The sequence below is a fragment of the Eurosta solidaginis genome, chromosome X (genome assembly GCF_040869045.1).
Source record: "Eurosta solidaginis isolate ZX-2024a chromosome X, ASM4086904v1, whole genome shotgun sequence".
Taxonomy (NCBI): domain Eukaryota; kingdom Metazoa; phylum Arthropoda; class Insecta; order Diptera; family Tephritidae; genus Eurosta; species Eurosta solidaginis.
In genome coordinates this window covers 56,780,959-56,853,047 of record NC_090324.1, presented here as the reverse complement: position 1 = coordinate 56,853,047, position 72,089 = coordinate 56,780,959, and the positions used below count along the sequence as shown (strand labels likewise).

Sequence of the window (72,089 nt, the reverse complement as noted above, 5' to 3'; positions counted from 1 at the left end):
GTTTCAGCAAGGATAATTACGATTACGGGTTAAACGATAACTGTAACGTGTTTCCAATTAAACATGGTGTTATATACAGAATGCCAGAACATCATTTGCCTGCAGTTGATAATAGCGTTGCCGGAAATACAATTCATTCAAACCTACATCCGAGTGATTATGCTAAACGACCACTCAATCGCCACCTACGTATGCACCAAATTGGGAATTGAGTAACTACTTTAAATAGGTATGTATTAATTTAACGCCCATGTAGGAAAATGAACCTAGGGTAAACCTGGAATGTGTTTGTATGAAATGGAAGGTATTAAAGGGTATTTTAAAAGGGAGTGGGCCATAGTTCTAAAGGTGGACCAGTGGTGACTCTAGAATGTGTTTGTACGATATGGAAATCAAATGAAAGGTGGTAATGAGTATTATAAAAGCGAGTGATCCTTAGTTCTATAGGTGGACGCATTTTCGAGATATCGCCACAAAGGTGGACCATTGGTGACTCTAGAATGTGTTTGTACGATATGGAAATCAAATGAAAGGTGGTAATGAGTATTATAAAAGCGAGTGATCCTTAGTTCTATAGGTGGAGGCATTTTCGAGATATCGCCACAAAGGTGGACCAGGGGAGACTCTAGAATGTGTTTGTACGACATGGGTATCAAATGAAAGGTGTTAATGAATATTTGGTTTCCAGGATCATTATGGGACTTCTTCGGGGTCATTTTGGGTCCCTTCAGCACCATTTCTGGTTGTTTTTCGCGATCCATCAGGGCCATTTCGGGATCATATGGGGTATCTTCCGGCATCATTTCTGGATGGTTTTCGGGATCCGTCCGGGATCCCGTCGGGGTCATTTGGGGCTTTTTCTCGACTAATACGGGATCATTTGGGGACCCTTTCGGCATTATTTCTGGATGGTTTTCGGCATCCTTCCGAGATCCCGTCGGGGTCATTTCGGGATTTTTTGGGATCACTTGGGGCACCTCCCGGCATTTTTTCTGGATGGTTTTCGGGACTATTTCTCTATTAATACGTCATCATTAGGGAAACCTTGCGGCATCATTTGTGGATGGTTTTCGGTATCCGTCCGGGATCCCGTCAGGGTCATTTCCGAACTATTAGGTGATCATTTTAGGACCTTTCCGTCATCATTTCTGGATGCTTTTCGGGATCCGTACGGTATCCCGTCGGGGTCATTTCGGAATTTTTTCGGGAATTGGGGGCCCTTCCGGTGTCATTTCGTGATGGTTTTTGGGATCCATCCTGTCGGGGTAATTTCGAGACTTTTTCCCCGCTAATACGGGATCATTTGTTGTCCCTTTAGTGATAATTTCGTGACTTTTCGGTATTATTTGGGGACCCTTTCGGCATCATTTCTTAATGGTTTGTGGGATCCATCAGGGTCATTTCGGGACCATTTTGCGATCATTTGGGGACCCTTCTGAGATCATTTCTTGATCCTTCAGGGATGCCGGCTAACGTGAATAGCCCTTATATTTTATTATCTCCTTGTGGACGGGGCCGCGGGTAAAGGCTAGTTTTTTATAAGCGCGGCCGAAGGCCGCCTACGCGACAGGTGCTCTACTCAGAAATACTGTGATTCGCGAATCCGGTGTTAAGCCAGCTAAGGGTTATTTTTTATAAGCGCTTCTTATGGCCGAATATGCGGAAATATGTTTGCTAAGCGTTATTTTATATAAGCGCGGACGAAGGCGCCTACGCGGCAAGGTGTTCTACTCTGAAATACTGTGGTTCGCGAAGCCGGTTTTCGACCTGCTAAGGGTTATTTTTTATGAGCGCGGCCGAAGGCGGCCTACGCGGCAAGGTGTTCTATTCAGAAATACTGTGGTTCGTGAAGCCGGTGTTCGACCTGCTAAGGGTGATTTTATATAAGCGCGGCCGAAGGCCGCCTATGCGGAAAAGTGTTCTACTCAGCAATACTGTGGTTCGCGAAGCCGGTGTTGGACCGGCTAGGGGTTATTTTAAAATTATCAGAAATCACGAAGATCCTTTCGTGAAATTAATTGAGGCTATTAAATATACCTACAATCATTACAATATTAAATATACCTACAATCCGTATGTTACCGCCACATAATAGATTTAGCTTCTAGTAGTTATTCAACACTGAAATTATCGATTGTTATTATTCTTTAGTACATACGATCTTCGTCGATTTCCATACTCACACGGACTTATACACATTTTTCGAAACTAAGCTATCACATGTGAAATTTGAGGTTAATCATTGCAATTTGAACAGTGTCCGAGTTAAGATAACTTTAACTTAGTATAAATCAAAATTGTCCGTCTTTCCTCACTAAAAAAAAATTTTAACTCCTTATGTCACTCCTGGTATATCCAGTCCTGATTTGAGTTCAAAATCGACGAAGATCGGCAGACCATACGCAGAATAAATTTCTCCGCTTACATTTAATTAAAATTCTTTTTTAATTATCAACAATTTATACGGACCAATCGCCGGACTAACTTGGTGCCGGAAATCAATTATAGGAATCGATCGAAAGCAAAATCACAATATATATACTCTACCTCGCAGTAAGTACAAAATGAGCTACTCTAGTTTACAGGGTCAATCATCCAGCCAATCAAATCCTCCCGAAGACAAGCAAAAGCAGCAACTTAACACAATGGCGACGAACAAAAGTCCATTAAGCTTCGCCTCGTGTGCCTCTGCAAATACGCAAGCGCGTCGAAGGTCACTGGAGTTACGAAGACTCGCTGAGGAAGAACCAATAAAACTAGACTTCGTTGCCAGGAAGTATAAGCTATTGGAAAATGACGTAGATGGATCGAGTAACGATTCGGGTTCAATGAAAGCAAGTGCAGTTCAAGAATGGATAAATTCGGTGAATGCTGCACCAAAGGAATCTACAACGCTTGGTGTTGCGAATGCGCCAGCAGCCGCTGAAGATACACTAGATTCTGTAAATGCGCCAGCAGTCGATGGAAATAACATCGCACGTAATCACACAAAGTCACAAACTGCTGATTGTAGAAGAGCAAACGTCACTAGCAATACTCGGCATTACAATACACAGGCTACGTATATTCCAAACGCGACCATGAATTACAACCGGCACGCGGAACATATTATAGGCGATCAATCATGCCCTAACACTTACTCTATGCGGGCGGAATGCACAATGTTCGAACAAGGTAGAACACAAGAAAATGCAGCGACAACAAACGGCCGCGCAAATTTTGCCTTCAACACTTCTCGATATAACTCGACGACATTACATATTCCCTCTTCGTTAATAGGGCCACAGAATTTTGCACCTCCACCACGTGTGTCAAACATGAGGTTCCCACAACTTACGTAAACTGCGCCGGTTAATAATAATAACCACAACAGTTTGACTTTTCAACAAATAACCTCTGTAAACAATGCCTCGGGCAACATGTTGATAGAGCAAAATGTCAAAAAGGTTGCGAAGTGAATGGGTGTGTTTATAAACATCACTCTCTTTTGCATCGTTTTTTCAGTAAACGAAATGAGGGCCAACAACAAAAGCAACCACAACTGCAGCCAATTGAAGAGCAATTAGCAAATGTCAAAACAAATGCGAACAGATGTAATGCGCATTGCAATAAAAATCAAAACGTTTTATTTAGAATTTTGCCTATCACAATATTTGGTAAACACAATAAGTCTGTTAAAACTTTTGCATTTATTGACGAAGGATCGTCAATTACGTTAATGGACCAATCAATTGCTGAGGAATTAAATCTAAGTGGAAAAAGCGAGCCACTATGCCTGAAGTGGACAGGCGACGTGCGGAGAACCGAAAATGAATCGAAGGCAGTAAATATACAAATTGCTGGACCAAATCAGCGAAAAATAAATCTGAAAGCACACACGGTGAACAAATTATTTCTTCCAATGCAGAGTCTTGACTATAGAAAAATCAGTGAGGAATGCAAGCACATAAGAAACCTAACGATATCGAGCTACACCAACGCTATTCCTACACTTTTAATTGGTATCGATCACTTTAAATTGGGACTAGCGCAAAACATAATGGAGGGTCAGCCAAACGAGCCAGTAGCAATAAAAACAGTGTTAGGGTGGCACATTTACGGAACAGCTGGAGATAAATCAGCGGCACATGAACAGTGGAATTGCCGCTTATGCGAATGTTCAAACGAAAACGATGATGAACTGCATGCTGCGGTTAAGAAGTTTTACGCATTTGAAAGTCTAGGCATTGTTGCTACGCAGAAGTCGTTACCTAGTAAAGAAGATGAGCGTGCTTTAAAGCTGTTGAACGAATATACTCACCAAGCTCCTAATGGCCACTACGAAAGTTGCATTCTGTGGCGCTTTGGTGAATTTGAATTGCCGGAGAGCTACATTATGGCAAAAAATAGACTTATCTGTTTAGAGAAAAAGCTCCAACGCGAACCAAATCTTAAAGCCATATTTGATACCACTATAGCTGATTATTTAAGAAAAGGATATATTCATTAACTAACGAGCAGCGAGATCAACGAAAACGAACAAGGCGTGTATGGTATTTACCAATATTTGCGGTGTTCAACAAAAATTAGCCAGGCAAATCGCGTGTAGTATGGGACGCTGCCGCTAAATCACACGGCGTTTCCCTTAACACTTTTCTGTTGAAAGGACCCGATCTAATTGTATCCCTGCCCGCAGTTTTATACAGGTTTAAGCAAAAAGCTATTGCTATATCAGCCAAAATTCAAGAAATGTTTCATCAAGTATTGATTTACCCCGAATATCAACACGCTCAACGTTTTCTTTGGCGTGGGTGTGATGCTTCCGTAGAGCCGGATATTTTTGTTATGAAGGTGATGATCTTTGGAGCAGCTTGCTCTCCATCGACTTCTCAATTTGTTAAAAACTTGAATGCTGAACGATTTGCCAGTAGCCAAGCTAGAGCAGTCGATGCTATTCAAAACAACCACTATGTTGATGACTACCTAGAATCCGTCGACTCTAAAGAAGAAGCCATCACTCTTGTGCACAACGTGCAATACATTCACAAGGCTGGTGGGTTCAATATCCGTAATTGGTGCTCCAATTGTCCGGAAGTTTTAAAAACATTGGGCTAATCCGCCGCCAAACTTAAAATTAATATCAGCGGCGATAACACCACGGAAAAAGTACTAGGAGTTTTCTGGATTCCCAGCGACGACGTAATTACATTTGAACTTTCACCTTTAATGTGGCATCTAAATATTTTTAACGGGAGCAAAGTTCCAACGAAACGTGAGATGTTAAGCATGGTAATGACTATATATGACCCCCTTGGTCTAATCAATAATATATTAATATTTGGAAAAATATTATTACAAGCCGTCTGGCGCAGCTCAGTCAAATGGGATGAATAAATTGGAGCCATTCTAGCAGAAGAATGGTTTCAATGGCTAAAATGTTTGCCTATATTAGCAGATATCAAAATTCCGCGATGCTATATAAAATACCATGCTAATTACGAACGAGCTGATGTTCAGCTTCATACCTTTGTCGATGCCAGTGATTCTGCTTATTCCGCAGTATGCTACTTACGTGTATCAAAAAATAACGTCGCAGAATGCTCACTGGAATTGATGGCAGCACTGATAGGTGTTCGGTTCTCAAGGTCCGTATCGGATTCATTATCGATTAAGATAAGCCGTAAAGTTTTTTTGTCTGATGCCAAAACAGTTTTAAGCTGGCTGCACTCAGATATTATACGCTATCATCAGTTCGTGGGACTGCGCATAGGCGAAATTTTGGAATCAAGCGACCTTTCAGAATGGAGATGGATTCCGTCAAAAAGTAACGTTGCAGATGAAGCCACCAAACGTCATAAAATATTTGACGTCACTTCATGTGGGCGTTGGTTTAATGGCCCCGACTTTCTTTGCAGGCCTGAGGATGAGTGGCCACAAGAACAACATAATATTGAATCGACTATTACTGAGCTGAAGGAACATTTCCTTCAAATATTAGAATTTACACCAATAGTAGATGTAAATCGCTTCTCAAAATGGTGTCGGCTATCTAGGACTATGGCTTACGTTATGCGCTATATTCAAAACTGTAAGAGGCGCAAGCTAAATCAGCAATTGCTTTTCGGAAAGTTATAACAAGAAGAGCTTTATAAGAGTGAATTATTTCTTTACCGACAAGCACAGCTCGAAACATTTTCAGAGGATATTGCGCAGCTAAAAAGTAAAAATCGTCTAAGGAAAACCGCTTCACTATACAAAGTGACAGCATATCTTGATAAAGACGACATTTTAAGGGTGGACAGCAGAATAGCTAATGCGCCGGGGCCTCGAGAGAACCCAATAATTCTTCCTAAAAATGGTAGCATCACAACCCTAGTCGTTCGGCACTTCGATTCGAGATTCCATCACTTAAATAATGAAACCGTGATAAATGAATTACGCCAATATTTCTATATTCCACGCTTACGATCAACAGTGAAATCAATTTTGAAAGAATGTCAAATATGTAAAATTATGAAGGCTAAACCCGCACCTCCACAAATGGCAATATTACCACGAGCACGTACCAATCCATACGTAGCCCCATTCACTTTTACAGGTATAGATTATTTTGGACCGATCCTTGTTACGGTGAGACGTCATAAAGAAAAAAGATACGGTGTTTTGTTTACATGTTTGACATTAAGAGCTATTCACGTGGAAATCGCTTTCTCTTTGACGACGAGCTCTTGTATCTTGGCATTAAGGAGTTTCATATCTCGCCGAGGCACGCCACGAGAAATTTACAGCGATAATGCTACTAATTTTGTTGGCGCAGAACGGGAATTACGAGAAGCTTTAGAAGCCGTTGACAAAGAGGTGCTCGTTCGCTCTTTCACAACCGCAACGACATCATGGAAATTCATCACACCGGCGGCTCCTCACATGGGGGGCGCATGGGAACGCCTCGTTCGCTCATTTAAAAACATATTTTATAAAATTACTCCGACTCGGGCACCGACTGATGAACTGCTTCATAGTATGACGACGGAAATAGAAAATATCATTAGCTCCCGACCATTAACGTATGTACCAATCGATAGTGATCAAGAGGACGCCTTAACCCCCAATCATTTTTTGTTGGTGGTTTTGGGTGTTTGGTTGGTGGGTGTTCGAATGGCATGAAACCCCTTGCCATCTTTGATAATCACCATACTGTTCTACGTCATACGTGGCTTACAGCTCAACAATATGCTCAGCATTTCTGGCAGCAGTGGGTCAAGGAATACTTGCCAAGCTTAACTTGCCGCACAAAATGGCATGAGAAGAAGAAGCCGATTCGAGTAGGAGATTTGGTGGTGGTTGTTGACCCTGGAACTGTAAGAAATGTCTGGCAGAGAGGTAGAGTGCTAGATACAAAGACTGCTTCGGACGGACAGGTTCGGAGTGCCACTATACAAACCTCGCAGGGAGTTTTCGAAAGACCGGCTGCCAAATTAGCAGTACTAGATGTGGCTCGGGAAAAGGAGTAAGCCCACGAATGCTTCTCGTCTTACTGGAAGGGAGAATGTTACCGCCACATAATACATTTAGCTTCTAGTAGTTATTCAACACTGAAATTATCGATTGTTATTATTCTTTAGTACATACGATCTTCGTCGATTTCCGTACTCACACGGACTTATACAATTTTTCGAAACTAAGCTATCGCATGTGAAATTTGAGGTTAATCATTGCAATTTCAACAGTGTCCGAGTTAAGATAACTTTGTATAAATCACAAGTAAAATTGTCTGTCTTTCTTCACTAAAAAAGAATTTTAACCCCTTATGTCACTCCTGGTATATCCAGTCTTGATTTGAGTTCAAAATCGACGATGATCGGCAGACCATAACCGGAATAAATTTCTCCGCTTACACCGTAAAAAGATATATTTTCCTTTTTCTTTATTAACTGAAAGGTGGTAAGTGAACATTTAATTTTTGGTTTGTTGTTGATGTGGAAGCACTGGTTTGTAATGTCAAATAATAAAAAAAAAATATATATATAAATGTGTGTTCAGCCGGGGTGCGTCTGATCCTTGCGAGAGGTGGGCGCACCGGGTCGATCTCAAAGAACGGGTGTATTTGAAAATAAATAAGAGAAGACGAGAATAGCTCGTGATAATGGGTGTACTTTATTGGATAAATATAGAAATAACTTGGGTACAATATTACCTAAGTGAATTTGCACAATAATACGGCAGAAATCGCTGGCGGCATATGTGAGCTGGTTGGCGGCTAAAATCCAAGAGACCGGTTGTCTTGCCGGCGACAACGGTTGGCCCGACAAATCCTCCATTTGGAGGGGACAAAGGCACCACTACACGTGCATGTACATGCATGCATATGCGCATAAATGGCAATGATGGTGTGTGTGATTATAAATGAAGTCGAATATCGAGTATCGAATTGCAGAGTTGCATTAGGGGGATCGCAATCGGATGCGGAAAAGTTAGGCATCCTGCCTAAACATGCCGCCCCCTTGCGATACGCAACATCATTTACCCCCCCCCCCTATCTCCGAACGCTAACTAAACTTAACCTAGGTGAGGAGTTCGCCAGCGTCGCGGATGGCCAGGAATCCTTTCCGAATGTCCTTGCATGCCACCTAAGCTAGGATGAAATGAACATTTATGAAAAAGTATACATTAATATTTCTTGCCATTTATAAACAATTCTAAAATATATGACTCCCATAAAGTAGTATGAGTAAAGGTAAAGGGGGTTGGACAAAGAGGCCGAGGTCTCCGTTCCAGACTGGAAATATTTTGTTTTCTCCTTTTGTTGGACGGAGAGGCCGAGGTCTCCGTTCCAGACTCGCATTTTTTTTCCTGGGCTGGACGAAGAGGCCGAGGTCTCCGTTCCAGCGTCTAACGTATCGTGTCGCTCTGGGGCGACTGATTTTTTTTGTTGGGGGGTTGTGGCATCTTATGGAGGTGCCAGGGCGAGTGGCCGTGAGGTTGGTTGGTGTATTATCACATTATTCGGTGATGATTATTAGTGCAGTCGGAATGGACGAGAGTTCGAGCACCTTATGCATATTTATCAAAACCAGTAAGATTGCGTTGTGTGGGAGGTTGGAGCGCACGTGATTCCAAGCCACCCACCCTAATCATTGTGTATTTAATATAGTCAGTAGATATTTTATCATTGCGTGGAGCGATTCACCATATCGCTGTCTTGCGGTGCTTGGAAGCGAAAAATTTTCTTTTCAGAGAAGCGTGAAAAGCCAACGAAATGATGCATTTAATTCTGAGCGAAAGCTCATGACGAATAACTCGTCACTAAATTCGAAAATCCACCAACTGCATGTGCTGATATGAAGTGGTTGAAAAAGTCTAGGTGGTTTAAATTGAATATTAAATACAATTTAACCAAGCAGAATTGTGTTATTTGCTATCCCCTGACATGAATTTCCAGATTTGTGAAGCTTTTCACGACGGGTTCTATCTGCACGTACCATTAGGCAATATGTTACGTGCAACCCTGTCGTATGGTTTTTGTCAGCTGATAGCTAGTGTGATGGGTTTGTGGAGTGAATATTTATGTATATACCTTATTTATTTTGTCGTTGCATTAGTGCCGTAGAAAAAGTTGATTTTATCTCATTTCGGGACTTTTCAATTCGGGACTCGGATTGTTTTTGTACCGAACCTTTAATCATGACTGTTTGTGATGTTTGTTGTTGAAAACAAAAAGTCCTGCCCCCAGCCAAAAAACCAGTACCGACGGCAAAAAAATTCAAAAAACAAAAAAAAATTGTTTGTTTGTTTTTTTTTTTTTTTTGTAAATGAGAGCATAATTAGTTTTAAATGAGGGTTTTGCCTTTATTTTTGTGCGTAAGTATGTTTTGGGACTGCCCGAGGCGTCAGTATGGGTCAAAAAAGCCGATCCCGATTTTGTTCCTCTTGCGGGTTTTCGGTACCAGGTATTTGATGCAGCGCTAAAAAAAAACAGGCAAATATATGTACATATGTTGGTATAAGTACACGAACAGCCAGTACACGCTCTTTACCGTATTGGTAGATTTACCAACTTTTTGGCCCATTTTCATTTCCTACTACTTTTATCACCACATCCCAAAAATCGACCAATATATCAATATATTCGTATTGAAACTAAATATTAAGATCATTTGGTAAACTTATTCAATTTCCGAGCACATCCAAATTCATTAATAGGTGATATTAACCAAGCGAATCAGTTTTGAAAAATTTGGTACAAATTCAAAACAAGAGATGTCTTTGTTTATAAATTAAATGTAGCAAATGTGCACGCAACATATTTTCCTGAGCTATTTTCATCAGTTTCGGTACATAATTTTGAATGAAAATAAAGTTTTAAGGAAACGATAACTTGCCGAAATCGGTTATTTTGTGGCAGTATTTTTGGTACATTAGGAACTTTAGATTTTTTTAATTAGACGCTGCTTCACGAAAAAAAACCAAGCCTCATATAGGCATAAGCTATATATATACAAATTTAAATATGCCCTTTGTTTCGTTTACATGTTTTTTAAAAAATGTTGTGTCCGTGAAATGTGCTTTTATTTGTTTTCCACTAAATTATAAATTGTTTTGGACAAACATAAACGGTAGCTGTTGAGTTCTTGGAAAAAACCAATCGACCAGCTTCTAGCACTATTTTCATTTTTGTCTACCAACATTTTTCTTTTAAAAAGGGTCCGCGCACTGGTTTAAGTACACCAGCAGCGAGAGAACAAAAACGACCAACATTCATACACACCCGTGTAGAGAATGTAAATTCCTATGAATTGAAACAAGCGGGAATTAAATCGAATGATTTTCCCGTTGTTTTAATTCTTGTACTACGGCGCGTGGAGTATAACGTATTGATAATGGAGGAGAAGAATGGTAAGCTAGTTTTAATATTTATTCATTTGATATTCTTTCATTTTAAATTATTAACTAATATTCTTTTATTTCATATTAACAATTAATATTCTTTTATTTTCAGGTGACCAGCGGTGGAGATCCAGGAGATGTTTTTGTATAGGATTGTGTTTTATTTTATTGTATGTACCGGCATCGCAAAGGGGTGCTCCAACTGCGGCGACGGCAGCGCCGGCAGTTGTGCCGCAACCGATCACAAATTGTCATCAGTATCCTCTAACGGGAGTCCAAGGAAACTTGCCGTTTCAGCAGGGGTGGACCATGAGGAAAGGGGTGTTAAAGGCGTTGGTTCCACATTACAATTAAAGAGTTGGTTGGTGTCATGTGGGGACACATTGCAAGCGGGGCATACATTTTGTATGTCGGGTTTGATTCTGGATAGGTAAGAGTTTAACATATTACAGTATCCAGAACGAAGTTGAGCAAGAATGACACGCGTTTCCCTGGGAAGTATGCGTTCCTCTTCCGCGAGTTTTGGGTACTTTTCTTTAAGTACTGGATTCACCGGGCAATTCCCGGCATAAAGGTCCGACGCCTGTTTATGGAGTTCACCAAGGACCTGCTTGTGTTTTTTCGCTTCATACGGCTGGGCTCTCAGGTGCCGTATTTCCTCAAAATGCTTACGGAGATGACTCCTTAAGCCCCTAGGTGGTGCTGGTCCATCAATCATATGTCTGTTGGGATGCCCAGGTTTCTGGGAATTCAACAGGAACTGTTTGGTCAGCATCTCATTTCTCTCCCTGATGGGTCGGCTGGCTAATTGCTTTGTATGTAGTCATGAGCGTTTCTTTATCTTTTCCCCAGGTACTGCCAGCGACGGATGTGAGGATTTTGTTACGGCTATGAATTCTCGGAACAATTGCGGCTGCGTGCTCACCAAAATTTAGATCCTGATCTAACGTCACACCCAAGATTTTGGGGTGTAGGACAGTCGTTAGCGTAGTGCCATCGACGTGGATGTTCAAAATGGTCGACATTTGGGACGTCCATATTGTAAATAAGGTCACGGAAGATTTAGTCGGTGATAATGCCAGATTTCGCGAGGCGAAAAAACTGGAGAGATCAGGGAGGTAGCCGTTTATTTTAGTACATAGCGCATCGATCTTTGGGTCTGGGCCTGTGGCCATTATTGTGCAGTCATTCTCATATAAGATGGCAACAAATCACCGGCCTTTTATGTCACGTATGCGTTTTGTCGCAATTAAAGTAAAATTAAGCTTAAAGGCTAACAATGTTAAGCTATCTTGGAAGAAGTTATAAATTACTGTAGTGCTTAAGGAATTTGAGATATAAAATAATGCCGGCATATCATTCCCAGATTAAATATTTCACGCGGAAAATAGGAAAAAAAGGTAATAATACCACTACGTACTGAATCTTCGGGCCCTGCTCCTATTGCCAATACACAAAACGGTACAATAGATGTTCACTCTACTACTTCAAAGCAAATGTATCCTTTCGAACATACGACATTAACATTACAACATTTATGATGGTGATCAATATGACATTATGACACATGATAATCCAAAATGCATCACCAAAAAGGGTAAAGGTATACTACATACACCAAAAGATGCAGCACAATTGCTAGCTGATAAACGACATTTAGCACAAATAAAGTCCCGCTATCACGCTTACACATTACTTAGCGAAGGTGAAAGTTGTAATGATGAATATGATGATAGCTATGAAGCTTTGCTGGCGCGTGAAACGCGTGTAGTTAGATCGAAACAGCTGAACGCGGGATTAGCAAATATTGAAGATTTCTCAGATGATGATAAAAGTGATAATGTTGATGATGGAGAGCAACAGAATGTAGAAGATAAAGGTTCCAAGTCTGATACACAACAAGCCGGTCGTAATAATAAACTATTAAATTTCTGTGAAAATCCAGAGGATGTGGGTGCGCGTTATGAGGCACGACGTCAAGCTAGATGGAGATATCATGGTGGTGGTGGTGGTATGGATAATAAGCTGCGTGATGTTATTGGCGCACCAAAGGGTCAATGCCGAGATAACGAAACGTTACGCAATCGTGAGAAAAAAGGAAAAAATAAATATATGCGTGCCCATCATAATCGCAAAGCGGGAGCACCATTCAAACACAGTCGGGGTATGATAGGATAAGCGATGTGTTGATATGAGAGCTATTACTATTTAACGTATACGTACATAGCATCTGCATGTAGAAAAAAAACGATTTGTAAAGCATTAAAAAGAAAGAGTTCGTTAAAAGTGAAGCGATTGATCCGCTTTGCAAACTAAAGTGCGAAGTTCAGTTTACGAACTCGATATTTTTCAGAGTTTGAGTTTTATATTAAACTTGGTTACTTTTTGGAAGCTAGTTTTAACAGCCGAACCCATCGTAGTTGTTGTTACTTCTCCTGTAGATTGCTGACATATGGTGCAAAGTCTCGTATCACTAATATAACCGATCCAATATTGTGCTGAAGCAAGGCCTTACATTACCCTCTACATAGCGAGTGTCTTAGGCGTTTACACCGTTGTAATAATAAATCAGGGTGTCCAGGAAATATATAGTTTAGTGATATCGATATGCTGGATATCGGATGCTGGCTTTCCTTTAAAGGCTGTATACGCTAGGCCACAACCTACACCGGAATCGGAATTGCGTCGCAAGCAAAAAGAACCCCTTTTTTGTGGCGCTGGACTGAATTCCATGCGAAATTAAACAAAAGTAATGTATTGGTCATTGTATGAAAGATGGAATGTCGAACGACGAGGATTTAAAGTGCTGGTTCTCACCGAAGTTGATGAGCTTACCAAAGATGCTCAACCTGCATTCCGTCTTACAATGGGAAGGTAATGGGAAAGCATATTTTCAATTCATTAAACAAATGTCTTTTGTTTCAGAGAGGGTAATTACGATTCCGGGTTAATAACGAGGATTTAAAGTGCTGCTTCTCACCCAAGTTGATGAACTTACCAAAGATGCTCAACCTGCATTCCGTCTTACAATGGGAAGGTAATGGGAAAACATACGTTCAGTTCATTAAATAAATCTCTTTTGTTTCAGCAAGGATAATTACGATTTTGCGTGTTTCCAATTAAACATGGTGGTATATACAGAACGCCAGAACACCATTTGCTCCAGGTGATAATAGCATTGCCGGAAATACAATTCATTCAAAACTACATCCGGTTGATAATAGCATTGCCTCCAGGTGATAATAGCATTGCCGGAAGTACAATTCATTCAAACCTACATCCGCGTGATTATGCTAAACGACCACACAATCGCCACCTACGTATGCACCAAATTGGGAATACGTGCTGAAGATGTGAGTAACTACTTTAAATAGGTATTTATTAATTTAACGCCCATGTAGGAAAATGAACCTAGGGTAACCCTGGAATGTGTTTGTATAACATGGGTATCAAATGGAAGGTATTAAAGGGTATTTTAAAAGGGAGTGGGCCATAGTTCTAAGGGTGGACCAGTGGTGACTCTAGAATGTGTTTGTACGATATGGGTATCAAATGAAAGGTGGTAATGAGTATTATAAAAGCGAGTGATCCTTAGTTCTATAGGTGGACGCCTTTTCGAGATATCGCCATAAAGGTGGACCATGGGTGACTCTAGAATGTGTTTGTACGATATGGGTATCAAATGAAAGGTTTTAATGAGTATTTTCAAAGGAAGGGCCTTAGTTCCATAGGTGGACGCCTTTTCGAGATATCGCCATTAAGGTGGACCAGGGGTGACTCTAGAATGTGTTTGTACGATATGGGTATCAAATGAAAGGTGTTAATGAATATTTTAAAAGGGAGGGGCCTTAGTTCCATAGGTGGACGCGTTTTCGAGATATCGCCATAAAGATGGACCAGGGGTGACTCTAGAATGTATTTGTACGATATGGGTATCAAATGAAAGGTGTTAATGAGTATTTCAAAAGAGAGTGGGCCTTAGTTCTATAGGTGGACGCCTTTTCGAGATATCGCCATAAAGGTGGACCAGGGGTGACTCTAGAATGTGTTTGTACGATATGGGTATCAAATGAAAGGTGTTAATAAGTATTTTAAAAGGGAGTGGGCCTTAGTTCTATGGGTGGACGCCTTTTCGAGATATCGCCATAAAGGTGGACCAGGGGTGACTATATGATGTGTTTGTACGATATGGGTATCAAATAAAGGTATTAATGAGGGTTTTAAAAGGGAGTGATGGTAGTTGTATATGTGAAGGCGTTTTCGAGATATCGACCAAAATGTTGTCCAGGGTGACCCAGAACATCATCTGTGGGGTACCGCTAATTTATTTGTATATGTAATACCACGAACAGTATCCTTGCCAAGATTCCAAGGGCTTTTGATTTCGCCTTACAGAACTTTTTCATTTTCTTCTACTTAATATGGTAGGTGTCACACCCATTTTACAAAGTTCTTTCTAAAGTTATTTTTTGCGTCAATAAACCAATCAAATTACCATGTTTCATCCCTTTTTCGTATTTGGTATAGAATTATGGCATTTTTTTCATTTTTAGTAATTTTCCATTTCGAAAAAGTGGGCGCGGTTATAGTCGGATTTCGTCCATTTTTTGTACCAAGATAAAGTGAGTTCAGGTAAGTACGGGAACTAAGTTTAGTAAAGACATATCGGTTTTTGCTTAAGTTATCGTGTTAACGGCCGAGGGGAAGGACAGGCGTGGCTACAACCGATTTCGCCCATTTTCACAGAAAATAGTTACGGTCATAGAATCTATGGCCATACCAAATTTCAGAAGGATTGGTAAATTTTTGTTCGACATTATGGCATTAAAAGTATTCGAGACAAACTAAATGAAAAAGGGCGAAGCCACGCCCATTTTGAAATTTTCTTTTATTTTTGTATTTTGTTGCACCATATCATTACTGGAGTTGAATGTTGACATAATTTACTTATATACTGTAAAGATATTAACTTTTTTTTTTAATTTGACGCCACTTTACTGTGTTGGAGGTTTATCTGTAGGACTCGCAGCACCATTGGGCTGTTTGTCCCCTCCAGCACTTTCATCTTGACGTCGTCGTCCTCCCCTTGTCCTTTTGGTTTAGAGTATTCGAGGCCGCTTCAGCCTCTCGTGACTGTTGTGCCGGGTATTCTTCTGTGCGAGTCACAGCACCATTTAGCGGTTGGTCCTCTTCTAGCACGTTCGTGGTGACGTCGGGGCCTCCACCTGTCTTTTTCCCTTAGGCTTTTGAGGTCCTTTTCGACTTCGCCTACCTCTAGCGTATTAGGGTTTTTATCCTCGGGACTTCTTTTCCTGAATCGCATGTAGATTTTGCCAGTGCCAAAGGACAATTTGCCAAGCTGCGTGTACAAAATATCCTCCGCCTGCTTGTCTATTTGGAAGATGTAGAACTGACCATCCTCGGTAGGCTGAGATACAGTAAGTACCTTTTCAATCCTGTGTCGGTATGTTCGGATTCTGATTCTGCAGCAGTCGCAGTGTATCCTCCGACTTCATCACGCATGGTATCCATACTTTAACTTTTGGTACCGAGGGAATTTGCGCTTTATCCACCACCTCAAATGTTACGGGGAGATAGGACCAAATATTCGGCCGGGGTGCGTCTGATCCTTGCGAGAGGTGGGCTCACCGGGTAGATCTCAAAGAACGGGTGTATTTGAAAATAAATAAGGGAAGACGAGAATATCTCGTTACAATGGGTGAACTTTATTGGATAAATATAGAAATAATTTGGTTTCAATATTACCTGAGTGTATTTGAACAATAATACAGCAGAGATCGCTGGCGGCAGATGTGAGCTGGTTGGCGGCTAAAATCCAAGAGACAACCGTTGGCCCGAAAAATCCTCCGATTGGAGGGCAAAGTCACCCACACATAAACGCCAACATGCATATGCATGAGTGCTGACAAAAGGCACAACTACACGTGCATGTACATGCATGCATATGCATATGGCAATGATGGTGTGGGTGGATATAAATGAAGTCGAGTATCGAATTGCAGAGTTGCATTAGGGGATCGCAATTGGATGGGGAAAAGTTAGGCATCCTGCATAAACAATGTGCATGTCGCTTCAAAAGCGCGATTGATTTAATAAAAACACTTATATTAAGTAAAAACTATGCAAAAATAAAATGATAAATATACAAAAATGCAATTTATGTGTATCGTTGCCAATTTATATACATATGTATGTAGATAAAATTTTTGAAGGATGTGCAAATTGTAAGTGAGAGTGGTATTGTAGTGTAAACAGCCAACAATTTAAGGCCACATATTTAAATCAGCTACCCTGTAACAAAAAAAGTCTAAATGTTCATCAACACATAAAAAAGCATTTTCAATTTTTGCTGACATAGCCATTCACACGATTTAATACAGGTGTGTGTACAACACACAACCAAACAAATTTGCATTCAAGGAAATTTGCGAACGTTGCATTTCCCACAGAAGTCACAACTCAACACAGGTGTGTAGGTATATATTTTATATCAAGTTGTATGTAGGTATGTAAGTATGTATGCTTAAGGTAAATATGTATGTAAGTATTACTTGAAGTTCCCGCACTTAAAAGTGGAACTGGCAGAGAGCAGACGTCTGCTGTTTGTTTGTATCTCCCATCGAGTGGGAGGCTAGGTAGAGTCGTCAACGTACACCCCGGCGAAGGTAACCGAGTACGTGTTGTTGACCTCAGAACCGAGAAGGGTCAAGTCAGACGACCTTTGGTCAAACTGATCTTTCTTCCCACGGAGACAGACTGTGAGAGGACCACGAGCTCATCTTAACAATCCCTCCGTTCTTCCACATACCCCTTTTCAAAAAAATCAAAAAAAAATCAACCTCGTCTTTACATTTTCCAAAAATCAACCCCAGCCCTCGTTCACCCGGAACGAGGCCAACCTATAACCTAACGCAGATCCGATATCTGCTACAGAACCTAAAGATATTCGGCCCATTATATTTTAAATTTTCAAAAACGTCCCACAATTTACTCGCTCACCCCGAGCGAGTTCACCAGAAGCCCTAATGCAGACACGCTATCTGCCAAAGAACATAAAGGCCTTCGGCCTATTTTATTTACAATTTTAAAAACAAACCCAAATTCACTCGCTATCCCATAACGAGGACAACAGAAAAACCTACCGCAGAAGGGCGAACCGCTTTGCCACAGAAAACAGCTGCACTCGTTGCCGCGCAACGAGGCACATCGCAAGCCTACCGCGGATAAGAAAACTCATCTGCTCCCGATATTAGCAGGGTTAAATTTCTTATACTTTTAGAAATTTTAATGAAGTCAATTCGAATATTCTAGGACAGCAGTTGACTACTCAAAAATTCAAACGAAAAACCCCCCAACCTTCAAATAATTAAAAAAAATCTAAGCATTCAGCTTCATAGCTCATTATTTTTGAGCGCAAAGAAAATATTTTAAATATCACGCCTCAAAAGTGTCAAATTAATGCATTGTCCAAAAATGGACCGTAAACGTGAGGATTTTTTTGGAATAATCATTGACGATCCATATTTCCAAACTAAATTCATGGTTTGCGTATCATCGGGTGAGTGAAAGTGAAAGGACTTGGAAACTATCCCGATGTCCATAGTAAAAAGACAATATAGTCCTTTCCCGTCTTTTATGAATCTTAAAATTAACGGTGAAATATGAAACAGGGTTTTAAATTTGATGCTCACATTAAATTTCCCAAATAATAATTAAATTTTTTCCGAATTCGCTTTTTACACTTCACGTCCGCTTTTTGGTTTGGACGCCAGTATAGCGAATGGTGAAAACTGATGGCAAACTGATGTAGGGGCATGAAAAAAATGAGCTGTGTAATTGGTAATAATTTAAACCTAGCAACAATTATTTATAAGTTTGTATGTTGTACTTTGCTTCGAATATTAAGTTAACTACAAATATATTGTAATACATAATCAATATTATATGTTTTTAGCAATCGCTTCAAGCAAAATTGTCACTAAAAAACAAACAAATACATAAATGCTGGTAACATTATCCAGCATTTGGCACACACACGCAACAATTACCTATTGCTTTCATATATGCATTTAATTACCTCACAGCTAAATATGCTAAACTTTCCGGAATCAAAGTTGCACTAATCCATATTTATATCTCCCACCTTAGTACCGCTGCGGCTGCCGCCAACAATTTGTGATATTTCAATATATGAAAAGTATTGGAAGATATATATTTTGAAAGGAATTGGGGGAATTCAGAATTTAATCACCTACGTGCTGAGGGTAGGTGGAAGAAGAAGAGCGTGTACATATACAAAGGCGAACCTATAGGACTATACGGGCATCTACATTAGTAGTAATTCAAATTCAAACTCACCCTATTTTTGTTCACTGATTATTAGATCCATTTTTTTGAGAGGGAAGTGTAACTCTTTCGACCACCAGATAAATTGGGTACTTCCTGATCCATGATTTCATAAATCTTCATTGGTTTCATAACATCCGCAATGAATTGTGGATGCACATAAGCGTCACGTATTTTATAACACCTAATTTTTTTGATAGGAAATATGAAGTTTTACATCGCACATATTCATTGCTGTAAATACGTTTATATCGTCTATGAAAGCTCAAACCACATATAAAAAGTTTTATACCATAGATGGGCCTTAATACCAAAAAGTGAAGATAATCCCATAGCCCGGTAGAAAACCGACAGTCTTGGAGGCGATTTGATATAATCACTTCAAAAACACAAAGAATACAACAACAACAGTTGGTTGGAACTTTCACCGACGATATATATTTTAGACTACAAATTATACTTACCGTAGGCTATTGTGCTTGACCTTGACATACATGTACGTGAATCATTCCACATGCGTGAAATGTCCTCTGTTTGCGATCCACTGACACGACCCTTTTTAGCCGTACCATCTTTCTGTTGCTGTGTTGCAGATAATTCGGTCGATAAACGTTTACGATTAGCTAAAAATGCGTTACTAAAATTGGTGTGCTGCTCCATGGACTTGCATTCATGCTTCAAAAACAATTGTGGTGTGTCGCAAACTCGGCAACGGAGTGGAGGCACCGCAATTGCGTTTGGGTTAAATTTAAATGAAAAGAAAAAGAAAGGCGAGAGATATTTCTCGTTATAATAATTTCTTTATTATAGTGAAAGTTAAATTCGAACACTAATTTACCTTTTATTATAATATGTGGCGGGGCTCCTCGGACGGTGGTAGCTGTGGTTCGCTCAACGATCGCTGGAAAAGTAGACGGTTGCCTTGTCGAGGACAACCGTTGAACCGTGGAAAAAGTTTCCGGTTTTAAGGGAAAGCTTCCCCACACAGTTGTACCGGCATGCATGTATATGTGTACGGACAACATAACCCTACCTATGTATACATATACATGCATGTGGGCGAACTAGTGGTCGATAAAGGGGTGCTATTAGGGTGGCGCGAGTTGATATGGATTTAGGCTTCGGACCTAAACATGCCGGTCCCCTTGCGATACGCAACAGCTCAGACTCCGCCCGAGCGGCCCGACCACGATTTGTCTTAAAACTAGACGGTGCGCGCCGGGTGGCGCGACGGCATCCTCCTTGCCTTCGCCGTGACCTAGAGCTAGGACGATAGAAAAAAAATTTATGGAAACCGTATCATATATTTCTTGCCATTCATATAAACTTCATTTATTTCGATAAAAGTACAATTTACATGTATACGTTTATCATCAGCTAACTAACTCTAAATAGCCATTGAGGTATATCAGATCGGGTGGGTCCCCGAGAGTACCCAACCGAAGATCGTGCTTTGCGCGAGCAGCGATCCGAAGGATGGTGGCAATGTGCCCGACGTCATGATTTCGGCGTAGACGTCGCCGCCTAGAACGAGGCGAATTGGGGTAGACGCATAAAAGTGGGGGTCCGAAAGACGGATGTGCTCGTAAGGAGCCGCGACGCTGGGATCGACGTTCTAAGTTGGACTGACGCGCCTGAACTCGTGGACGCAGACTGCGTGAGTCATCACCGTCTTACTCTGCCCATGTTTGCCTCTAAAACGAATAAAACAGCCGGTTTCGCCGTCGGCGTTGGTTGTCGGCAGTGCTAACTCTCGCGAACATGCGTCTATGAGTTCCCGAATGAGGTGCAGACGCCCTACGGCTTCCACCTTCACGATCGCAGTTGGCGCCAGAGCAGCCATTGGAAGAAGAGTTGGGCCGTCTGAGGCGCGGGCCGGAATGACCCCGTTCCGGAATGAACTGTGTTGGGGTAGCTGGCGCAGCCGAGTGGCCAGTCTACCGTCTCGATGGTCTTCCTTCACGTGTCGTATCGCGTGTAGCTGGCGTGGCCGAGGGGCCAGTCTCCGATCGCGCGTTGGTCAATGTGCTTGCGTGCGTTGTTGCGTAGGTGGACGAAACGGCCGTGATTCCGCTCCACTTTTTCCTCGTCGTTCGTGTGCTAAAAGGGTTCGGAACGGCAGTGGGTCCGATCCCCTAGTGTTGGAGCTTACTATATGGGAGCCCGCTCCACTCCCGGATGGCAGTTGTGGTTCTTTTGCAAAGGCCGACTCGGACGCGTGGAGAGACAGCGCCTCATCCATCGTCCCGTCGTCCACCTCTTGCATCGTAGGCATCAGCTCATAACTGTCTTCCTCTCCTTCCATGACCAGCTGGTTCCAGCTCTTCGGCAGCTCTGGCTCGGACGACAAGTCCTCCATCGACAGGTGCAGCGTGGTATGATGGTTGCTACCACATCTTCGGCACCTGCCCTGACTTGTGCAGTTTCGGGCAGTACCATTGAAAGACAATTTTGGCAGTACTTGGCCTTTATAATTTCGCGCAGTCGTTGCAGCGGGGACTTCGCGCGGTATATCGGGCATGACCTGAAGGGATGTTTCGCGTCGCATAAATGGCACGGCCGTGTGTAACGAGCGGCCTGGCGCTCGGTCCTCTTCCGTAGCGAAGCGTAACGAGTCATTCTATTTAGAGAAGATGGAATAAAAATAAAGGGAACTTGTTGATTTATTATGACTATGGTACGCGTTCGGCGGCGAGTAAGCCCCAATTATATTATTGGTTGCTTTTGAAATTTCGCGCGTGAGTAGGGTGAAAACATGTCTAAATGCCTACGAGAATATATTCATCTCGCGTACGTTATGTGCGTGGCCTCTTTCCCCGCACGTTATGTGCCTGGGTCTTTAGTGCCTTATTCTGTTTATTTTTGTGTCATCCGGTAGCGCTTCAGCTAGTCAGGCATACTAGTGCTGCAGAAAAATGGACATTTAAGTTGCTTGGTACTCATATTTTGGTACCGAACCGGGTAGAGGGCGTATAATGTGGGATCTTTCCAGTCGTTGTTATTTGTGTTGTTGGTACCCAACAACTTTCCTGCCCGCCACAGAAAAAAAAAATTTGGTCAGCAAAATTTTATGCTGTACAAAGAAAAAATAAAAAATTTTCGTTTTGGACGAGGAGAAAAATTTGTCCAATGAACCATTATTTTGTATAGCCCTTCGACTATTTGTTCAACTTTTCCCCAAGTATGCTTGTAGTCCTGTTTTATTGATGGTCTTTATTAAAAGGCACGGTTCCCGAAGCGTATTTGGCTCCGATAGCGATTTACCAGAAACGGGTTTTTGGGTACCCGTTTGCATCTTTTTATGCATCCCTAATACAATGTACATTTAAAACTCGGCATATATATGTACATACGTTGGTACAAGTATATCGGCAGTCAGTGCACGGGCTTTACCGCATTGGTAGATTGACCTACCTTTTTGATCCATTTTCATTTTCTACTACTTTTACGACTTCTGCTACCAAAACTTAGATTCTACCAATATTTCAGTATTTTCGCACTGAAAACGTATACTGCATTACAGTATTGAATTGCCGAGCCCACCCAACTAATATTAGGAGGCGATACTGACCAAATCAGTCAATTTTGACAAATTTGTGAATAACTTAAACAGGAAATGAATTTTTTTGATTAGAGAAATGTAGTAACTGAGCACGTGAGTATTTACTGCGCTATTTTTTCTCAGTTTTTTTTGAATAGTTTGAACGCCAATAAAAAGTTTTACGTAAATGATGACATGCCGAAATCGGTTGTTTGGCGGCAGTACTTTTGGTACACTGGAAAATTGTTGTGGTAGTAAGACGTTGTGGCAAAAGTCTCGTGAGTGTTTATAGCTCGAAATACAGGAAAAAGGCAAGTATCATAAGCTATGTTTCTACACATTTACATGGATTTTGCTTGCAAATTTTTGTTGAACATTCAAACATACATATGTATAGGAAAAATGTGAACATTCAAACACACATATGTATAGAATGTAAATTTCAATGGCATTGAAACAAACGGGAAGCAAAATCGACTGATTCACTGCTTCGCTTCTCCGTTACTTCATTTTCATTCTTTTGAAATTTACGGCGCGTGGGTAGCGTACGCTGAGCGTAGACGAGAAAAAATTGGTAAGTAAATTTTATTAGGTGATAATTTAATATATTTTATTTATTAATTAATTAATTTTTTCTTTCTTTTCAGGTTACTGGCATGGATGGGGTGACGATTCTACACGTTGGCATGGACACCGGAATTGATTGGTTTTTCTTCGGATTTATTTTTTCTTTTTAGGTTACCGGCATTGCAAAGGGGTGCTCCCACTGCGGCGTCGGCCGCGCCGTCAGTTGTCACACCTTTGCGATGCCCATTGATTGTATGCACTAATGGCTTTTTATCTTTTTCTTTGCAGATTTTGTCATGGATATTTTTCGGCCACATTTCCAAAAGTAAATAAAAGCAAAAATTTGTATTTTTCCAAAAATTTGGCACCGATGTAGTTGTAATACACTTACAATATAAAAACGTAGGTTACGTGCGCAACGTAAAGTAAGATAACAAAAAACCCATAAAGAGTGAGTTTAATGAAACAAAAAATTTAAAAAAATGACCCCGGAGAAGGTGGCTGACGACATTGGAAATTGCGTGCGACAAAACATTCCATGGGCTGCTGTCCCAATACACCTGAAACAGGTGATGCATAACAATCAGCGCTATATGTTTTCAATTACAGTATCAATAATCAATTACGATTCCGCGGCAATCTGGCGCCCAAAGTATTCCGTCATGAGCAACGCTACTATGAATTACTAGTGCAGAAGAGCATCAATGGTTTGCTGTTATTTCCTTATCATTTGGCTGATATAATAACGAAAGGCTTGCGCGTAACGGCCTTTAATTATTATCTCGATTTATTGAGTCAATTGCTGCGCAATGATAAATCGTATGCTACGCTACCAAATTGCACAGCCGCTGATTGTCTGCGTGTATTGGGTATTGGACGTAATGAATACCTTTCGCTGATAAGCGAACTCAAAACGCATATAACGCGTACATGGTCATTTAGTGCCAAACCAAATCCATTGGATTTCTTGCCACGCCTTCCTGTGCGTATACGCATTGAACCGTGGTGGCGTATCGAAGTGGGCTATGTACTGGAAGCGGATATACGTTTTGTAACTACACCTGAACGTAGCCTAATTGATGATCTAATAGATTTTGCCTCACACACGGCGGGTAAATGTGATTATAGCGTTGTTCATAGATTATATCGTATGGGTTTGATTTACTTGGATATATCCATATCAGGTGAGGAGCGTATCAGCATACCGCCGCTGCGTAATTTCGTAGTGGATCGCATTAGCGGTGATTATCTTGAAAATCTACTTTATAAAATCTTCGTAAGCGCCGATGAGCATATGACCATTGCAGGGTTGGCGCATGTGTTGCAAGTTGATTTGGGTACAGTCAAACAAGCCGCCTCCCTCCTTTGCCGTTTTGGGTTTTGCACGACGTACAGATCCCATCTGCGGTAGCCCATGTACAGAGATGAAATATCACGCCACATGTTAACAATATCAATTAGAGCAAACAATAACGCGTGAGCTACCTCAAATTACGCCGTTGAATTAAAATAATTTTTTATTGCCGCAGCAAGATAAGCAATAAGATAAAAATAGTAGTTCAATTGGTTATCTCTCCAGCGATGGTAATACACGCGACTTCAACTTTACTTTACCACGCATCTTTCTTGGGTATGGCAAATTGCTTGTGAATATACTACATTCCGATTCAAACATTTTAAATACTGAGGATTTCCATAATCTCAATGATCAATTGAAGAATATCTGCATTTTAATACAAGGCTATGGCAGACGGCAACCTGGTCAATTGCGTTATGAGGCATTCCCGTTCGATCGTGATGATCCATGCCAGCGGACATGGTCTAACCATAAAACTGTACAACAGCTGGCTAATTACTTAGATTTAGAACATAACTGTGGTTTTCTAACATTATACCGGTCTAACTATATACCGGTGTACCCGATATTGGTTGCGAATTTTTTGAGCTGCAAGTACGTTTAAAACATCCCAAAAGTAAAACAAAATCAGCGGTCACAACAACCGCGGGCGTTATAAGCAGCAAAACAAATGTGCCAAATTCAAATGCTACAGCTACTGCAACAACAAGCACGGCATCAAAAAACCAGCACAAGAACCACAAGGGTTAAGTCTTGTTAGTCTTGTTCTAAGTTCGCTAAATGCCGCTTGTGTAGTTGCGCAATGTATAGACTAGGAAGATAGTCCGGTGTTTGGTGCATGGATTCAAAGGTTTAGATTCCACATTGATTGTGACCTCCCTGGTACAAATTATCCTCAATCCTGACTGTCGCACTGTGCGAGGAATACAAGCGCTGATAGAGTGCGAATGGAGTCAGGTCGTCCATTTGCGTCACGTCATCGCTACGCATGCTACACTCCTGCACAGACTCGTCCGAAAAATTCGGGTGCCACATTTGTGCTGTTACTCGATTGTATTTATCAATTATATACGCAATTCCCTTGCAGTTTTGAATTTAGTTCACAAATGCTAATTTTATTGTATGAACATAGTTACTTATCGCAATTTGGAACATTTTTATGTGATTCCGAATGCGAACGCCACGAACTGAACGTACATACACGCACGACTAGTCTATGGTCATATTTAAATCGGCCAGATATTTTGAAAAATATGCTAAATCCGTTATATTAACCCAATTCAAATGTTATTTGGCCTAGTGTGGCGCTAATCTCACTGGAACTTTGGAGGAAACTGTATCTGCGTTGGACAATTGAGCATACAGAGAACTTGAATGTAGACCTGACCGAGAGTATTCAGAATTTCACAGCCCACGTCATACAACATGGGGTAAACATAAAAATGCTGAAGGGTGGAATGAATATTGAGGTGCGGCAGGTAAAACGTAAAGCACTGTCACAGTATTTAGATACGGACTTTTTGAAGCGTTAATGCAAGTCCATGGAGCAGCACACCAATTTTAATAACGCAGTTTTAGCTAATCGTAAACGTTTGTCGACCGAATTATCTGCAACATAGCAACAGAAAGATGGTACGACTAAAAAGGGTCGTGTCAGTGGATCGCAAACAGAGGACATTTCACGCATGTGGAATGATTCACGTACACGTATGTCAAGGTCAAGCACAATAGCCTACGGTTAGTATAATTTGTGGTCTAAAATATATATCGTCGGTGAAAGTTCCAACCAACTGTTCTTGTTGTATTCTTTGAGTTTTTGAAGTGATTATATCAAATCGCCTCCAAGACTATCGGTTTACTACCGGGCTATGGGATTATCTCCACTTTTTGGTATTAAGGCCCATCTATGGTATAAAACTTTTTATATGTGGTTTGAGCTTTCATAGACGATATAAACGTATTTACAGAAATGAATATGTGCAATGGAAAACTTCATATTTCCTATCAATAAAATTAGGTGTTATAAAATACGCGACGCTTATGTGCATCCACAATTCATTGCGGACGTTATGAAACCAATGAAGATTTATGAAATCATGGATCAGGAAGTACCCAATTTATCTGGTGGTGGAAAGAGTTACACTTCTCTCTCAAAAAAATGGATCTAATAATCAATGAAAAAAAAGAGGGTGAGTCTGAATTTGAATTACTACTAATGTAGATGCCCGTATAGTCCTATAGGTTCGCCTTTGTATATGTACACGCTCTCATCTTCCACCTACCCTCAGCACGTAGGTGATTAAATTCTGAATTACCCCAATTCCTTTCAAAATATATATCTTCCAATACTTTTCATATATTGAAATGCCACAAATTGTTGGTGGCAGCGGCAGCGGTACTAAGGTGGGAGATATAAATATGGATTAGTGCAACTTTGATTCCGGAAAGTTTAGCATATATAGTTGTGAGGTAATTAAATGCATATATGAAAGCTATAGGAAATTGTTGCATGTGTGTGCCAAATGCTGGATAATGTTACCAGCATTTATGTATTTGTTTCTTTTTTACGCCTCGATTCTGAGCGTTACCGGTAAAATAGTTCCCAGAACATTGTGTAACCGAATATCGTTACCAGTTCTTTTATTCGCGATTTTGGCCCAAGTGGTAACGCTGTCATCACCAAGAAACTCACCAGTGTCTATGGAGAAATTTGAATGGTAGTCTTCTCGCTTTCACGGTTGCCACTTTGGTCAATTTGGACCAAAAATGGTCCCTTCCAACCCCATTTGGTTCGCTGGTCCCTTTTCTTCAATTTTGGTCCTTTTTAGGCAGTAGCCACGATTGGTACTTTTCTTTCTTTTTTGTAAAAATTCACAGTATTTCCCAAAAATTCGCCACACTTTCGTTAGCCCCCATATAATTTTGAATTTACTTCAATGGAACTCTCACCATAAAAAATTGCTCAGTCAGTAAAATGTACCAGAAAAATAACATTTACCTAGGATATAATTAAGTCAGGCATTAAAAAGAAAAGTGTTGGCAAACACATTGTCGTTAATTGTTGATGAAATAACCGACTAATCAAAAAAAAAACTCTTGTTTTATGATAATATTAATAACGGCTAGATATTTCGATCGATTATACAACACTATGTAAAATATATGAAAATAAAAATTTCTTCTCGCCTAGTATACTTTCAAACTTATACTTTCAAAACTTATACAAAGAAATTCGATGCATTACTTCTCGTTTGGAAATTTGATATTTAAATCTTCCTCACCCAGCTCAATGAGTTCAAGGAATTCCAGGACTATTGTGGTGTTAAACCACACAAGGTAATTGAAAACTAAGTATCTTCGCACAAGAAATATTTTAGCTCGAAGACAGAAGGAAGCAAATGCAAAAGAGATTTGATTGATTTCCTTCCGAAATATTTTGTATAAAATTATTCGCGTAGGTGCTAGCAGAATCCCTGAGTCCTGGGATCTAAACTCACACTTACTGAATCTAGAATCTGATATTAAGTTTAAACGCTAAGAGAAAAAGTAAGCATCTGTAAAAATAGCACTAACAAAATTGCCTAGTTTCATTTATGATTTACTGAGTTTTCCACATACATAGTTCGGCAACACCAGAACGCAAATTTTGAACCGTTTCTTACTAAAACCTAACTGCACTATACATTTTATTTCATTGCAATCAACGACATAATGCTGGAACAAAGAGCTTTTTGACCAAAACTAGGTTCACAACGTTTTGTTGGTGAAAGCCATAAACTTATCCTATGTCAAAATATAGTACCATTTTTGGTTGCGTGCCCTATATTTGTTTGTTCAGCTTGAATTAAAGGTCTTCACTATGTTTAGTCAAATTTTATATAGAAACATCCTAAAATTTTGTATTTTATACTAATAAAATAAAACAAAAATTTGGTTCTTTTTTTCGATGAATTTTGGTCCCAAATGAAAACATGGTGTTCGCTTTACCGAAAATGTTTCACTTGTAGATACGAGGTTAACGAATAAACGGGACGATGTGTATATGCATATTATGCATGTTAGGTTTCTACATAGGTATATTGTAATTTATTCTGTGAAAGTACATAATGTAAACAAATATGTATAGCAAGAGGCAACACTTTTTTACTATTATCTTTACTTATTTGCGCTTACAATTCTTTATTTTTCAGTTTTGTCCTTTTCTGAACAACAGCTGTTGTGTGGTTATTTCGATGTAACCACCTACTTTTGTGGGTAAAAAATTATCCGGCTTCTTTCGCAGGTAGAATACCAAAAGGATGTAAAAGTTGACACTTGATTTCGTTACCGTGGTGAAGAATGTTGTTACCATACTAGAATCGGGGCGTTAGTGACAATTTTGCTTGAAGCGATTGCTAAAAATATATAATATTGATTATGTATTACAATATATTTGTAGTTAACTTAATATTCGAAGCAAAGTACAACATACAAACTTATAAATAATTGTTTCTAGGTTTAAATTATTACCAATTACACAGCCCATTTTGTTTCATGCCCCTACATCAGTTTGCCATCAGTTTCCACCATTCGCTATACTGGCGTCCAAACCAAAAAGGCGGACGTGAAGTGTAAAAAGCGAATTCGGAAAAATTTGAATTATTATTTGGGAAATTTAATGTGAACATCAAATTTAAAACCCTGTTTCATATTTCACCGTTAATTTTAAGATTCATAAAAGACGGGAAGGGACTATATTGTCTTTTTGCTATGGACATCGGGATAGTTTCCAAGTCCTTTCACTTTCACTCACCCGATGATACGCAAACCATGAATTTAGTTTGGAAATATGGATCGTCAATGATTATGCCAAAAAAATCCTCACGTTTACGGTCCATTTTTGGACGATGCATTAATTTACGGGTTGACACTTTTGAGGCGTGACATTTAAAATATTTTCTTTGCGCTCAAAATTAATGAGCTATGAAGCTGAATGCTTAGATTTTTTTTTTTAATTATTTGAAGGTTGTGGGGGTTTTCGTTCGAATTTTTGAGTAGTCAAGCGCTGTCCTAGAATATTCGAATTGGCTTCATTAAAATTTCTAAAAGTATAAGGAATTTAACCCTGCTAATATCGGGGGAAGATGAGTTTTCTTATCCGCGGTAGGCTTGCGATGTGCCTCGTTGCGCGGCAACAAGTGCAGCTGTTTTCTGTGGCAGAGCGGTTCGCCCTTCTGCGGTAGGGTTTTCTGTTGTCCTCGTTATGGGATAGCGAGTAAATTTGGGTTTGTTTTGAAAATTGTAAATAAAATAGGCCGAAGGCCTTTATGTTCTTTGGCAGATAGCGTGTCTGCATTAGTTCTTCTGGTGACCTCGCTCGGGGTGAGCGAGTGAATTGTGGGATGTTTTTGAAAATTTAAAATATAATGGGCCGAATATCTTTAGGTTCTGTAGCAGATATCTGGTCTGCGTTAGGTTATTGGTTGGCCTCGTTCCGGCTGAACGAGGGCTGGGGTTGATTTTTGGAAAATGTAAAGACGAGGTTGATTTTTTTGAAAGGAGGTATGTGGAAGAACGGAGGGATTGTTAAGAGGAGCTCGTGGTCCTCTCACAGTCTGTTTCCGTGGGAAGAAGGATCAGTTTGACCAAAGGTCGTCTGACTTGACCCTTCTCGGTTCTGAGGTCGACAACACGTACTCGGTTATTTTTGCCGGGGTGTACGTTGCCGACTCTACCTAGCCTACACTCGTTGGGAGATAAATTGTCCTCTTTGAGGACAGCGAGGTCTCCCACTTTTATATTTTCTTTGGGATGCTTCCACTTCACTTGTCTTTGAAGTTCGGATAAATATTCGGTTTTCCATCGCCGGAAGAAGGTTTGATGGAGGGCCTTGAGCTTCTGCCATCTATTTAGCATGGAGGCAGGGTTTTCGTTCGCATCCGGTTCTGGCGGCGCCAGAAGATGGCTGCCCGTGAGGAAATGTCCTGGGGTTAGCGGCTTCAGGTCCGTTGGACGCCGGGCTGAGAGGCCGTGAATTTAGGCATGCCTCGATCCGGCACAAAAGGGTTTGGAATTCCTCCATGGTATATTTATGGAGAGAAGCGACTTTTTGAAGTGGCTTTTGAAGCTCTTCATTTCCGCTTCCCACAGGCCGCCCATATGTGGAGCGCCGGCGGGAATAAAATGCCAAGTTAATGCTTGATGGCTATACCTGGAGACTGTTTTGTCTCGGCTTTCTGCCAGGAAGGCTTTGAATTCCGATCGTAGAGATCTGGAAGCTCCGACAAAATTCGTACCATTGTCGGAGTAGATGTTTTTCGGACATCCCCTTCTCGCGATAAAACGCGAAAAGGTTGCGAGGAAGCATGGGGTGCTAGGTCACTAGTGGCTTCTAGGTAGATGGCCTTAGTGGAGAAACAAACAAAAATGCATACGTAGCCTTTGGATAGTCGACATCCCCTACCGCGGTAGCTTTTGATGTCGAACGGCCCCGCGAAATCTACCCCAGTATTGGTGAACGCGCGAGTAAAAGTTCGCAGGGAAGGGTATCCATAAGTTGGGACTGCGCCTGCTTCCTGTGAATAATGCAGGTTTTGCAATTGTGGATGATGGCTCTGATCATTGTCTTGACCTTCGGAATCCAATACTAGGTTCGAATAAGGCGGAGCATGAGCTGGTTCTCACCATGAAGGGAATCATGATGAATCATCATGACTGCAAGGCGAGACAGCCTGCAATTGTAAGGAAAGATGATCGGATGACAATCGTTGTACGACATGTCTTTTGAGGCCCCTAGACGCCCCCTGTTCTGATAATATCATCTTTGTCGATGTATGGGTTGAGTGACAGGATTTCATTCTTCCGATCAATAGGCTGGCGCGAGAGTTAGCACTGCCGACAACCAACGCCGATGGAGAAACCGGCTGTTTTATTAGTTTTAGAGCAAACATGGGCAGAGTAAGACGGTGACGACTTATGCAGTCTGCGTCCACGAGTTCAGGCGCGTCAGTCCAACTTACAATGTCGACCCCAGCGTCGCGGCTCCTTACGAGCACATCCGTCTTGCGGACCCCCACTTTTATGCGTCCACCCCAATTCGCCTCGTTCTAGGCGGCGACATCTACGCCGAAATCATGACGTCGGGCACATTGCCACCATCCTTCGGATCGCTGCTCGCGCAAAGCACGATCTTCGGGTGGGTACACTCGGGGACCCACCCGATCTGATATACCTCAATGGCTCTTTAGAGTTAGTTAGCTGATGATAAGCTTATACATGTAAATGTACTTTTCTCGAAATAAATGAAGTTTATATGAATGGCAAGAAATAAATGATACGGTTTCCATTAATTTTTTTAATTGCAAGTATTCTGTACCGTAGGATATTTTCTGACATACTTTTATTAGTGCTTGAGTCGTTGCCTTAATCTCATCGGCTGAGATTATGCACGACTTTTCGTGGCATACCGTTTTAGTTTTTGGATGTGTCCTTTTTATAAATCTCCTAACGTAGGATAGGACTCTTAGAGATCGTGGCAAGTCTGAAAAACGATTGAGTATATATTCTTGTTCAGCCTGTGTGACGGCATACGACTGTGCTTTCACTTGCTTCTCCTCATATGATGTATGGAAGTCCGCTTCCTGTACTGGCCATTGGATGTTGTCCTCTTGTAACCAAGATGGTCCCTGCCACCACAACGAATTGTTGACTAATTCACCCGCTGTTAGGCCTCTGCTTCCTAAATTCACTGGATTTGATTCTGAATCCACATGTAGCCAGTCCTTGCTTCCGACCATGTCGATGATCTTCGTGATGCGGAGTGCGACGAAGGTTGACCAGGAACAAGGCGGTTTCCGTAGCCATGCGAGGACAATGCTGGAATCAGTCCATAGATGAATGGTGATTGGTCCTAATTTGATGCTCCTACAGATTGAGTCAATCATCTCTGCGAGCAATACTGCACCGCAAGGTTCCAGACGTGGGAGGGAGATTGTCTTCACTGGTGCGACTCTGTTTTTTGCCATAAGTAGGTGTTATAAACATTTTTCTCTCTTTTGACGCGCATATACACGGCTGCTGCATATGCTTTCTCCGAAGCGTCACAGAACCCGTAGATTTCAACCTCGTCTTCTGATGAGAATTGTACCCAACGTGGTATTCGAATCCTATCTATTTCCGGGTAATCTTGGGTGAAGGTTTTCCACCGCTCTAATGTCGTTGGTGAAACTGGTTCGTCCCACCCTGTACCTTCTAACCAAATGTTTTGCATAATTATTTTTGCCACTATGACCATTGGGGCAAGCCACCCTAAGGGGTCAAAGAGTTTGGCAATAACTGACAGGATCTCTCTTTTTGTTGGCATGTTAGGGGTGTCTAGTGATCCCGCTTTGAAATAAAATAAGTCAGCATGTGCGTTCCACCTTATACCTAATGCTTTCACTGTGCTGGTGTCTTCAAAGGCTAAGAAGTCCTCGCTGACCAGATCCGATTTCGGCATATCTTTGAGAACCTCCTCCGAGTTTGATGTCCACTTTCATAATGGGAACCCTGTCGAATTCGTTTCTTGCCATAATGGTGGAGGTGAGGTTGTGTCCTCCTGCGAGGATGTCGTCTACATACATACATTCCCGGAGTATGTTTGATGCTGTGGGATGGGAACTTTGTACGTCGTCAGCCAACTGTAACAGCGTTCTTATAGCAAGATAAGGGGCACAATTAACTGAGAAAGTTACCGTTTTTAATTCGTAGAGTCCTATTGGCTCGTTCATGTCTTTTCGAAAAATAATTCGTTGAAATTTGGTATGATTATCGTTCATCCAAATCTGCCTATACATTTTCTCTATATCACTGTTGAAGACGTAGCGATAAAGTCTCCAACGAATTATGAGAGTCGGGAGATCTGCTTGGAGTACCGGGCCTGGGAGCAAAACGTCGTTCAGACTTGTACTATTAGCAGTCGGACTTGAAGCACTGAAAACGACCCGGACTTTAGTAGTTGTGCATGCCGCCTTTACCACGGCGTGATGGGGCAGGAAATAATTATCAGCGTCATCTGCTGAGACTGTGCCCTTAATCTTGTGCATATCTCCGAGCGTCTGGTATTCTGAAAGTACCCTTATGTATTCATTCCCTAACTCCGGATTTTTCGTTAACCGCGTTTCATTTCGTTAGAATTGCGAGCATGCGCGCTTAAGGGACCCTGCTAATTTTCGTTCTTCCGGATATTCCTGTCTAAATGGGAGTGAAACGACATATCTTCCTTCCTCATTTCTCTTTGTGGTTCCTCTATATAATTTTTCACAATATCTGTCATCGTCGCTAGGGCTTTTAATTTTCGGTACATTTTCCAACTCCCAAAAGGCTTTTAGTTGGTTGTCCAACGCGACCTCGTTGTAAAATGACACGATGCTCTTCGTTGGATTCGGTGCTTCAATACGACCGGTTAGTATCCAACCGAACACTGTCTCTTGGGCCAGAAGTGTATTAAGTACATTCTTTTTTCGACCGCTTAATATAATTTGGGGATATATATCTCCACCAAGTATGAGGTCTACATCTTCATTGACGTAGAACCTCTTGTCTACCAAAACTAAGTCTGGGAATGCCTGCAAAGTCATTGTTTCGATATGGCAGGATGGTAGATTCCCAGTTAGTTTGGCTAAAATTAGAACAGGAGTAGTCAAGCTAAAGCATGGGTCCACTGGTGAACGTAACTCGATGGTGGATGCCTCTTTAACTCGAGTAGATACTGCATTGGCGATGCCTGAAACTTGGGCATGCATTTTCCTTGCCGGCAAATTGATTCTGCGTTTGAGTTTTTCTGTCATGAAGGAACATTAAGACCTTGAATCAATTAATGCCCGCGCTGAGAAGTCGGAACCATTATGGTGGATGTGTACGCAAGCAGTTCCTAATAGCACGCCTGTGCTGGAATTAGCATGACAGGAATTTACATGCTGGTTCGCAGAAGAATTCGGTTGCCCCGATTCCTGTCTTCTTTGTGCTTGTGCTGAAGTTGACGGGATATTATCCGCGTCTTTAAATGGATTGCGCCTCGTAGTTTGCTGAACTGTATCCGCATGCAGGAGCGTGCGGTGACGGGAGTGGCATTTGGCGCAGTTGTACGAACTGGTCCACCTCGTCACTGTGTGTCCTGGGGATAAACAGTTCAGGCAACCCCCGTTGAGTTAATGAAGTTGATTCTCTCCAATGGGGTCAGATCACAGAATCGGGGACAATTCCGTAACCTGTGTTCAGCTTTGCACATTTTGCAAAAAACCCTTGAAGTTGATTTTGAGGTAGGTTTTGATACCTCCGTTTGGAAGGCACCAAGTCTTTTTATGGGAGTTTCGGTTGTATGCCGAGTATTTTATGGCTTTTTTCCCTTTTGGGCCGGTGAAGCCAGACACTGTTTCCAGTGTCTGAAACCTATTTGATAGAAACTTGTCCATATCTTCCCACTTAGATATGTACATTTTATGGTCTATGCTTTGTTACCATAGAGCCAAGGTACTTTCCGGTAATTTTGTCGAACACAAATATGTTAGTATTGCATCCCAATTGGATGTGTCGATTTTGTGACACTTGAGGGACGATAGACAATTATTTATATCGCTATGTAATTTCTTTAACGCGCTCCCACACTCACTCTCTACCTTCTTTAAATTAAAAAGAATTTGTAATTGCGTGTTGACTAATATACGCTTGTTTTCATATCTTTCGCACAGGTTTTTCCAGGCCATGTCGAACCCATCATTTGTTAGAGGGCATTTTTTTACAATATCTTTGGCCTCGCCCTGTGTCTTGTTGTTCAGATGGAATAGTTTTTCTACCTCCTGTAGGTCGGAATTGTTTATGTATATGGCCGTAAATAGGTCACGAAAGGTTGGCCATGATAAATAATCACCTTTGAAAATCTCCGTGTCGCAAGGAGGGAGGCGGATCTTATGCCCGCGAGGTGCGGCTGGGAGTGCCTGCTCAGAGATAGCACTATTTTCTACTTTTTTAAATTTCTCTGCCTCAGCAGATACTGTGGATAAGCATCGCATATATATTGAGTAGGTAGACATATTTTTTTTCCGAATGGCCAAGACATCATTTGCGTCGACATCGTCTGATCCCATCAGTGAGTCAAACACAGACTTAACCTTCTTCCATAAGGAGCGCAACTCTTCTTGCTGTATCGCGAGAGTGTGCTTATTATGAATTTCCTCTGGAATAAGGCTGTACTGCTGTTCAAACTCTGAGATTAACTCAGCTGATCGGATATATGTTTCCATTTTACAACAAATTTTTCCTACCCAACTAAAACCAAACTAATTCTTTGAACAGAAATGGAAACAATTTTTTGCAAGATCGCTTTTATTTATTTATGTCAGACTTGGCCGATTCGTCTGGTTTTCCCACGAAAAGAATAAAACACAAAAATGTGGCTTACTCGCCACCCGCAAGTAAATTTATATGTATGTATGTATCGGTGTGTGTATTAATTTATTTGTAAGGGTTTGTGGCTCAGATAAGGAGCAAAGTGCAGAGTGCGCGATATAATAAACCGTTTCGGACTAGTGAAAATTACCAGTGCCAAAATTTGTGAACTAAATTATTGTGTTCGTGAGTGGATATACGTGCTGAGTCCGTGTAGTTGCTTTCAAGAAAAATATTTGTTGCTTTTAAAAAGTGGGGTTATGATATCCTTGTGTATCAAATTGCCGTGGTCGTGGGATACTCCGGATCGACACACGCGGTAGGGGGAAAGCAATTGCACAAAACAAAAATTGAGGCACTATATCGCACAGACTGGTCACTGACAATTTTCACTTTTCACTGTTTAGAGGTTCGGAGCACTCGCGGCACTTTTTAAATTTAAATTAACCTCAAAACTAACAAAAAAAAAAGTGGCAAGAAATATATTACTTACGTAGCTGCTGCGTGAAGGAGTGTTTGTTGTGTATGTGGATGATGCATGTTACCACCAGTAATGTATCACCAAGATGATTTTTTGAGATTTGTTGAGTAATGTGCGTATCACCAAGAAACTGCAACAATACCACCAAGAGTGTATCACCACGAAGATTTATATAAAATGCAGTGTGTGTCGACGTTGATGTGGATATTGATTTTTGTTCTTTGCATGAAGCACCAGGATAATTTTGTTAAAATTTTGCGCAATGTGGACTGTATATGGATATAGGTGTTGGTTCCTTGTTACGGGGAGAAAGGACCATGAACAATTGTGGTGTGTCGCAAACTCGGCAACGGAGTGGAGTATCAGTATGCCTCATTGTACATTCACGTGTAAATGCATTCATGCAGGACTCTAATTTGGTATATCTGTCTTTTATGCTCAGTTCCGTATCGTCTCTCTAGAGCAGCCATGAATGCTTCATAATTGTTCCGCTCTCCTTCGGGAATCGTCTGTAGGATTTCCGCTGCTGGCCCCTTCAATGCCACAACAGTGCAGCAACTTTATTTCCGCATTCCTGTTGTTCACTGCTGCGGTCTTCTCAAACTGTAGCTTGAAGACCTGGAAAGGAACAGAACCGTCAAAAGATGTAGTTTTTACCTTCGTATTACTCGCTGAAGAAGCCGGCCGATTAAGTTGCAATTCCTGTATACGACCTCTCAACGCATCCACCTCTGCCTCGAATTTTTCTTCAATCTGCATTATTTTTTCGTCCATGCGCGCTTCGAGTTTTGATGATATACGCGCCTCTTGTACTTCTAGTTGTACTGTTATGTCTCTTGCTCTTTCAGTTGGGTTGCCATATATGTCTTTTGTTCTTCCAGCTGCGATGACATATTTGTGGATATTTGTGATGACATTTCTGTTATACGTGCCTCTTATGCTTCAATCTTCGATGTTATTCGTGTCTCTTGGGATTCCATCTGTGATGTCATTGTCGATGTTTGAGCAGATATTGCAGCCAATATCATGTTCAGGTCTGTGTTCGCCATTGTCTGCGGTGTTTCTTCCATTTATGTTATTTCTTCGCCATCAAGATGAAAGTCATACTCTTCCACATCAATTCCTTCTGCTTCCATTGCCTCTCGTAGCCGTGCCTGAAGTTCAAGTTTAACGCCGCTTGTATTCAATCCACGGCTCTCCAACTCCTTTAGTTGCTGGATCTTCAATTCACCATGTCCTTGTTGTCCTCTGGAATTTATTCAACAATTGCTCTTCTGACACCAATTGTAACGAATTTATTGCAAATCCTCTTATTTGCCTTTTTGTTAAGTTCGTATCACTAAACTGTTGAATAAATAACTCCAATATTGAATAATGGAAAAATGGCCTTTATTAAAGTGCTTCACAATAACACTTATACTTTGCAATTATCTCGCTTAATAACCAAACTGATAGCTTAAATGAAACTGACTTTCAAAATAATACTGCTATTGCTCGCTAGATATCGTCTTAATCGAAACCTCAAATCAAACTGAATTACCGCGCCTCTACATCTGTCGCCTTTTATACTCTTTGGTTTTAACATTCTCATCTTCTAGTCGCTTCGAGAATCTACTAGTCCAGCAGCTCTCAAACTTCTCAGCTGTAACTACAATTGCACAATTTTATAGTTTTTCTCATTGCATACTTATAGGAGTATCTCAGATATATGCATAAGTTAGTGCATTGACTCTCCGCTGCTCGTATACGTACATGGTACATATATGTAGACGCAGTTATTGTTTCGTTTATGTAGATACATAATGATTGAATTATTGATGTGCATTCACGTCACTGCTTAGCATCGGTTTAGAGATGGCAGCACTCCTTAGTTTTGCTAATATTTGTAACAGTATGTATGTTATATGTTGGCAAATGAAAACGTTAGCGATTCGATCCAAATAAAAACTACGCTAATAGCAACTGTTGACTGCAGAGTGCCGAAATCGGAAATATGTATGATATGATGAATAAGCCGGGTATTATTTGCATGCAGCATGTAACAAGCATGTAATTCCGATCGAACAGTCGTACTGACCGGACGTGTTTTTTAATCGCTCTGCAACGATTTTTTATTTGCTATATGTACTGTGACATAATTAATCGCATTTGTTGCTATGTGTACTGTGACATAGTTAATCTCTTTTGTTGCTTGTTTTACTCTAATTCCTTGTATTTGTGGTCTTACAGTTGAGCGTACTCAACCTAAGGTTGAATGTGCCAAGTGTCCGGTACTTTTTCACCTTCCCTGTGTGGGTATTTTGGAGACTGACTTAGACTTTTTAACAGAGTCTAATAATGCTTTTTACTGTAAAGTTTGTGCGTGTGAGCGTCGTGGGTCGATTTGATCGCCACCCGCCTCTCTTAAATCATCATCTACTAACAAAGCGTCATCGAGTATTGTAAATGACCTGCCCTTGCTGCCTGCTGGTTAACTCAGTGAAGATAGGCAAAACAAAAACAATTACGGTAATTTGTGCAATATCGAAAAAACATTGAAGTCGTTAGTGTGTGATATTGCTGTGCGAAAAGGCAATGAAGAGAAGATTTTACGATTGCTTAAAACATCAATAGACGAAGGTAATATTTTACGTCGACAAGTCAGCGACCTGCAAGTTAAGTTAAGGTCTATGCCGCTCTCGCTCTTCCTCTGAGTCTTGCATTGCTGCTGTTTCCAATGTTATTTCGAATGTGGGTATAATTGGTGCTGCTCATTCTAATGGTACTTCCTCATCGTCACACACGACAAGTGAAAAAGTAGTTATTCTTTCTGCTTTGCCTGCTACTTCTAAACATACAGCAGTTGCTACTACTTGTGCTATGGCTAACAATGTTGATGTTTGTTCTACTGTTAAAAATAGTGCTATGAACGTTGAAAACAACAAAAATAATTCTTCAGTACCAATATCTATTAACAATGCTACCACCACAGCTGTGTCTCAAACCTATGAGAATAACTCTGTTAACAATTCTGCTAATAGTGGTAGATCGTTTGCTTCGGTTCTTAAATTACAGGCTAATAACTCTAATGTTACCTGCATGGATGGAGCTGTTAATAAAAACAATGTTAATACCAAACAAACATACAAACGTCGTAAGCAGCCTAGCACTGTCGGTTCGATTACAACTTCTGCATCTGGCTTATCACCATCTACTTCTACGTTCACATCTACATCTATTTCTACGCCTGCATCTGTATCCCCTTCTGCGCTGAAAGATAGCACAGAAGTTTTCAAGCGCCAAATTTCATTGGCTCTAATTCTAATAATAAGTTTGGAGTCGTTGGAATGATTTGGCTTCATCTATCGTCATTTCATCCGTCAGCTTCTTCTTATGATATTATTAGCTACTTGGTAAGGCATCTGAAGGCTGATCTCTCTAATTTTTCATGCAAAGGGCTCATTAAGAAAGATACACCTGTTAACTCAATAACCAAAGTCAACTTTAAGCTTGGGGTTACTAATGCTGTTTATGAGAAAATTTTATCGCCCGACTTGTGGCCTGCTGGTGTGAACGTTCGCCCTTTCCGTTTTTTTCCCCAAGTGGAAAAGCAACTCCAGTTCACCTAGCTTCCAGCAATAATGATAACATAATTAACAAAGAGCTTAAAGTGTATTTCCAAAATGCTTCTGGTATCAGGACTAAATCGCATATTTTGAGAGCATTTAGTTGCCAATTGAAGTATGATATTTTTGTAATTGTTGAAACCTGGCTTACTTCTGATTTCTTCGACGCTGAGTTCTTCGATCCCAAGCTATTCGTCGTTTTTCGTAAGGACAGTGATTTTTCTAAAACTGGGCGTTCAAGAGGGGGTGGCGTACTAATCGCTGTTCAACGCAAGTATAATGCCTCCCTTATTATGTTGGATAATTCTGATACCATCCTTGACCAGATCTTCGTCAATGTCCGTGGCTCTCCACAGTCTGGGTCTCTATATCTGGTTGCATCATACATACCGCCGAACAGCTTGGAAGAAATTTATAAAGCTCATGTTAACAATATATCGTCACTATTTTTAAATAAATTAGGAGATAATCACTTATGTGGTTTAGGGGATTTTAAACTTTGAGATATTTCTTGGTCTCATAGTTACTCTGCGTCAGGTCTATTACCTAATAATATTACTCTTTTGAATCATACGTTATAGATAATATCTTAAGTCTAAATGTAATGTAATGTAATGTATTTATTTATTACGGCTTTCCTAAGCCTAACTTAAATCTATTTTACATGTTTATAATTGTCTTCTGAACTATGCAAACTAGAATAGTTACATCTATGTCCTACCTTGGAGTACTATGGATGGGAGACTTCCAGATCATGCGAACAAAGCGTTGTGATTATGTAGTATGTAGGCATTTTACGCATGTTAGTAAAGCGCGAAGGCAACATCTGCACGGCGATGCACTGAGTTAATCGAGTGATGCGTTTCAGTATGTGCTTCGGCAACCTTTTTTGTATGCGCACAAGAGCTTGGAAGTCTTGGCGCTACACAGCAGTATAGTTTCGCTGCACTTCTATCGATGCTATGGAAGTCCGCCTGTCCAGCACTAAATTGGTAGTGTTCTGCAATAATTGTACAATTTTTGTTTAAATTTATTGGAATGACATGATTTAATATCAATCGGTAGTTCATTATATGATTTAAGACCTTTATAATACAGATTACATTTGTCTGCTTCAGTTTTATAAGCCGGCAGATTAAAATCATTTTTATTACGAGTATTTACAGAGTGCACATCTTTTACATATATTATATTAGTCCTCAAATATGCAGGCAAAGTTCCTTCTATTATGTTTTTAATAAATTTTATGGTATAATAAAAAAGTTGCTGTCTAATGCTAAGCCAATTAAGAGAGCATAGCATGTCTCTGATATGTGTGTCATACCGTTTTTTGAGAATGAATCTCATAGCGCGGTTCTGTTGCTTTTGCAGCTTGTATGTATATCTGACTATCTCGCAAGATGAAAAATATAGTTGGGCAATAAATAAAATTAGGTTCGATTATAGATCTGTAGACGATGATTTTATACCTTCTATTTAAATATTTGCAGGTTCGTTGTGTAAAATATAACTTTTTCGCTATTTTTCCTACCGTATAATCCACGTGCTCGTTGAAATTCAGCTTATCATCTATTTTTATTCCCAAGTATTTTATAATGCTGACTTTTTCAATTAGTTCGTTATTTATATTTAAGTTTTGTAACTCATTGTTTTGAAAATTGCGTCTAGATATAACCATAAATTTCGTTTTATTGACATTCACTTTTACTCTATTTACGCATAACCAACCATATACGCTGTTAAGATCTTCTTGTAGCTTAGCATATATTTCAGTAATATTGTTCCCACTTATCATCAGCAATGTATCATCAGCAAACAATTTTATTTCACAGTGCTTAATGGAGCTAGTTATATCATTAATATATATATTGAACATTATGGGTGTCAGCACAGACCCTTGAGGTAGACCAACAGGTACCTCCCTTTTAACCGATACGGACGTTCCAATCACTGTTCTTTGGTATCTGTTAATTAGGAAGTCTTGAAACCATTTTAGTTCTATACCAGAAACGCCAATGCAAGAAAGCTTTTTCAGCATTAATTTTTGGTCGATCGTCTCGAATGCACGCTTTAAATCCAAAAACACAGCTAATATGTGTTTTTTCCTGCTTAAGTCTTCTTTCCAGTTAGCTAAAACCAAATTCAAAGCACTTTCACATGAATGTTTTTTTCGAAAACCAGATTGTTGAGGTATATTAATTACATTATCTTCTAAATATTTTACCAGCTGATTTTTTACCACTGTTTCCAAAATTTTTTCATCACATTATAACGTGTTAATAGGTCTTATCTCCTCAGCTTTGATGGTATTTTTCACTTTTTCTAATGGCACAACTATAGAAGATTTCCATAAACTAGGAACGAGACCTTTATCTAGGCTCTCATTAACAAGCTGAGAATAGAAAAAACCTGTATACGTTATGGAATCTTTAACGACTCTTTCCGCACAAGTTTCTTCCCTCCAATTTTATTTTTAAACTTACTTACTATATCAACTATCTCTGAAGTGGAAACTTTCTGAAACTTAAAAACATTACGGCCATTTTGCTCATCTATAGTACATTCATTACTAAAAGAAGTAGGAATATTCATGCTAATCTCCAATATACTATCAATGAAATAGTCATTCAAAGACTGCGCTATTTCATTTTCCTCTGTGTAGAGTTGGTCGTTTATTTTAATTTTTTTAATACCATTATTTTCTTTAGCCATGCTTATGGAATTTTTCAAGTTTTTCCACATGACCTTACTATCACCAGCACTATGGTTGATTTTGTTTTCCATGTACTTGGCTTTTTTTATCTTAATTAGCCGTTTATATTGGCGTTTCGCAATATAATATTCACACCATTCTCCAGTGGATAGGCTGATCTTGTAAAGATTTAGCTTACGTTTATTTAAGTTAGCCAGCTCAAAATCATACCACTTGTTCATAAGTTTGACACTGACTTCTTTAGAGTATGTCAGGGTGGTCACTGCGCTTGATAGCGTATTACATAGGAATGTTGCCTTATTTTCGATGCTCAGATTTTCAAAGTCAGTGTAGTTAAGCTGTCGTAATTCATTAACAAGGCTGTCGCTTGTATAATTTTCCCAGGAAATTATTGTTCTCTTCGTTCTCATCTGAAATAGCTTATGTAATTTGATTTTGAATTTAATCGTTTCATGATCTGAAATCTGAAACTCTTCTAATTTTAAACATGATATAGAGCTACTATCTGTAAATAACAAGTCGATCAATGTATCTGTCTTATCGCCCTTTCGTGTATAAAAATCTATTTTTTGCTCCATAGCAAAGGATCGAAATAAGTCAACTAACTGTTTACTATAAGTTGTGCTCTTGTAAAGGTTTATATTGAAATCGCCCACGAAGATAATATTATCCTGTGTTACGCAGTTATTATTTAAAATGTCGTATAAGTACGTTATAAATTCTGCATCACTTGAGCTCGGTGAGTGATATATCAGAGCTATTTGATATTGGGGGAAAATATTTTTAACTTTTAGTATGATACACCAGATGTTCTTGTTTAATGTTCTGTTGTAACTTATTGAGTATTCAATTGTTTCATTTATATATATTAGCACACCGCCTGTGTGCCTGCTGTGGGAATCGCACCGTACAAGTTTATATGTTTGTATCTGTAGCTCTTGATTCGTTATTTCTTCAGTCGAACAAGTCTCCGAACAAAATATTAAATGTGGTTTATGTACATCTATCAGACGCTCTAGTTCAGCTTTATTGGCGACGATACTACAAATATTTAAATATATACAACTTAGCTCCTCTGGTATTCGTTGCTAAACTCGTGCCTTATTTCTTGGCTGCGAATATTTTTTATACGCAGGACAATCTTTGCTGAAAGCGTAATGGCTAACATCGACGTCAATAACTTTTTTTTGAACAAGTTCGCTACAGTTTACACATTTAACAATGTTAGATGTGCACTCTTTGCTATCATGGGGTCCAGCACATTTGCTGCCAGCTACTTTATTCGTGCACTCAGCTGCTTTGTGCTTATTAATTTGTATCAAATCAATAGTTTCAAAAACAGGCTCGATAGAATACTAAATCTAATTTTTATTAGTAATGACATACTTTTTAATCTTTCTGAGTGCCATGCGCCATTCGCTCCGACGGATATGCACCATTCTGCTTTAATTCTTAAACTCGAAATTTATGAGTTTGGAGCTCGATCTTTAATTGATGATTTTTCATTTAACTATGCGAAGTTTGATTTTTCTAGACTCGATCAGGATCTAGCGGAAATAGACTGGGCAAATTTGCTTTCTATCTCTGATGTTGGTCGTTGCTTTGAAATATTTATGTCGACTCTGTTTGATCTGTGTACGAGGCATGTACCAGTTGTGAAAAGGAAACCATATAGGTTGCCATGGTACACAACAAGGTTAAAAAAGTTGAAGAATTTAAGAAACAAGTTCTTCAAAAAGTTTAAAGGAACCAAAAACCATTATTTTTTTACCAAATATAAACATTATATGAAAGATTTCAACTGTCTAGAGAAGTTTCTTTACAGAAACGACATTACAAGCTTTGAGACGAATATAAAGTCTAACCCGAAAACATTCTGGAATTACGTTAAGTCGAAGAAATCTTGCTCCTCGATGCCTGCCACCGTCTTCTACAATGACAGACCTGCTAACACTCCCCACAATGTGGCTAACGCGTTTGCTGAATTTTTTAGTTCTAATTTTGATAATCATGACGCTATTTCCTCGTCTGACTTTTCGTCTGAAATTTCTTCGTCCCTAAATTTTGGTTCAATGTCAATTTCATTTGAAGATATATTCAGTGGTATCTCGAAACTGAGCAACTATACTAAAGCTAACATTGATGGTCTCTCGGCTGCCTTGCTAAAAGGATGCATTTCCCTAGTGGTCCCGTTAGAGATCATGTTCAATTTGTCACTTAGCTTTGGTGAGTTTATTGATGATTGGAATTTCGCCTCGATAACTCCTATTTATAAATCTGGCAGTAAGACTGGTGTCTGCAATTACAAGCCAATTTCAAAGCCTTCCACCGTTTCTAAGCTATTTGAGTGCGTTGTCAAGGAAAAGATTTATTTTTCTGTGAAGCACTTGATCTGTCCGAGACATCATGGGTTTGTTTCTGGTCGCTCTACGGTTTCCAATCTTGTGGAGTTCAGTGAATATTGTATTGACTGTATTTACACCGACTTTTCGCGTTTGATAAGGTATCGCATGATGTTCTAATTCACAAACTGTACTGCCTTGGCTTTCATTCAACTTGTTTGCAGTGGCTAAAGTCATATCTAAGTAATAGATGGTGTGCCGTCTCTATTGATGGGGTATCATCAGATCCCTTTTTGGAGACATCGGGCGTTCCGCAGAGTAGTATTTTGGTACCATTACTTTTTGTCTTATTCATCAATGACATTAAATCATGCTTCTCTTACGCTAGATTTCTGTTGTACGCCAATGATCTCAAAATTTACTCTGTTGTAAATTCCGCTAACGATGTGACTAATCTTCAAGTTTATATTGATAAACTTTACTCCTGGTGTATTATATCTCATCTTTCATTAAATATTAATAAATGCTTCCACGTAACCTACTCAAAATCTCGTTCAAATCTCAACAGTTCGTGTAGTATCGCTAACAGTACGTTGCAGACTGTTGAAAAAATCAAAGATCTTGGTGTTGTATTTGATACAAAATTTATGTTCGTGAACCATATTGATTTCATCATTGCCAAGGCCTATGCTATGCTAGGCTTCATTCGGCGTAATAGTTCGGAGTTTTCTGACCCGTATACTTTAAAAGTACTCTACTCCTCATTCGTGCGTTCTCATCTTGAGTGTGCTACTATCATTTGGAGACCTTTCCAACAATTCTCAATCAACAGGCTTGAGCGAGTTCAAAAAGTTTTTTTTAAGTATTCTTTACGGTCATTAAGGTTTACATACCCTCTTCCTCCATATATTGCTCGTTTACTTCTTTTGAATCTTAAATCCCTGGAAGCCAGGAGATCTATTCTCTCCTTGACTTTCTTGTTTGGCATTATCCACGGAGATGTAGACTGCGCTGCCCTTCTTGTGGAAATTAATTTTAATGTTCCAAGGAGGGATCTTCGTAATGTTTGCCCGTTTTACGGTATCAATATTAGAACCAATTATGGAAGGAATGCGCCAATTGCACGCGCCCTGAACGAATTCAATAAGATTTCATCTTTTTTGAGCTTGATTTTTCGATGTGTAGGGACGCTTTTATAAATATTTTAAAGTCATCTATTTAATTGTTTTTAATTTGTTAGTTACAAAAACTTATTATTTATTGTAAACTATATATTTACATGTATATTTTGTTATCTTTGTGTTAATATTTGTTGTATCTACCATTATTGGCAGTCTCTAAGACCTGTATATTCATAGACTGAATAAATAAATAAACAAATAATATAATTTTAATTTCACGGTAGAAATGGTGAAAAGGATTCCCCTCATGGACCACCAAAAAATGTGTAATATTATAGAAATATTATAGTAATGGGGTCCTTTTCGTGCGGTATGGCCAGACGCAAGAGATATGGCAAGTAAAAGTGAAATGGATACACTCACCGTAACTTTTCTTCCACCACTAAAACAGGAAACACTGTGTAGAGTTTATTATGTATGTTTTATTGAAAGATGATAATATGTGTTTTGTAATACACCTTTAGCTATTAGTTTTAACGTTTACAAAGAAGATGATCCGCCAAAAATGTGATTCTGTGTTCAATAGATTATGTAGAAAAAACTTGCCAGTATACCAGCAAAAATCTAGTGACCGAGAATGGCGACCAAGAAAAAAATTTCCCAATTGTTAGCATGAGAAAATGAGATGGCCTAACTGCAATGTCCGATCCATATATGATTGCCTTTCTTACATGCTATGTACCCTGAAATACGTCAAAAAAAATTTCTGCGAGTCCATCATTTCTTTTCAGCTTGAAAAAGTTGCAAATTTTCAAATCAATAGGAGAAAAAGTGTTTTGGGTATGTGCAAAAATTAAAAGTGTACATTTTTCATAAAGAAACATAATTCACAACAATATCAGCAAAAGCAATCTCTAAATTTGGTGCTGTAACATTTGTTTGTATCTAGAACCGATTCTGCGAAGCCGCCATTCCTATTGAGTGCTAAATTTTGAGCAGACAAGCGTGGACCTAATTTATTACAATTATTAAATTAAGTACAATTATAAAACTGAACAAGAAATACCAAAGAAGTGTTAATAATACTTGCAAAATCAGGATCTTAATAGCTTGGTAAGTGCGTAGAAAACTAAACAAAAAATGAATGAATGGATGTATAGCGATATGGGAAAAGCCATTTTCTGGGTAATCTATGATGTTAGATTTCCCAGAAAATGGCTTTTCCCATATCGCTACACATCCATTCATGCATTTCCATCCATTTTGATTACTGGTGCTACAAAATCAGCATCGTTCAGTCTGTTATATTGTAGGATTTGCTTTAATATAATTTGAATTAATACAACACTATTATTTACAGGATATCGAAAATTTGACCCCATAATCGCCAGAGATAGTTTCGCGTCAGGCAACAATCAATATTGGCAGGATTGGACACGGTAAGTCCACTGTTGTGGAAGCTATTTCCGGAGTTCAAACGAAAAGCTATTTTTTATGAGGAAACTGGAAACTGTTCTGTCGTAGGATTTCTTTTAAAATAATTTGTATTAATACAAAATTATTATTTACAGGATATTGTAAAAATTCAAGAATCTGTTCAATGCTTCGAAACGTCGGTAATTCTATACGACAGCATGACACTCCTAATACACCTCCAAAAATATCGAGAGGAGTGTTAAAGACGCGTTTTGGTGCCAAGTCCGCGTATCCATACCAAAACGTAACATTTCCAAAATGTTTAGAAAAATATATTCGTAGTAAGATTTCATAAGGGATCAATGGTAAAATAAACTTTGTCAATTTACTCGAATTCACATATGATTGAAATGTTACGTTTTGGTGAGAACCTCCTCATATATCTTCAAACAAACTTATATAAATGCTACTCGTAATTGTATTTTTATTTTTGCTTGGAGAACATATGATCGAAAGAATGGCGAGCCACGACATATTTGAAGGATACATAGATATGTATACCTCTACTCCGGAAAAATATTCAACAATCGCGTAAAGTTTGCAACAATTTTGAAAGCAATTTAATTGCAACGAATTTTTAAATAATTTTGGACCAAAGTTTATAAATTAGATGTATAACAAGAAATATTTTGAATTTAATATTTGTGATGAACTTAACTGAAAGTACCTATACCATCAACTAAATGGTCCTTATAAACATTGTAATCACCTTTAATTTGCAACGAATTTGTACAACAAACTTAAAAAATATATAAGAACCCAATAATTCTAAGTTTTTTCCTACGTTCCTATTCCAAGATATTTATGCTCTAATTACAAAAGTTTTTAAAGCAATTGAATTGCAACGAATTTGTCAATAATTTTTAACCAAAGTTTATAAATTAGATGTATAACAAGAAAATATTTTGAATTTAATATTTGTTGTTGTTGTTGTTGTAGCAGTGCTTCGCCCCACCTAACAGCCGCGACCGATCACAAATTGTCATCAATATCCTCTAACGGGAGTCCAAGGAAACTTGCTGTTTCAACAGGGGTGGACCATAATGAAAGGGGTGTTAGAGGCGTTGGTTCCACATTACAATTAAAGAGATGGTTGGTGTCATGTGGGGACACATTGCAAGCGGGGCATACATTTTGTATGTCAGGGTTAATTCTGGATAGGTGTTTATTGCACTTTGCACTGTCCAAATAAATGATTAACGCGTGAGTGTTATTTGTGAATTTGTATCTTCTTTATTACTTTACTGCATTACTAACATTAACAAGATATATAAAAAATGTTTTAATTGCGCGATGGCGGGTATGGGAAAGAACTCAGATTATCGAGCGAACTTTGTACGAGCACGGTGCGGTTTCGATGGTAGTTTTGAGTAAACTAAAAAATTGAGAGCGCGGTGGTGGTTGGCAAGCCACAGCTGAGCTGCACTGTCTGCGCTTGGCCGCACTGGCCGGGTGTTGCCGGACGGAGGGGGCGGACTTAGTCCGAAAACTCGATCATGCCTTCAACATGTCCCCCCCCCCTCCCCCGCCCGACGCGTTGATGGGTTAAGGGCGGCGTCAACTCTGTCCAAGGCCGCCCGTGGTTCGGCTACTAATTGTCGTATTTTTTTGTCTTTTTGACGAGCCGATTGGCTTTGTACCGCGCTCTGGTGGTTTTCCGTGCGGGCTCGTGCAGTTGCCCTCTCTCTTCGTCGGGTGTTATTTTCGCGTCGTCCCGCGTTTTTGCTTGGTGGTCGAGCTCGGTTTAAGAGTGTGTGGTGTCCGGGTGAACATTTTCGGCAGCTGGAAGGGGAGTCACATGCCCAGTGCTGTGCGACACTGCCAGGCAGTTGATACAGTACCGGTGGTTCCTCGCGCACTCGTAGCGCTCCTCAGGCTTCATCGCGAGGAACGCCCGGCACTTCCTTAGCACGTGTCGCTGCCCACATAGACGGCATTTATGCATCTCGGTAGCTCGGCGGGTCCTGTAAAGACAAGAAAGAAAAATACGTATTTTTTAAAAAAATGGGTTAGAAAAATACGTTGGTGAGGGTAGCTTAGATGTCTTTCCAGATTGCTAGGGGCATGAAGCAGAGGGTACCAGAGGTAGGGTTGCCACTACTAGGCAGTTGGTAGCACGCACAGTTTGGCAATATTATGTGTTATTAGTCCATTTTGGGTTTTGAGTTCCACAACTCGAACATGGTTATCCGATCCAAGGTGTAAAGTGATTACCCGTCCCAAACGCCATTCGTTCGGGGGCAGTAAATCATCCTTTACCACGACTAAATCTCCAACTTGAATATTGCGTGGAGGGCATTTCCATTTGTACCGCTTATGCAGCTCCTTGAGATACTCGCTCTTCCATCGTTTGCTGAATTGGTGGTGAAGCACTTTCAGTTTCTGCCATTTGCTGACCAAGGTGAGATGCTCTGCAGTTGGCTCCGGTAGCGACAAGAGCGGCGCGCCACGTAGGAAATGCCCTGGGGTTAGGACTAGGGTATCCATTGGATCTTCGGACATAGGGGAGAGCGGTCGGGAGTTGAGGACCGCCTCTATGCGTACTAAGAGGGTAGTAAGCTCTTCGAAGGAGAACTTCAGGTTTCCTGCTACTTTCGTAAAGTGTATCTTGAAACTTTTCACGGCCGTTTCCCATAGACCACCCATGTGGGGAGCGTATGGTGGGATGAATTTCCATGAGAATCCGTGAGTTGCGTACTTTTCGGCGACGTCTGTAGAGACTTCCTTGAGGAATGTGGTGAATTCTCTTTGTAATCCGCGTTGTGCGCCGACGAACGTCTTTCCGTTGTCAGAATATATCTGGTGGGGTAGGCCCCGGCAGCCAGTGAATCGGGCAAAGGCTGCGTATAAGGCATTCGTGGTGAGATCAGAGCACACTTCTAAATGAACTGCCTTTGTGGAAAAACAGACAAACACACAAACGTAAGCTTTTACGAATCTCGGCGAAGGGCAGACGTTTTTACCATAAATGGTCCAGCTAAGTCGACTCCTGTTGTATGAAAGGGTAGGGAATACATTGACCTCTCGGGTGGCAAAGCTGCCATTATCTGCGTTTTCATCTGCTGTTTGTAGATGGTGCAGGTTTTGCAGTGGAAGATGAGCTTTTTGACCTTTTGCTTCAAACGTGGAACGTAGTATTGTTGCTGTACCATTCGGATCATCAGCTGTTTGTCGGCTTGAAGCAGGTTCGAATGGAGGAAGTCCAACAGAAGAGAACAAAATCGAGATTTTTCGGGTATGATAATTGGGTGCCGCTCATTAAAGCTATAGGTGGCATATACTAATCTTCCAGAAACTCGCATGATTCCTGAGTCATCTAGCATGGGGTTTAATGTCAGAAGGTTGTTCTTTTTGGGTAAGGGTCCTGACGTTTGAAGCAGCTCTATCGTGTCTCCGTAATGATTCCGTTGAGTTTGAATGATGATTTAGATTTTGGCATCATTAACTTCGGCGTGGGTGAGGTTGAGCGTGGCTGGAACTTCTAGTTTTCTTGCTTTTCGGATAAACCGCAACATATAGGCCACGACTCTAAGCGCTCGAGAAAAAGACGAAAAACGGTCGAGTATGTCTATATTTTCTTCCTGCAGGGTGTGGATTACTTCCACATGTCGTTGTTCGGGGGGAGTTGGGTGGTGAGAATTATCCTTTGGCCACGAAGTTGATGGATTGATAAGCCAATTAGGTCCTTCCCACCATAATGGACATTGGACTAAATCCTGCGGCTTGCAGCCTCGAGTGCCCAAATCCGCTGGGTTATCCTTACTGGAAACATGCGTCCAAGTGGCGTTGTCAACGTTCTTAAGAATTTCAGAGGTTCTGTTGGCGACATACGTTTTCCATGTATGGGGTGGTTTTGCTAACCAGCCCAGTACGATGGCAGAATCGCACCAGAGAATGAGTTCGTGTTGGGGTAGATTCAGCTCACTTCGCAGCTGTTTCACTAACTTGGAGAGTAAAACTGCTCCACAGAGTTCCAACCGTGGAAGACTCACGGTTTGGAGGGGTGCTACTTTGCTTTTAGCAGCTAGCAAATAGGATGAAAAACTATTTTCATGGGTTTGTACTCGTAAATATATACAGGCACAAAATGCTTTTTCTGAAGCATCTGAGAATCCATGCAGCTGGATTAGTTTATCGGGGGAATACTGTACCCACTTAGCGATTTTAATGTCTCTGATATGAGGTAAATTTTCATAAATTGAGGTCCATTTTTGGAGAGCTCCGGGCTTCACGTCTTCGTCCCAATCCGTTCTTTCCATCCAGAGTTGTTGCAGCAACATTTTTGCAAGAATCATTATTGGTAAAAGCCATTCTGCGGGGTCAAACAGTTTTGCAACTGCTGATAAAATCTGCCTTTTTTTAGTCGTGTTTTCTGCTGACGGTGGATCATACGTGTAGGTGAAGATGTCGGTTAGCGCGTTCCACTGAATTCCAAGGGTTTTTGTGGAACACGAATCATGGAATTTAAGGAAGTCGACGTCTAGCAAATCAGGGTCGGGAACGGGTTTTAAAATTTCAGGGTGATTTGCCGACATCTTCCTCAAAGGGAACCCTGCCGATTTTAGGGCTTCGATAACTTGGGTCATGGAGTTCAAAGTGGACTGTATATTATGACCGCCTGACAAAATATCGTCGACATACGTTTCATTCAACAAAATGTCTTTAGCGAACGGATATTCATCTTGACAGTCGTGGGCGAGTTGGTGTAGGGTTCGAATTGCCAAATATGGCGCGCAATTTACACCAAATGTGACTGTTTTTAGTCGAAAATCTTGTATCGGCAGAGTTGGGTGTTTTCGAAAAACGATGCTATGAAAATCTTTATCTTCTTCATGGATGAGTATTTGGCGATACATTTTCTCAACATCGCCGTTGAAAACAAACTTATAAAGTCGCCATTTAAGTATGACGAGCATTAAGTCATTTTGAAGAATGGGGCCTGTATGAAGCACGTCGTTCAACGAGTTGCCAGAATGCGACATTTTGGATGCGTTGAAGACGACTCGCACTTTTGTGGTTTTGCTGTCGGGTTTTATGACAGCATGATGGGGTAGATAAAACGACAGATATTTACCATCTCTAATTATCTCTTGTTGGGAGGCGGGTTCCATGTGATCCATGGTTAAATATTCATTAAGGACTTCAAAATATTTGTCTCTTAATACGGGTTTTCTTTCGAGCATGAATTCGATGCTCATGTACTGCTGTTGTGCTGCGGGTCGTGAATGAGCGAGTGCCAGATTGGCTAGAAGTTCCAATTTGAATGGTAGTTTGACTCTGTAGCGTCCATATTCCTCACGAATTGTGGTTGTCCGGTAGAGTGCTTCGCAGTATTCAAAATATAGTATTCCCAAAATTGTCTCAAAAGTTGATTGATGGGGTCATCGGTGCATTCCGTGACATGAGTGCTGAAGGTTGATACCTTTTCAGCTACAGGGCCGCTTAATATCCATCCGAATATTGTGTTTTGGGCAAGTAATATTCCACTCACATTTCGTAGGATCCCTTCGGTGAGGATTTGCGGGGTGATATCGCTGCCGATTACCACATCGATTTTCGATGGTAACGAATACTGTGGATCGGCTAACGGTAAATGGGACAGTTCTTCGAGATCGATGCTTGAAACTCTGACTGTGCGCAAGAACTTCGTTAGTTTCGGCAAAATTATTGCTAGTGCGTCTATCATTTGGGTTAAGTCTGCCGAACAGAATGTTATCTGGCAGACTTTATTAGCATTCTTCACAACCGTTCCACCCATTCCAGATATCTGGTGGAGAGACTCTTTTGTGGGTAGACCAAGAAGCTTTTGTATACGCGATAAATTCCTAAACCTGACGCAAGATTTGTCTGCGTGGTATTGGTTGCATAGTCTACACGAAGCCGTTTTATTGAACTCCGTATGATATGCATGGGTTCTATTATTATTGGGTTGGGTCCAGTTTTGATTCACCGTTCGTGGTGTAAAACTCGAAAATTGGGGTTTCGTCTTGCCTGGTCTATAGGTATTTATTCTCTCTACTACCTCGTATCTGCTGGTCAAAAATTTATTCATATCATCCCAAAGTGGGAGTTCTTTTCGGGAGCTGAGGGATTGTTCCCATAGTGAAAGGCTTTCACTTGGCAGCTTGGATGAGCAGAGGTAAACGAGGATTGGGTCCCAGTCCGTTGTGTGGATTCCTTTGGTGTTAAGGGTTGACATGCAGTTGTTGATGTTTGTCTGCATCTTTTGTATATGCTCTCCGTTTTCAGCGAATATTGTGGGTAGGTTGAACAGCGTCTTCAATTGGTTGTCGACGAGTATCCTTTTGTTCTCGTACCTAGATCTGAGCGCTTCCCAGGCAAGCTCGAAATTATCATCGCTCAGTGGGTATTGCTTTACAATAAGTCCTGCTTGCCCTTTAGTTTTCAGGCGTAGGTGGTATAATTTTTGAGCGGGTGACAATTTAGGGTGGTTTTTATAGACTGCCGTGAACATATCTCTAAAGGATGGCCAGTCTTCGTATCCACCATGAAAGACTCCGGTGTACAATGGAGGTACTTTTAAATAAAGCATCTTTGCTGATATTTTATCTAGGTCTTCTAATTTGACCTTAAGCATACACTCTGATAAATCGGTAGCTTGGGAGGGTGACCATCTTGAGCAGTAAACTTCTACTTGGTTGCCGTCATATATGAATTTTTGCAGGCATTGGTCTGCAGTGGTCAATTTTTGGGTTTCGTCCGACGATTTCGGCATTATAAATTAGTTTGGTTTACTAAGAAATGGGAGCTTTTATTAAGCTGTGAAAATCGAAAAAAAATGTTGTCAAAAGGGCAAACAAAATTTTTTTTTAACCAGCCTAATGTACGCTTGGTTCTTTATACGGGCTTGTCTCAGCGCTTCTGAGTACAAGTAATGTGGGTAATATAATAATATAAATATTATAATATTTGTGTTCACTGGGATTTTATTTTTTATTTTTTGAGACCGGCCTAATGTGTACCGGCTTTTTGCTTTGTTATATGTACTTGTCTCAGCGCGTCTGAGCACAAGTAATATGGGTATATAGTACGTATGTATGTATATATATAAGTGGGTAAAATATATTTGCCGGTAAACTGTGGTGTACCAACAATACCTTTTGTTGCCGTGCCAATGCACTTGATCTATTGTTAACAAAGTAAATGTATGCCAATATGTGATCGATGATCTTCTTTGTTGCTTCCTTCTATTATGTAGTTACATATGGTCATGCAATTACTTTGTTGAGGGTGGGTTTTTGGCTTATGCAAAAAGATATACAAGTGCGTGTGGGTATTATGGGTGCATATAATTGTAGGTTTGTATGCAAAATTAATTTTGGGTGCACCGGTAAAATAAACTTTAGGAAAAGTGACAAAAATTTGGCAAATTTTGTTGCTATGGGTTTTTTGTAAAATATATTTTATGTAATTAATGTATATATGGGTAAATTGGGCAGCGGTGAATTTCACGCTGGAAAAATATATATAGCTCGTGGATGGTTACCGAACTAAGTGGGTATATACATATATTACATATATACGTATATATTTTTATAATTAAGTCGATATTTAGCGCAACGAACTTTTGGGGTATATAGAACCGGGCAATGGATTTTCCGTTGGTACGGGAATGCCAAATTTATATGTTGAAAAATTGATATGTGTGTTTTGAAGGGACTGTACCTGTTGGTAACAGTGAGTAAGCAAATGAAATATTTTGCCGTTTAGGCTTTGATGTGGGTTATATACCCAGGGTCCGGATCTTTAGATCGGAGGAGTATATAAGTTTGAGGGTTTTAGATTTGGGGTCCGTGCTTTAGACGGAGGGAATATATATGGGAATATATTGGGTAAAACGAGAGTACTTACTGTGTGTGACTTGTTGGTTTTGTGTTGTCCTTTATTGTATTGCTCCTCGTTGATGTTTTGTTCCTCCTTGTTGGTGTAGTTAGTGTTAATGTTGTTGTTGATGTGATGTAGATATATGTGTTTATATCCTCAAATAGCTCAAATATCAATTTTTTGTATTAAAAAATTTCCACACAAATTTCCAATTTTTTTTCTTCCTAAGGTTTAGCACTTCTGTCGCTTAAATTGTGTTTTGCTAACAAAAAATGTCAAAAATGTCTCTCAAAATTTATTGTGTTTCCAAAAAAAAAAAGCATTTATTTAAGTTTTTCCAACTTTTTTGCCTTGTTTATTCACTTTAGCTTTTTTTGTATGTTGTATGTTTGTATGTAACTTTTCTTTTTCTTTTTCTCAGAAATTTTCACTCTTTTATCATTTCTTTTTCAAAGGATTTTACTTTCTTCCTTAATTTTTTCTTATTCAATATTTTTGATTTCTAAATTTTTTTGTTTATAGCTCACCTTAATGTAAAATTTATATTTTTCTTTTGTGTTTTTGGGTACACACAATGTTTGTGTATGTATGTATGCATGAATTTGTGGTTCAACTTATTTTAAATAATTTTTTTTGTTGTTGTACTTAGCACTTTTGTATTTTTTTTTTGTTTTTTTGTTTTTCGTATTAAATTTTCTGATTTCCAAAAAAAATTTTTTTTCACACCTTAATATTGAATTTTCTTGTTGGTTGTGTGTATTTGTGTACTTGTACCTATGTTTGTAAAATTTTAGTTTTTTTGTTAAGCACTTTTATGTTGTTTTTTTTTTTTTGTTAAGCACTTTTATAGTTTTGTGGCCGTACCGAACCACGTTTTGTATGTTAATTATATGAATGTATAAACTTTAACTTTAACTTTTTTTTTTTTTTTTTATAAACTTTAAAATAATTTTGTTTTTGCCGCTGGTTGCCTTTTTAGCACCAAAGGACCATGTTTATTGCACTTTGCACTGTCCAAATAAATGGTTAACGCGTGAGTGTTATTTGTGAATTAGTATCTTCTTTATTACTTTACTGCATTTCTAACATTAACAAGATATATAAAAAATGTTTTAATTGCGCGATGGCGGGTATGGGAAAGAACTCAGATTATCGAGCGAACTTTGTACGAGCACGGTTCGGTGCGGTTTCGATGGTAGTTTTGAGTAAACTAAAAAATTGAAGCGCGGTGGTGGTTGGCAAGCCACAGCTGAGCTGCACTGCCTGCGCTTGGCCGCACTGGCCGGGTGTTGCCAGACGGAGGGGGCCGACTTAGTCCGAAAACTCGATCATGTCTTCAACAATAGGTAAGGGTTTAACCTGTTACAATATCCAGAACGAAGTTGAGCAAGAGTGACACGCGTTTCGCTGGGGAGTATGCGTTCCTCTTCCACAAGTTTTGGGTACTTTTCTTTGAGTACTGTTTGTGGAGTTTACCAAGGACCTGCTTGTGTTTTTTTGCTTCATACGACTGGGTTCTCAGGTGCCGTATTTCCTCAAAATGCTTACGGAGATGACCCCTTAAGCCCCTAGGCGGTGTTGGCTCATCAATCAGATGCCTGTTTGGATGCCCAGGTTTCTGGGTATTCAACAGGAACTGTTTGGTTAGCATCTCATTTCTCTCCCTGATGGGTAGTATTTTCGCCTCATTATGTAGATGGTGTTCTGGGGACATAAGAAGACAGCCCGTGGCGATTCTGAGAGCAGTATTTTGGCAGGCCTGTAGCTTCTTCCAGTGGCTAATTTTTAGGCTTGGCGACCATATGGGTGACGGGTAGCACGTACGCGGCTGACCAATTGCTTTGTATGTAGTAATGAGCATTTCTTTATCTTTCCCCAGGTACTGCCAGCAAGGGATTTGAGGATTTTATTACGGTTCTGGATTCTCGGAACAATTGCGGCTGCATGCTCACCAAAATGTAGATCCTGATCAAACGTCACACCCAAGATTTTGGGGTGTAGGACAGTCGGTAGCGTAGTGCCATCGACGTGGATGTTCAAAATGCCCGACATTTGCGACGTCCAAGTTGTAAATAAGGTCGCGGAAGATTTAGTCGGTGATAATGCCAGGTTTCGCGAGGCGAAAAAACTGGCGAGATCAGGGAGGTAGCCGTTTATTCTGTTGCAGAACTCATCGATCTTTGGGCTTGGGCCTGTGGCCATTATTGTGCAGTCATCGGCGTATGAACGATAGTGACTCCTTCTGGTGGTAAAGGTAGCTTAGATATGTAGAAATTAAACAAGTGTGGGCATAGGACACCACCCTGTGGCACCCCTTGTTTAATTCTTCTTGGTTTTGATGTTTCGTTTCTAAATTGCACCGATACCTGCCTACCACTCAGATAATTTGCGGTCCACCTTTTAAGACATGGGGGAAGGGTAGACCCTTCCAGGTATTGCAGTAACGTGCCATGGTTTACCGTATCAAAAGCTTTTGATAGGTCTGACGCTACGAGTACTGTTTTATGGTGGTGGTTTTGATTTAAACCGCAATTTATCTTGGTGCTGATGGCACTTAGCGCGGTGGTGGTGCCATGGAGTTTTCTGAAGCCATGCTGATGAAAGGCTAGCTGCAAATTTGCTTGGAATTAAGGGAGCAAAATGGCTTCAAGTGTCTTTGCTACTGGCGATAGGAGAGATATCGGATGATACGACTCTTCTATGTTAGCTGGTTTCCCAGGCTTTAGTAGTGGGACCACCTTGGCCATTTTCCATTTTTCGGGTATGACAAAGGTGGAAAGAGACAGGTTGAAGACATGTGCTAAGTATTTGAAACCCTCTTTCCCTAGGCTTTTAAGCATTGGCATGGCTATGCCGTCTGGGCCCACTGCTTTGGATGGTTTAGCGTGACCAATGGCATCTTCAACCTCTCTGGCGGTGATGGTAATTGGTGGTGCGCTCAATTTATGTTTATATGCATGTCTGTTGGCCCTCCGTCCATCTTTTTCGAAAGTAGAATGCATTACATATTGACGGCAGAAAGCGCTCGCGCATTTTTTCGAATCCGACAGCACTTTAACGCCGAAGGTGATGGAAACTTTGTCATTGTGCTTAGACGGATTCGATAGGGTGTTCACGGTGGACTAAAGTTTACCCACACGGGCAGTGAGGTTACAACCTCTTAGGTGCTCCTCCCATTTCGCCCGCTTGGGTTTATCCACAAGCAATCTGATGCGTTGGTTTATATCCCTTATTTGGGGGTCGCCTGGGTCAAGCTGTCTTATAAGCTCACATTCTCTCGCTAAATTTGCGGCCTCCGCCAGGAAGTGGGGCCGAATTTCGGGAATTCTCCCGGCGGGAATGAAACGTGCCGAGGCGGATTCAATGACCTTGCGGAAAGCACGCTCCCCTTGGCGGGCATCAGTCGGCAGAGGGAGGCTGCCCTGTAGAAAGGCTGTCTGTAAAAGATTTGTGTTCGTCCCACTTTCCTTTTTTAAAGTTTATGAAAGTGCGTTTTTCTGTAACGATGAAGTCGGTGGTACGCTCGAACGAAAAAGTATAGGCAGGTGGTCGGATGCCAATGTTACCAACGGCTGCCAGTTGACACAGTTTACGAGTTCTGCGCTCACGATTGAGATATCCGGCGAACTGTGACAGCTTTCTACCATACGTGTGGGGGCGTCTCCGTTTATTTTGCAGAACGTCGTTTCTTCTATTTGATCCGCCAACATCTCACCCCTACTGTCCGCCCGCAAGTTTGAATGCCATAGATCGTGATAGGAATTAAAGTCGCCTAAGATAATGCGATTGTTGTCAGTGGGTAAGGCGCTAATATTAGGGCTGTATCCATTGGGTCAAAAGGTGGCGGGAGGGATGTAGATGTTGATGATTTCCAGGTTTGCATCGCCTGACCGGACAGATAGGCCTTGACGTTCTAAGACATTGTCCCTGCGGTCGATGCCACGATCAAATATATGATACTGCACAGAGTGGTGTATGATAAACGCGAGGCCACCTCCATTTCCGCTCATGCGATCTTTTCTGTGGACATTATACCCAGAACAGGTTTGCAGTGCAGATCTTGCTGTGAGTTTAGTTTCTTGAATCGCAGCTATGCGTATGTTGTGCCGCTTCATGAAATCGACTATCTCCGTGATCTTCCCAGTTAGTCCATTACAGTTTATCTGCAGAATTCTGAAGTGCATAGTAGGAGACGTCGCCACTCTGGAAGTAAGTGACGGGTGACTACGCCTGGGTTGAGGAAGGCCAGGACGCAACTGCCGTTGTGGCCCTGGGACTGGGTGTCCTTGGGCAAGCATTGGGGTTTGCGACCTGGCAACATGGCGCAATGAAACCCGTCGGGGGTAGCCGTCGCGGAGACCAGAACATCTAGGAAAGTGGAACCGCCCAAGGCAGGAGCTGCATTGGGCGGATGTCGCAAACATATATATATTCTGTGCTGGCTGCTGACCTACACGATTGCTTCCGGAAAAGAGGAGGGAGAAGACGGGGGCAGGGGCTGATGCTCAGCATAGCTACCGACTCTACTACGGAGATAGTAGTTATGAGTGGTAGCAGCTGTTTGGCTTGCTGAGCAACTGGGCTGCTGGAAGGTAGTGTGGGCGCTAAGGCGTAGACTACGGGACGCCCTTGGACGTGAACAGCAAGGAGCCACAAAATATTTATAAAAGTTACGTGGACTTCGGGTTTTGTGATCAAGCCCAGAACAACCTGTCCGATGCAAACATCCCTTACACGAGACACACTGAACAGAGTATGACCGTCCTAAAAAGATTCTTTTCCGGCAGATGCAGCAAAACCATTTCTCAGGACCGGGGTCAGGAGACGGACGCGGATTGGATTCGATACCTTCCCGGAGCAAGAGAATATGGAGCAGTCCCGCTGGAAGGAGCTGCTGGGAGGATGACAATTTGTGGGTGGGACGCAACAAATTAAATGGGGTTACACTGAAATGACAGTCCTTGGTCGGGAAAAATCCCGAGTCGCTTCGGTACATAGAACCGACTGCCTTGGGAAGCGTAATATTTGTGATGAACTTAACTGAAAGTGCCAATACCATCAACTAAATGGTCCTTATAAACATTGTAATCACCTTATAGATCCAATAGTTAGAAATCAATCTACTAAACATGCTAACAACTCATCGATACTTCTTAGTGCCAACCCGTCGGAAAACGCTATCACGTTCATAATACCTGTTCTTCTCCCTTTTGTACACTGTCTACACATAGGCAAAGGAAATTTTGGAGAAATATTTTTGGCTTCGGATAATATCAGCATTCCGGTAACCAACGAAAATGCAAAATTCGTGGTAAAAATCGAACCACATTCAAATCGTCCTCTGTTTGTAGAAATCCATTGTTTAGTGAACACTGCCAAAGACGAAGGTAAGAATTTTTCTTTAATTCATAGATAAAATAAATAGAACACTTGTTTTATTTTGCAAACCATTTAAAAGTGGAAAATTTGGGTAAACAGCCATATGTTGCAGCATCACTAACCCTAATTCCACCTACCCTACGGGTATACCCAGCTACATCGCATCAGGTTCTCATTATTTTGGTGATGATCGTTACCGGTTTCTTGTGTTGCAGCATTTTGATCGCGATCTACATTCTTTAATTAAAAATTGTCGTGTCCATCAAAAGTTGTGTTAACACTTGACATACACATTGTTAACGTTTTGGAAAAATTACACTATAAAGGCTACTGTCACAATGATTTGAAAGTGCAAAATCTTACGATTTCCAAATGCAAGTATTATGAAAAACAAACTGCTACTGCTCCTGTTACCACGGGCAATACGAAATCTTCGCGTTCGGCTAATATAAAGTCCTCAAAATACGATGAGCACTATGAAGAAAAACAACAGACTACAGATAGCGGCAATAGTTCAGAGCAGGAGACCAATGATGACGATGATGATTCTGATTTTATCGTTAAACGTAATACGTATGTGGACGACGTTGACGACGAAGATGAGGACTTTGATGATGGAGCAACAACAAATAGCAACAATAGCAACAGTGTTGACATTTACGAAACACCAGTAATCGTAATCGAAAGCGTCGCCCACGCAACAACGTGGAATAAAGCGGATCAAATCCGGTATATAAATAAAACAAAATATTTGCTGTTTTTATATTAATACAACTTAAAATTTATTACAGGTACGCTCATGCCGACGCCAAAGAGAAATTCGATCTATGAGGAAATGGTGCAGTCACATTATTTACGTCCAGCAAAACGTATTATTTATTCAGAGTTCTTCAATGAGGATGGTATTTCAGTTAAGGAAGACACAGGTGATTCAAAGGCAGTTTCATCCGATGAAGATTATGAAGAATTTTTACCAAAATCAAACAGTTTTGTCAAAAACCCAACAATACTTCAAATACCTTCGTATCGACCGGCACAAAACGCTTGACTCGACGTTAAGAAAAATTGTTTCATAGTTCAAATGGTAAAAGTATCACGCATCCAGCGAGTACTACAGTTGCAGAATCACTTGTAGCTGTCGAAGCTGATTTCGGCATTCATGGATAACGGAGTACATCGCCCTTTCGTTATGGATCAGTGCCGAGCGCATGATGGTACTTTAGAGTTCAATCACGAGATGCTCACATGGGCGCCCATTCATACCGTATTGACTTATGTAGAATATTTAGGTTATAATTTAATATTCTGGTCTCTAGGATATTTACCATGGAAAGATGCAGCAATACAACATCTGCAAGAAAAAGTTCATCGTGCAAAGGAGTATCTAATGACTTATGTACGCGAAATGCTGAAACAAATATATGCAAGCAGGTTCCTAAATATTTAGGTGAATTCCTTAATAATGTAGGGTAATTAGCCTTTCAGGACCGGCCGGATTATGCACGGTATCGTCGTATATTCGAACGAGAGTTTCAACAGCTTGGGTATTCATTAACTGAGTTGCGTTTGGATAACAATGAAATAGTACGTAGTTGTGTGCGAGTAAAAGAGGAAATTGAAAACAAAAATGATGTATTTGAAATGAATAGACATAACGGCAATGCAGCATGGAGTAATATGAAGAATATGTCAGTGGGCACGCCATTCCATGAGGCCACACTCTCCAATCGGGTTTCGCCTAAAAACCTAAGGTCCAAATATGACAAAAAATCTATGAAGAAGAAAAAGTTTTCATGGGCTGAAGTTTTGTCACAGGATCCTGACCAAATTGCACGCGAACGTGCAGAAAAAGAATTTGACCATGAAGAGGAACTGAGTGAAGTTCAACAACCAATGGTTCGTAGATATGAGGGTAATCCAACATACGATATACTTGAAATACAACAGCGCCTAAAAATGAGCGGGCGACTTGGCGATGATAATAGCGCACAACATGAGTATGATGACAAACAGTCCGATGAAGATGGGGTGGAAGAAAATGAAGACGAAGATGAAGAAGTGGTAAAATGCGATATTTTTACATATTAATAATTTGATGTAATTTAGGAAAAAACGACCTTTTTACAGGAGTACATGGAAGTTGATGATACAGATGAAATGCAAGACAATGAAGAAGAATCTGATGAAGAAAACGAACATGAGGGCAACGACGGCGATGATGAAGACGACGCAGAGACGGATGCAACTGAAGCCACTGAGCCGGACATAAATGGTGGACTTAAAAATTTATTCTAATTAATTACTCTAAGCTTTTTATGCTCTTTATCAAAAAATATCGAACAATCGCGTAAAGTTTGCAACAATTTTTGAAGCAATTTAATTGCAACGAATTTGTCAATAATTTTTAACCAAAAATTTATAAACTAGATGTATAACAAGAAAATATTTTGAATATAAATAATTGCTGATGAATTTAACTGACAGTACCAATACCATCAACTAAATGGTCTTTATAAATATTGTAATCACATAATTCAAAACAAAAAATTACTATGAGTACCTACGTTTGTTATTGCAAAATCTCGAAGAAAGAAACTTGCATGAAGTACCCTCAATGTAAAATTATTCCACTGAATGTATATATCGCATTTTAAGCTAAAAAATGTGAAACCTTAAAAACAAAATTAAATCGGTATTTAAGTGTAAATCTATCCACGAAAGCATCGTAAAATAAGTTATGTTTTTTTGGTAGTTAACGTTATCGTTTAACCTGGCTTTGTTAAGAATTTTGTTATTTTTGTGGTATAAATCAACATTAAACACAAACCTTCTCTGATTATGAGTTGCAATACTTTTTGGTTTAGGATGCGATATGTAAAATTAGATATTTTTGTACACAGTTCTAAAATGTAAAGGAAGAAAATTTATATTTGTCTATTAATGAAATTATTAAAAAGATATTGTTATATTAATGATATAGAGAAGCGCCAATACGAATGCAAGAGGTGTCAAACCACTGGTAGGCAATTCACCGCTTTAACTGTCAGAAAAATGTTAAATTGTTCATTTTATGTAAACAAATTTTGAAAGTTGCAATTGAAGTTATGAAAGCTCGGGAATTGAAGTTCAAAAAGTTACAATTGAAGACAGAATTTTCAAAAGAAGTTCAATAAATTATAATTGAAGCTCAGGAATTTCAACTGCAGTTCAGAAAATTACAACTGAAGTTCAGAAAGTTACAATTTAAGTTCAATTATAATTTTCTGAACTACAAACAGAAATTCAGCTTTCTGAACTAAAATAAAAAAGGTATAGCATTAAAATTGGCGAATTGTAAGTCAACTTACTCAAATTGTGAATTGCCTACTCGCGATTTGATGGGTTACTGCAACGAATAGTCCTGTTAGTTCTTCTATTTTGTTTTCTATATCATTAATTAATTTATTTAAGTTTCCCTTAATTTTGTATGCATAAAATCGCATACAATAAAATTTGTATTTATGGCTCACCAACAAGACTGAAAAACTATTCCTTCCTTATAACTTATAGTTAATAATTTACAACTATTATAAATAATTTCATATATTATAAACATGTTGAATAAAAGAAATGTTAATGCATTTGAATTAAAGAAATGTTTTATTTATATAGCAATTTCAGATATAAGCCAAGTAAAAGAAGTAAGGAAGGCTAAGTTCGGGTGTAAACGAACATTACATACTCAGTTGAGAGCTATGGTGACAACATAAGGGAAAATAACCATGTAGGAAAATGAACCGAGGGAAACCCTGAAATGTGTTTGTATGATATGTGTATCAAATGAAAGGCATTAAAGAGTATTTTATGAGGGAGTGGGCCATAGTTCTATAGGTGGACGCCATTTAGGGATATAGCCATAAATGTGGATCAGGGTTGACTCTAGAATGCGTTTGTGCGATATGGGTATCAAAAGAAAGGTGTTAATGAGTATTCTAAAAGGGAGTAATTCTTAGTTCTAAAGGTGGACGCCGTTTCGAGATTTCGCCACAAAGGTGGACCAGGGGTGACCCTAGAATTTGTACAATATGGGCAACGAATGGTGTTAATGAGTATTTTAAAAGGGAGTGGGCCTTAGTTCTATAGGTGGACGCCGTTTCGAAATATCGCCATAAAGGTGGACCAGGGGTGACTCTAGAATGTGTTTGTACGATATGCGTATCAAATTAAAGCTATTAATGAGAGTTTTAAAAGGGAGTGGTGGTAGTTGTATATGTGAAGGCGTTTTCCAGATATCGACCAAAATGTGGACCAGGGTGACCCAGAACATCATATGTTGGATACCGCTAATTTGTTTATATATGTATTACCTGCCAAGATTTCAAGGGTTTTTTATTTTGCCCTGCAGAACTTTTTCATTTTCTTCTTCTTAATATGGTAGGTGTCACAAGCATTTTACAAAGTTTTTTTTAAAGTTATATTTCGCGTCAATAAACCAATCCAATTGCCATGTTTCATCCCTTTTTTCGTATTTGGTATAGAATTATGGAATTTTTTTCATTTTTCGTAATTTTCGATATCGAAAAAGTGGGCGTCTTCATAGTCGGATTTCGTTCATTTTTTATACCAAGATAAAGTGCGTTCAGATAAGTACGTGAACTAAGTTCAGTAAAGATATGTTAATTTTTGCTCTAGTTATCGTGTTAACGGCCATGCGGAAGGACAGACGGACGACTGTGTATAAAAACTGGGCGTCGCATCAACCAATTTCGCCCATTTTCATAGAAAACAGTTAACGCCATAAAATATATACCCATACCAAATTTCAAAAGATTGGTTAATTTTTGTTCGACTTATGGTGTTAAAAGTATCCTAGACAAATTAAAGGAAAAAGAGCGGAGCCACGCCCATTTTGAAATTTTCTTTTATTTTTGTATTTTGTTGCACAATATCATTACTGGAGTTGAATGTTGACATAATTTACTTATATACTGTAAAGATATTACATTTTTTGTTAAAATTTTACTTAAAAATAATTTTTTTTAAAGTGGGCGTGGTCCTTCTCCGATTTTGCTAATTTTTATTAAGCATATATATAGTAATAGGAGTAACGTTCCTGCCAAATTTCATCATGATATCTGCAACGACTGCCAAATTACAGCTTGCAAAACTTTTAAATTACCTTCTTTTAAAAGTGGGCGGTGCCACGCCCATTGTCCAAAATTTTACTAATTTTCTATTCTGCGTCATAAGTTCAACTCATCTACCAAGTTTCGTCGCTTTATCTGTCTTTGGTAATAATTATCGGAGTTTTTCGGTTTTTCGAAATTTTCGATATCGAAAAAGTGGGCGTGGTTATAGTCCGATATCATTCATTTTAAATAGAGATCTGAAATGAGTGCTCAGGAACCTACATACCAAATTTCATCAAGATACCTCAAAATTTACTCAAGTTATCGTGTTAACGGACGGACGGACGGACATGGCTCAATCAAATTTTTTGTCGATCCTGATTATTTTAATATATGGAAGTCTATATCTATCTCGATTCCTTTATATATGTACAACCAACCGTTACCCAATTATATTGAGGAACCATCCCCACCCAGAGCAACCTTTCTATGATCCAAACTTTGAACTTCCGTTGAAAGTCGTGGCAATTCTGATGTGTGAAAGACAAACCATTAAAGGTTATGGCGTATTCTTGTATCATTATATTTTATATAACTGCGTATAAATAAGTATAAACTGAAATTGTATACTTTTAATTATAAAATAACCATCCAGTTTAATTATAAAACTATTTTTTATATTTAATCCTTAACATGTAATGGATGTTTATCTCTTCGCGTTCATTTGATTGCGAGTTTGCCATCTTCTTCTGGTTGATAAATTATTTGGCATTCTGGAACCTTAGCATTTTTAACAATTGAAAAAATTTCCACTATTACATTGTCGTACACATCTTCAGAATTCAACAGTTTAAGTTCGCTACAAAGCATTGTACATAAAGTTTGATCTTTACTAAATTCTATTGAATATTCTGACGCTGTTGTTATTTGTGATGTATGTCTATCTATGGGTGAAGGACTTGTATCATTTGGGATTTTCTGTAAATCAGAAGAGAGTTTTAATTACAGCTGAAGTTAAATGTTTGTATGTTGTTAGGCATACCGTAGGTGTTGGTTCTCGGAGTGGCGACAGCTGTTTCTCAACAGCATCCTCGTAATCGAATCGCATTATATAAAATTTAATGATTTAACAAATTTGAGATGATTAGCTTGAACTGAATTAAAAACCACAACGTAGGAGGCTCATATCCGATATCTTTCCTATTGCCAGTATACACTTGAAGCCTGTTTCCTTATTTCAATGCAATCCTACGACTTGCCAATCATCAGCATGACTTCCACCGACGCCCGCTAACAAAAATACTTCATTGTTTTAAGGTTCACCACTAACAATATTTTTTAGTTACAGATGTGTATGCAATTGACAGCTGAGTAGAACTGGATAATAGTCGATAGTGAAATTTGTGCATCGACTTTTAATGCCAAACCACAAAAAAGTTTTTTATATTGATGCATTGAACGCAACCTTAAGCATGCCGGCCACAATTCAATTGTTGTATATTCAATTTTTTGTATCTGAAATGCGCAAATCTTCCATGCTTGAATATGATATGTAGGCCCAGCATCGCCTTCCGTACCGAAGATTCTGAGTTGTATACACAACAACAATCAATACGCAACAATCAAAAATTTACAAAGAAGTTTTTTCAATTAGTTTCAAAAGTTTTTCTAAGCAGGGTCGCCCCTAGACAGTGATTTGGCTAACATTTAAATTTTTTATTCAATATTTAGGCAAGCATATACTTTGGGAAAGGTTATCAGCAGTGGAAGCAGAATTTTTACGCTCGCGTGTTTGGGTCCGTGCTATTTTGGTGTTTCTGAACGTGTCCTATATCAGGTAAGAACTATGAAGCGAGGAACCTTCTATAAGCTTTGCAGTCAAGAAAATCAAGAATTTAAGCGCAGTGTAGACGACTACGCCAATATTTCAAAATTTGCTCGGGCAGATGCTGATTTTAATGCAGTTGCGACAGATGTGTGGGACACCACATCCGGAAGCTCTTTCTGCCGTGAGGAATCTTCTGAATGTGCATCAGATGCTGAGAGTACGTTCGACAGCTTCCCTTATTAACTTTCGACTACAGAAAAATGTTATTATATAAAGTCATGGGCCATGCGACATAATATTACCCAAGAAGCATTAAATGATCTCGTTCGGACTTTATTAATTATTGGGGTGAAAGATCTCCCGCTGTCGGCACAAACAATTCGTGAAACACCCAAAAGTACAGTATATTCTCGGTGGTGAGTTTGCATACTGTGACATATATTGGAGTGGCCATGCGAATAAGCGCAGTTTCGGCGTCGGATTCGTGGTGGGAGAGAGACTTTGTCGCCAAGTGCTGGCGTTCACGCCTGTGGACGAGCGTCTCGCCGCTATTCGAATAAAAGCAAAATTTTTTAATATATCATTCATCTGCGCCCATGCGCCGACAGAGGAGAAAGACGATGAGGTGAAAGACACTTTTTATGAACAATTAGAACGCACATACGAGCGCTGCCCCCGTCATGATATAAAAGTCGTGCTTGGCGACTTTAACGCCAGGGTGGGCAAAGAAGGTGTTTTTGGCCCTACAGTCGGAAAGTTCAGCCTACACAATGAAACTTCTCCTAACGGACTGAGGCTGATTGACTTTGTCGGTGCTCGAAACATGGTCATATCAAGCACGAGGTTCATGCATAAAAAGATACATCAAGCTACATGGCTGTCTCCTGATCGAAATACTCGCAATCAGATCGATCACGTTGTGATAGACGGACGGCATGCCTCCAGTGTTTTAGATGTGCGAACGATCCGAGAACCTAACATCGATTCGGACCATTATCTCGTTGCAGCCAAAATATGCACCCGCCTCAACGCGGCTAAAAACAAGGAACAAAAAACACAAGGAAAGCTAGACGTCGAAAAGCTTCAATCACAACAGACTGCCAATGATTTCGTAACTCGACTCTCACACCTGCTCTCTGAGGGCACAACTAATCCTCAAGGAATACAGGAGCAGTGGGAGCATATCTCCAAAGCACTTCATACTGCCGCCGAGGAAAAAATTGGTTACCGGCGGCCACGAAAAAACAACTGGTATGATGAAGAATGCCGCGTTGCAACCGAAAGAAAAGACGCTGCCTACAGGGCTACGTTAAAAGCGAGCGCGACAAGAGGAGTGTGTGAACGCTATCGTGTGTTGAAAAGGGAAGCGAGACGCCTTTTCAGGAAGAAAAAAGCAGAAGCAGAAAGGCGTGAGTGCGAGGAGCTTGAGCTGCTAGCCACCAGGAATAACGCCCGAAAATTATACCAAAAAATACGGCGACAGACGGAAGGTTTTAAGACCGGGGCAAACTCCTGTAGGAATGAAAACGGCGACCTTGTAACTGATGTCCAGAGAGTGCTTAGATTATGGAGGGAATACTTCTCTGCTCTCCTAAATGGAGGCAGCAATTCACCGCGCAGAGATGAAGAACCCGATCCCGCAATCGATGATGATGGAATATATGCCCCCCCGCCCGATTATGACGAAGTTAGAATAGCAATAACCAGATTGAAAAACAACAAGGCCGTGGGCGCTGATGGATTGCCTGCGAAGCTATTCAAGTTCGGCGGCGAGGAGTTGGTAAGGCGCATGCAGCAGCTTCTTAGCAAAATATGGGCGGACGAAGGCATGCCCGACGGTTGGAATCTAAGTGTTCTTTGCCCAGTCCACAAGAAGGGGGATACTGCAAAATGCACGAACTATCGTGGAATCAGCCATCTTAATATCGCATATAAGGTCCTTTCAAGTGTATTGTGCGAAAGATTGAAGCCCACCGTGAACCGGCTGATTGGACCTTATCAGTGCGGCTTCAGACCTGGTAAATCTACCATCGGCCAGATTTTCACAATGCGCCAAATCTGGGAAAAAACCCGTGAAAAGAGAATCGACACACATCACCTCTTCGCCGACTTTAAAGCCGCCTTCGACAGCACGAAAAGGAGCTGCCTATATGCCGCTATGTCTGAATTTGGTTTCCCCGCAAAACTTATACGGCTGTGCAAAATGGCGTTGAGCAACACCATCAGCTCAGTCAGAATTGGGAAAGACCTCTCCGAGCCGTTCGAAACTAAACGAGGTTTCAGACAGGGTGACCCCCTATCGTGCGATTTCTTTAATTTGATGCTGGAGAAAATTATACTAGCTGCAGAACTTAACCGCACTGGAACAATATACTATAAAAGCGTGCAATTACTGGCATATGCTGATGACATTGATATCATCGGCCTAAACACCCGCGCTGTTAGTTCTGCTTACTCCAAGCTGGAAAAAGAAGCGGTAAAGATGGGTTTGATGGTGAATGAGGACAAAACGAAGTACCTGCTGTCATCGAGCAAAGAGTCAGCGCATATGCGCCTTGGCAACCACGCTACTGTTGGCAGCCATAATTTCGAAATAGTAAAAGACTTCGTTTATTTGGGAACCAGCATCAACACTAGCAAAAACATCAGCACTGAAATCCAGCTAAGAATCAATCTTGCCAATATATGCTACTATGGACTAGGTAGGCAATTGAAAAGTAAAGTCCTCTCTCGGCGAACGAAAATCATACTCTACAAGTCACTTATCGTACCCGTCCTGCTATATGGGGCAGAAGCATGGACCATGACAACAGCAGATGAAGCGGCTTTGGGAGTGTTCGAGAGAAAAGTTCTTCGAAAGATCTATGGACCTCTACGCGTTGGCGATGGCGAGTACCGAAGAAGATTTAATGATGAGCTGTACGAGCTATACGCAGACACCAACATAGTCCAGCGAATTAAAACGCAGCGGCTGCGCTGGCTAGGCCATGTTATGCGAATAAAAGATGATGCTCCGGCCAAGAAAGTGTTTCTATCGGAACCCGCCTATGGAAGCAGAGGTAGAGGGCGGCCCCCACTCCGTTGGAAGAACCAGGTGGAAAACGATTTAAACTCCCTTGGTGTGACCAATTGGCGCCGGTTGGCGGAGCGAAGGAGCGACTGGCGCGCCTTGTTGGACGGCCATAACCATTTAGATGGTTAAGCGCCAATTAAGTAAGTAAGTAAGCAAGAGTTTGCATACTATGGCATTCAGTCCTACGTCGAGTCAAGGTTGTTTCCTAGTCTAAAGAACACTACACAAGTATTAATACATGTGGGAGTTGATGGTCCCAAACCTTTTCAAAGTTCGAAGAGAGTGCTACGGCCGATTCTAGGATCAATTATCGGTGATCCAGTTGAGCGTCCTTTTTTGATTGCGTGTTTTTTAGGAAAACAAAAACCCACAAACGCAAAAAGCTTTTTGAAAGACTTCGCGGAGGAAGTTAGTCAATTAAGGGTAAATGGCTTGAACGTAGGCTCATTCCCCGATTTGAAATGGTTTGATGTTCATCTATTTATATGCGATTCACCCGCAAGAGCTTTTATTTCTGGAGTACGAGGACATAGCAGAAAACACAATTATCCTAAGTGTTGCCAGGTGGGAGAACAAGATTGTCATTCTCAAAACAGGTATGTAAGTTGCGCACCGACTTGTCCTTTAAGAACAGACTTGACAAGGAACACCATAACTTAAAACAACAAAGTGTGCTCGAGGCAGCAAACTTTCGTATCGTATCCCAATTCCCCCTAGATCCAATGCATCTTGTTGATCTAGTCGTGACAAAAAAACTGCTTCAGCAATTGGTTAACAAGGGAAACATTGTTGAAATAAATACAAGGTTTGACTATATATCTTCCTACGTCCCTTCAGAATTCGGAAGAGTTTGCACAAATTTAGAAGAAATTAAAAATTGGAAATCAACAGAGTACGGACAGTTTTTACTTTATTCCGGGATATTTGTTTTAAAAGGTTGCGTTGATGATAATTTGTATTACCATTTCCTTATTTTACATGCCAGCGTACGAATAGTTTCTTGTGGAACATTTTGCGAAA

At 40.1% G+C, this 72,089-nt stretch overlaps 2 pseudogenes; both read left to right on the top strand.

Moving 5' to 3' along the window:
* The first annotated feature begins 23,820 nt into the window (after positions 1-23,820).
* LOC137234948 (protein FAM91A1-like) lies at positions 23,821-26,227 on the top strand (annotated as a pseudogene).
* An 18,871-nt stretch (positions 26,228-45,098) lies between these two features.
* On the top strand, positions 45,099-63,362 carry LOC137234947 (uncharacterized; annotated as a pseudogene).
* Positions 63,363-72,089: the final 8,727 nt, after the last annotated feature.